Here is a 56,632-nt window from a genome sequence, read left to right on the forward strand (position 1 = left end):
ACGGTCTCGAAACAGCCGCCATAGTGCGTAGTTTTGCTCTCTTCTTGAGGGCATCATCGTCCATCTATTTTCTACGCAAAAGACGGACTTAACCTCGTGTATTATTGGACACAAGGCCAATCAAGGAGGGCCCTTTTCGTCCATTTATCTGCATCCTACGTGGCATGGCCGATGAGGTGGCACCAGGATGTACAAAGGACGACCGCTTGAGGTGACGTGGAACCGCAAGAAAGGCCCGTCCTTGTGCTATAATCGGTATGTGTGAACATGGCCGTTATTCCGTCCAAGTTCAGCGCGTTCCCGTATAAATGAAGGCAGGTGAGAGGAAGGGAGCCGAGGGGCTGACCAGGAGTCGCCAGAGACGCACAACGATGGACGGAGCAGTCGTCGGGAAACTCCCGTCGCCGCGAAAAGTTGTCCGGGATCCGGCAAGTCCTACGGCCGTGGGGGAGCGGAGGGACCGCTTCCACGTTGTCCACAAGCTTCCGGCCGGGGATGGACCTTACGTGCGTGCCAAGCACGTCCAGGTCGGTTATTTTCTTGCCTTGCCTTCAGCTGGACTCCACAATGCGAACTTCTAACTGTTGATTTGAACAAATTTCTGCATCAAAGAGCGATTTGCGATCGTAATTTTGTGTTTGGAAAATTATTGCGAGCGGAATTTCTCCTTATCCTTTTTTTTTTTTCTTTTCTCTTCACTTAATCTTCTGCTTTGCTCCTCTGCTGATGATTCTGATGTCGATGAGTTTGGTGAAGTATGAGATTTATGTCCTGGATCGACGTCGTCCATGGTGACTTGATCTCTTAGTTGTGAAATCAGATTGTTTTCTAGGTGGATATGATTTGCCGTGATCTCACCAAAAGGTCACGAGCACGCAGAGATCAAAGCGCGTTCAGATCGGACTTCTAAAATTCACAATTTGGCCCAAAACTTTCTCAATAAGTTGCGGCCAATTGCTATAGGAGTGCAGACCCGAGATAGGTTTACTTTCAATACATCCTTATCTAGCGATGTATTTTGTAATATAATACTTTTGATAAATATAGTTCTGCTTAATCATAACCTGCTAAATGATATCTGTGAGTCTTCATCTTCTGTTAATGATCTCAATGGATATAAAAAACTGACATCGATCGACGTCTTTCTGTTGAACGTCTTAAGAAGGAAAATGTTAAGAAGCATGATTTATCACATGTTCGCATATGATACGATTTAACTGTAAAGTTGGCACTTGTCAGAGCTTAGGTCTCGTCTAAAAAGGTTAGAGATGTGAGACCTATTTTAGTATCATACCGAAAAGGTGAAGCTTTACATGTGATTTCGACAGATCCGTTGCCGAAGATAATCATTTTGTCTTTTCTTTTCTTTTCTTTGGAACATTGTTTTCTGAATAATACCGCAAATACCTTGGGAAGCGTCGATAAATTCAGTGCCTCAAGTTCGGTATACTCGGGAGCTTTTATATATATAGAACCTGGATTGCTATAACCAGCCGGATACACACACACGCATTGCAATGGAGCGTGCGTGTGGTTAGAAGCTGGATCCCGGCCACGTGTGTGTGTGGGTACTTATAAAAGTTTATGGTTGCTGAAAGGTGGTTTTTTTTAGGGGGGTTAGATCCAACGGTGCAGACGCATAATGTTTTGTAATGTAAAAATAGAAAAAACAAGAAAATCATGTGTCTAATTAAATTTTATAAGCCTAAAAAGCTAAGACTATTAATTTACAAGTTCTTATGAAATCTAATTTACAAGTATAATTTTCATGCTCTTCTTTTTTATCACAAATGATAGAGAGCTAAGACATATAGGCGGCAGAACTGAAAGTGGAAACCAAGATATATATTTGATCCTAATAAATTAACTAAAAAAAAGGCACTACAAGTGTGGCTTTAGCAATCCGATTAATGCAATTAGATAGATAATTCACCAAAGCCATATCTAAAATAACTGTTGTAAAATGCAGAGAAAAGTCCATTTTGAGCTGCCGAGCTTCATTTTTAGGAATGAAAAGAGCCAGCTGCGCTTTTTAAGCCTGTATTTATCTTTGTAACGCGGTTTGCTGTTATTTCTTACTCATATGGAGGAGCTTCACATCTAAATTAAGTTAAACAACTAATAATCTGCAGGTTGCTAGATATTCTAATGACCATCAGAATGAGATGTCAATAAGGACAAACATTACTTGAATACATGAATGGATAACACCACAAATAGAGAACTGTACTAGCGAATCAAATTATATAGCCCAATTACCGTACGTATAATCACAATTTGATGAACAGGTGTTGCGAAATCGAAATATATATTTGCAGCAGCATTTTGAAAGAAGTTTTGAGGGATCAATTTTAGTGAGTTATTCTTCCTCCTGATTCCAAGTACTTATCCGTTGGTGCAGTTGGTTGAGAAAGACCCAGACGCAGCCATAGTCCTGTTCTGGAAGGCTATTAATGCAGGGGACCGTGTCGACAGCGCTCTAAAAGACATGGCTGTTGTGATGAAGCAACAGGATAGAGCAGAGGAAGCCATTGAAGCTGTCAAATCTTTCAGAAGCCGATGCTCCAAGCATGCTCAGGAGTCCCTTGACAACATTCTCATCGACCTCTACAAGGTAAAGGAAGAAAATGAAAATGACAATTGGTTCCTACAATAAATAGTTAAGCGTTTTCTTATGCTAACTTTTTCACTTGTTCTATGGCTTAACAGAAATGTGGGAGAGTAGAGGAACAGATAGAGCTACTGAAGCAGAAGCTTCGTATGATCTACCAAGGAGAGGCATTCAATGGGAGGACCACGAAAACGGCTCGCTCACATGGCAAGAAATTTCAGGTCTCCATCAAACAGGAGACTTCCAGAGTGCTGGTAAATATCGTAGTTACAAGTTCTTGATTTCTTGATTTAATTTTTTCTTTTCCGGTAGCTGATGAGGAGACCAAGCATACAAGCATGCATGTTAATGATGGGTACCATTTACTTAGAGGGGAGTTTGGACATTAGACGCTGTAGACAAAATAAATATGTGGAGATAGATTGTGGTCTACAACCAAATGGACAGGGACCTAAGAACATTTTTGCTATACAAAGAGGATATTTGTTCATCTTTAAAATTAATTTATGTTGCAGGGTAATCTGGGGTGGGCATACATGCAGCAAACCAACTTCATGGCGGCAGAACTGGTCTACAGAAAGGCCCAAGAGATTGATCCAGACTCCAACAAGGCATGCAACCTAAGCGTCTGTCTCATTAGGCAAGGTAGGTACGACGAAGCTGGAGCCATTCTCCATGATGTGAAGAGTGGAAGATACGGCGCGACGGAAGATGACAAGTCGCTCCTACGGGCTGAAGAATTGCTACAAGAATTGGGAAGATTAAGAGGGGAGAATGTTCATGGCAGCACCAACAGCGAAGATGGGTTCGATCATCTTGATGACATCATTCTTCGTGGGTTAGATCTAGCCCCTGACTGGTCTCCATCAAACTTGAAGCGGCTGCCCATATTCGAAGAGATCCCCCTCGTAGAGATCAGATAGCTTTTGTAGAGTGTCGTCTATAGCACTGTGATCTGTAGCATGGTTCTTGAGTGGGTTCTGTAAATAGTAGTCCAATAGGTGCTTGGGTTGTTAAAATTATATATTTTTTTTTAGTTCACAGGAGTTTGGGTTAAGGAATAAGGTCCAAATCCGTTTGCTCTGTGTACTGTCGTTGTCACCGTGGGAAGAGGTATTGGCTTAGTCAAATGAAATGTTTGTCCAGTAAGTACCTGTTAGTCTCACGTGAACTAATGTATCGAATTAGTGTGGCAAATTAGAAAAAAGTATGGGTTCGCTATAGTCTCTATTTCTCCCCCCTCCACAGTCCACCCACACCCTCCGTATATATCTGACTGGGGCATCTTAACGAGAGTTTGTTTACAACGGAAGGTTGTACTCTAAGCCGCGGTTTTTACGCTGCTAACTATCTTAGTTTGTTGAGCAAGTTGGTTAGTCAGTTGTTATGATTGTTTTGGACCACATACAATCCACCCTTCCTTGGAACCTTCAGAAAGGAGAAGCAAGCGGCAAGAATTTTAAATTTTAAGTGAGGTTATGACGACTGATCAAATATGTTCTTGAACTTAATGACAAAGGAAACTGAGAGTAGCCAAATGTCGGATGTTGCCATATGATTAAATATATGAGAATTATTGTTAGAAACATTATAAGCAACTGTTAAAAACATTTAGTAATTATCATTACACTACAAACCTTTGTCGATGCTCATAACACTGTGTGTTTTTAGCAATACATTTTTAAACATTTAGTCATCCAGCAACTAAATATTTAGTTAAAAACTTTTTAAAACGATTATTTGGTAAAAGAAATTCATTATTTTTATTACTCTTTGTTATTGAATAGGGGAACTAAAGTATGTAAAGAGATCTGGAACTTTTAGCCTCAGCCTTCTTGATTTCTCACGAACTATTACAACTTTTACAAAATCTTGGTAGAAATAACATGCTACAACAATTGTATTTGGGATGGATGCTTTCTTTCCCGAAAAGAAGACAATTTCTAAAGTTCCCGAAAAGAAAACTAATGAGACAAAAAGTCAGGCGATTTTTTTTCTTTGCTTTTAAGGGTGTGTTTGATAAACTTGATTTAAAAGTGCTTCAAAAAATGTGCCATGTAAGATCCCTCTGAAAACAAATGGGAGATCTTGATAGTACTACATGAAAAAAAAAACATGAACTTAGATTTAAAGTGGGATGGGAGATGGTCTGACCTGAAACCCACAGATATGAAACCGAGCCTTCATATCACATCACCGTAGATATAGTAAACGACTGCTACTTAAGAGGACGGTAAAATTTCAAGAAAAAATTACCGTGGAAAAAAGTAGGATCTAGAGAGGTTCCACTTTTTTGGTGGGAGAATTTTTTCCGAATTCAGTGAAAAAACACAAGGTAAAATTCTCTGTGTTTGACAAAGCAGGAGAAAACCGCTGGGATAAAATTCTCACGATAGATGCATCAAACGGAGCGTAAATGAATCCACTCAAGAACGCTCTCTTGTAGATAAGCATGTTTGTTGCTCAACTACGTTCATGCTAGCATTTTTCTTTTCCAAAATAGTAACATAATTTGGATTTAAATTTAGCACATAATTTTTCATATCCAACCCAACCAATATTTGAGTGTGATGGACATTCGGAACTGATTTCATTTACAAATTTAGTTATGATTTTATATTTATTAGATTCAAAAGTAGGTCCAACTACGAGTCAGATAATGCAACATCCGTATCACCCGAATATGGTATTGGTACATATTTTAACTCAATTGGACAAATCAGGAAGAAATTAAGAAAATAAAAACATGCTTTCGGCCCAAAAAAAAAAAACCCGCAGTTCTGGAAGCGGGTTGGACGTCTGAATCGCAGTTCCGTTATGCTGAAACCCAAGCAAACGTCGCACATGGTACTGTTGGAACAGGCGGAACGCGCGGACAGGAGGAGTTTATTTCCGCTGCCATCCTCCGCCGTTCCATGGTGTGTTTGACACGGAACAGGGACTCGAGAGCCTTCTCCCTCTCCCGCGCGGCGCGCCCTCCTCTTCTCTCTTTCTCCCCCTCTCCCTCTGCTCCATCTCCGGCAGTTCGGTCCTTCCCCAACCATCCGCTGATCCAGGTGACGGCCTATTCCTCCCCACCTCTCTCTCTGCTCCGTCATGTGTAGCTAGGGCATTTGCATCTGATTGGGATTTTTCTGATTTCCTCGAGAGATTTTCTGGTATGCACTTAGCTCATTATGTATGTTCCATTTTTCGTGCTGATTTAGAACGATTTTTGTTCTTTACCCTCATTATTCTCATTTTTTGATTAAATGAAAAAATAAAATAACCAAGCCGCCGGGCATAAAGGAAAGCTTCAGCTGGTGGTTCTCCGAGGTAAAATCACGCCTGCTTAGTAATGAGTTGTCTTTTCTTGGTGTAGGTTGGAGCGTGTTTTTTTTTTTTTTTGCAAAAATAGCATCTGAGTGTAACTTTTAGGCATTTGAGTGTGATTCCGTAGATTGCTGCCGTGATTTTTTTGTTTTGCTTCTCAGCATCGGTTTTTTGCTTCGGGTTTCATGAAAATGGGATCTTTTTATGTCGGAAGGTAAAATTTTCTTCTTTGACCGCGGTTTGTGTTTAGGGTCAAGATGCGGTAGAGCTTCAATCCATGCTTGTGAATATAAACTGCTTGCTCCAATTTTTCTTGAATAAATCTACTTCAAATGTTATAGAAGATTGGTAGTTAACAGTAATTTCGGTTTACAGATGGCTGCCACGTCATCAGCATATCCTCCCCCACCTCCATTCTACAGGTTGTACAAGGACTACCTTCAAAATCCCAGCTCTGCACCCGAGCCACCTCCTCCCATTGAAGGCACCTATATGCTTTATGGCTCCAATTATACGGTACTTGCTTAATTCCTAATGGTCATGTCGTCTTTTGATCATCTCTTTTGTTTTTTGGACGCTTGAAATAAGATGCAAAGGATGCTGTTTCATGCAATTCCAGGGTTTTCAGTTTTGTCGTGCTCAAAGGGATTTTTGTTAGAATTTTGAAAATGAAAGATCTTGCTCAATTATTATTCCGTTGTTTATTTCCTTTTGTTTGTAGTAGACCGATGATGTGCTCCCGAGTTTGGAAGATCAAGGGGTCCGACAATTATATCCAAAAGATCCCAACATAGGTATGTTTCTTTTTTCATCACCATTTCATGCAAAACTTATGGTTCAGTGTTGTCTCACTATTGCTGTTATGACTTTTCCAGAGTAGTGGTGCTGATATGATTATTTGTTTATTAAAACTCAGTTCTAACTGTGTTTCCTGCTTGACCTAAACAATCAGCTTATAAAGAAAAACATTATTCAAATGTTTTACTGTTCTTTGTGATATAGTTGATTGATTTTCATATCTTTTATCCTACACAGATTACAAAAAGGAATTGAGAAAACTCAACAGAGAGCTGCAACTCCATATTTTGGAGCTTGCGGATGTGCTCATTGAGAGGCCATCTCAGTATGCTAGAAGAGTAGAAGAAATATCTGTGATCTTCAAAAATTTGCATCATCTTCTCAATTCTTTGCGTCCTCATCAGGTTCTGGTGCTTTCTTCTGGAGTTTTCCGATGTTACAATTAACTATCATCTTATTAATAGATCTAGTCTTTTGCAGGCCAGGGCAACACTAATACATATATTGGAGATGCAGATACAACAGCGTAAGAAGGCAGTGGATGACATCAAAAGGTTTGTCCTCTAATCACCAGATGCTATGTCATTTAAGCTTTTTAGGATGCTTCCTATACGTGTCTCTTGGGATCCAGTTGCAGCTGTGTTGACCAATGGAAATATAAGGCTAAAATTTTAATCCTGTAACGGAATGATTTCTTGTTAGTGTTTTAATTGTGTCGTTCATACCAGCAGCACTGCTTAGTGGAAGTAGTCCTGTTTTTTTCTCTTGGTACGTGTTAGCAATTCAGCACCTCCATTTCTGCTACCAAATAGTGGGATGAATCGGCCATGATCAATGTAATTGCCATTTACAATTTCAGTTTGTAAGACTAATGTTTAGCTTTTCATTCCTCTATGGTAGTTCTTGGAGAATGCTGAGTCTGGGGTTGGAATTGTATGCTAGTACTATGCAATTTTGTCATCGTACCATGTGAGTGTCAATTTATGTGTCCTGGCCCATCTATTTGAACCTTGTAACTTCAACCAATGACTGGTTAGGCATAATCCAGCAGCCACAAATTAGATTAGCAGACCTGTTAGTGATTTTGGACAAAAGAAGATGAATGTTGGACATATGACTCATGGCAGCTTTGGTAACATCTTTTGCTTGATAGCGGGCCATGCGACTGTTTTTTCGGAAGCATCTGATCGTATTCGGTTATACGCTTTCACCCCTTTAGCTGAGTGGCCATCTTTTGTTCATTTGTAATTTTTTAAGAAACTGAGAAGGAAAACTACCTTAGCAATTAAAGCCCACTTGTATTGTAATCTGGAGTCCTGACTCCTTTGTGAAGTTAAGACTCAAGAGCAGAGAGTGTCTTGGGTAGTTACAATACTTAGAAAGCTGCCTTCTCCGAATAGGTGGCCTGTTTATAGGATACCTTATAAAATCCAGTTTTAGGAGAGATGCACCTGAAGTAAACTGTGCCATGGACGACTGAGCACTTCCATCCACTCCATAGATTCTCTAGGTTATGGCTCTGTTGATGCGATTAGGGCACTTTGACAGTGGGCTAGGAAAATGCTTTGAAGTAGTTTACTTCACAACTGGGCAAGCTGGAAATTTTCCTGAGATGTATTCTCTTAAGTTTATGTTCGGATTTTGGTTGAGTTATCTAGGAGGTATTTTTTGTGGATTTCATGTTGGCATGTTATCGGTTACTGGGTATGGTTTGCAAGTACAAACATGAGTGTCCAGCTGATGGTGTTGCTCCCTATTGTAAACCATAATTAAGATTATTACTGTGAGCAGGTCATTGTAGATGGTAAATGACTCTTCAGTGTTTTACATCTCCAAAGAAGCCTCCAGAAGCATTTGTCGTGTGTTATGGTGCTTTTTTGTTACCTTATGCTGTGTGGAGCGTGTTTTCATCTCACACAAAAGTGCTGAAATATGGAACCAACTATGTAGCATGTATTTTTTTCTTCCTTTTTTGGAGTTGATATGTTTATGTATCTTCTACTCTCTAATTGACTCGGTAGGTCTTCTGTGTTTGTGTAGGAGGAGAGCAGAGGCGCAGCAAATCCTGAAGGAATCTCTTGAAATCCTTGGGGGTCGTAAAACTTGAGGCACCAGCCACCAGGTGTGCAGTTTTGCTGTTTGTGAAGAATTACCCGATCAGAATTCTTGATCTGTCGCTTTCACGAAAATAGAAGCAGCATCAATATGAGGCAGTGATCACTACGGAATATCCAATGAATGGCATGAAATCCTTGTCGCAATGAATTGGAGAATTGAAGATAAGGGCAACGTGATCTGCCCTCCTGTGCTGTGGCATGGCTGCGTTTTAGTTTAGAATGTTTCCAGGGAAACCATGTAAAGGAGTTTTACATGTTTTATGAAGTTCTTCCAGCGTCATAAGACCTCTGGAATTTCTTATAGCGGGGATTTGTTTTTTCTTTTCTTTTCCGTATTGTTGTTTGCATTTTTTGTTAAATTGATTATCCAAAGTACCCTTCCAGCATGAATGTTTCTCCTTTAGCCAGGTGATATTTTCCCAGCTAGCTCCCGGGTCAATTCACAACCAGGAGTTGTGGCTAGGGACCTCAAGATTGCATAGACATTAATTTCTTTCACCCTATAGATATGTAAATGCTAAATAAAGAGAGAACAATTTTCTTAATCTTTTTATTTTTTAGATCGGTTGTTGAGAGAAAAAATAAAAGAAAAATGCATGAAATAATATTAAATGATGAAAATGTTTCATCACTTTTTTATCATTTTTTCTTTATTGCAAAAAAGATAAAGAGATGAGATTGTTCTTTATTGAGCTACCAATCGGCTCAACGGAGAGTGATGTTACATTGTTACTCCCCAACCCCCCCACTCCCACGCACACACGTACATATATACACACACATGAATATAGAGGTATTTCTTAAGCATAAAACAGCTTTTAAAAAAATAAACGATATTTAATCTCATTGATCATAAGGCATGATTTGAATGGCAAATTCATGTATGCCCGATCTTTTACTTAGACTATCCATTCAAGAAGATCTAAATAAACTACAAGCCCGTTATTAGAATATATATATATATATCGATGCATGCCTCCCGGCAGTTGGCCAACCTAACCTCAGATCTCTTGTAAGTTCAGCAAGCTGGTTGATCTACTCATGACCCCATTGCTTGGAATTCAAACCTCTTAGTCGCAAAGTTAGGCAAGACTTTTCTTGGGCAAATATATAGTCGCCTCTCTCTACGCAGAGAGAGAGAGAGAGAGAAAGTCCTGACGTTTATCGGTTTATGGCTATTTATTCAACTGAAATGAAAAAAAAAAAGAGCAAATTGGGAGAACGATAAGGCTCTCTCTCAAAGGCCATGAAACAAAATATCAATAGTAAAGCCTAAAATCAGATATAAAGAATCACTAGAAGAAGGAAAAAAAAAAAAAGAAGAAACGACAGAGACGGTGACACCACCGGCTATCCACAGTGTGGAAGTCTGTACAAATAATCGAATACAAATGAGTTCATCGGCGACGAGAGTGATTTGGGCAGCAGTCGGAGGGAGGAAGAAAAAGGTATGACGGCTGGTGGTGGTTGCCTCTAACAAGGGAACTTTTCGATGAACCAGCGGATGATCTTGATGGGCAGCTTTATCAGACTCATGGCAAGATTCGCCAGCCCCGCAAAGCACGAGCAACAGGGGCACAAACAACTGAACACCGCCCTGCATTTAACACCACCAACAAATCAATCACCCAACGGTACATATAAGTAAGAGAGAGCTATGGTCAATTGGAGATGGCGATCCATCTTTAATGCTTCTATTCTGTCCAAAAACGTTTCCAGAATTATAGGTCTTCCATTCAGGGTTTTTCTCAAAAAAATCAGAGGAAAACTTTAGTGTATGTGTTCTACACAATAAATATACAAACATAAAAAGAAAAGCAATCTTTGTCGCACAAAGATCATGAAAAGTTTGACAACAAGAAGTGGTTTTTGAAAAATATCACATAGCTTTCAAACTGCCTTGTGACAAACGCAGGAAAATTTTAGAAAATATTGTACCCGACCAAAGAAGAGAAGAGGAGAGAAGTGAGGATAAAGAAGCCTTACCCGATGATCCAAATAACGATGCCAATCAGGGACAGAACTAAAGCCACCAATGCAAATGGCAAACCGATCAAGAACCCAAGAGGCCTGCACTCCGCCATCCTCTTTCTCTCTCCTTTGATAGACTGACTTCTGGGGATGAAAGATTATACAACAAATATAAAGAGAAGACTGGCAGAAACTCGTCGGACAAAAGAGTTGACGTTACGCATTCGAAATTTTTCAAAACACCGTGTGGGACCCTGCTTATTCAGCATCAAGCCTATCACTATCTGCCACGTGTATCATTCCGGCTGCGGACTTTTCAGGCGCGTTTCAGATTCCGATCATGAGCGGGGGAGGAGGACGGAAGCTTCCACTTCGAACAAAAGTCTAACACAAGAGAAGCTTCTGAGATGATGTGGCTCACCAAACTCACCTTCCCCTTCAAATACATGTGGCAGGAGAATCCGGGTAGCAATTTTGAACACAAAGCAGTCCAAGCCCGGCTAAGGAATAACAATGACATTCTTGAATATTTTCTCGGTATCTCCCTGAATTATGAATGCGATTGTTTTAGACTTAAATGTCTCGGTGATATAAGAATAAGAGTGGGAATTCAATACTGTAATGTGCGCTTAAAATTTAAAAATTTGTTGCTAAAAAGAAATTAAATTGCCGTGGTTTATATTGTGATCATAGTTTATAATGGTTTTAATGATAATTTACAAGCGACAAATTATTAACCTGTAGTTTTCTGCTTTAATAGGGTTACAAATGGATCCAATTTCATTTGCCGTTTGAGCCCTGGTCGTCGGTCGCGGTTAGCCGTCTTTTATAAACCCGGTCACATGGACCTGGTCCCGATGCGAATAAATTAACGGCCCTGATGCTATATGATATTATTAGATGCCAAGCAATCGTGACCTCATATTTGGCTTAACACCGCGGCAGGAAGTTTCACTTTTTTGACTTCTTCCAAAGTACTCCCTGCAGTTTGTAATTTTTATTTCTTTCATCCAACAGATCCAAAGTGCGGCTCCTTGGTTCTTTTTCCCCTTTAGTTTTGCCTTGTGCCTGGTGTAATGAACCGCCGGCTTTAAATACGAGGACATTTAGTCTGAAAGAGAATCGCCCGAAAAGTCTGTTTTGATAATTTATAACCAAACTTGGTCAAAGAGGCGCCAACAAGTTTGAAGCTACCAATGAGATGGTGATGAAGAATTAATGATATGCAAGTTGAAGGGTAGGTTATCCAACCTTGTGTGAATGAACCTTGATCACTCACTATAGTCTTGGTAGCCCAAGATTATCAATATCACGACGGGAATAAGGATAGAAAGAGCGATTGGAGCTCAAAAGGAAAGATGTTGGGGAACGGTCAATGACAATTCAATGTAAAACAATATCCGCAATTAGTTAGCGAAGTTCTAGTTATATACGAAGTCATTGATTAATAATAGGATTAGTCAATTACTTTGCTTTGGGAAACCCAGAGATCGTTGAATCAAATATTGGTAAGAGCGGCAGTATGAAATATTCTTCCTAGTCTTCAGAAATCATAAATTTCACCAAATCACATTTTCAAAAATAATAGTCACTCACAACTTGCAGACGAAACTGATCTTAGTGCTAACTGCATGTTGCACGAATCACGCCTTCGATTGGCCCCACTTTTGTTTCAATGAGTTAATGCCACGATCAGATATGTTCCTCATTACATTAAGCATGCGCTACTTGAGCACGATTATATGTTATGGCGATATCACGCACTGATCAGCCATTCGGGCTAGGGCAGTAACTCGATCGTTTTATCGTTTCAGCCTCTTCAGGCGTCCGGAATCTGACCCTCCATCGGTAAAGATCTGGTAGTGAGAACGAGAGATTTTACTGCGCCTAACCTGAACTTGAAACATTTCGACCTAGATGAACGGATATTAATTTTTTTGGGGCGAGCTCACTAACTTGAATGGCCATAGATGACCGATAGCACAGAAGGTTCCAGGTTTTCAGTTTTAGAATGAGATCATCATAATGGTCGGTTGCTGTCTTATTACTTCAAAAGAAAAACCAACACTCGACAGAACAAGGAACACAAGTTATGCATTGCACGGGATCGCACGTTCACACTTATCCATCTGCAAATCGCCATAAGCAAATGTTCATTAGAAGCTTTCCCTTAGACCGCCTTGGAATTGCGAATCCAACTAAACGCAAAGAGAAAAAGTTGCAAGGCTAACCATGAGATCAGCTCCACGCTGATCACTCTGGTGGATCCGAAAACTTACCCTTCATATGCAAAGATTTGAATGCAAGCATCGAAAAAGATCTGCTAGATATAGTAGAATGATTCGTGCATATAAGATATACAAAGAAAAGACGAAAACTCTGTAGTGGCAGTACCATCCCATATACCTTTTTCTAAAATCCATTTAACACTTGAACCCATGGCAAACAGACAAGATGATTATGAGAATCAAGGCCACAATAATGCCCAAAACAATAAGCTTGATCTTCATGTTCTGAAACCACATCTTCCTTCTCATTTTGGTTCCTTGTGTCCGGAAATCCTGAGCCTGCACCATCATTAACAGTTAAACACATTCTACGTACTTCACAGACTATCAAGGAGAAATTTGTATGTTAGACCACAATATGCAGTTTAAATGATACTACTTGATAGAAAAGGTTTTAAACAGGAGACTACAAAACCTGTGATCGAAGATTCTCAGTCTTATCAACAAGAAGTTCAATCTTCTCACCACGGTCAAGAACCTGCACATACAAAAAAACAAGGAGAAATTCACCACATTATCCTGTTTACCAAAGTGATATCTGCAGCTAAAGCATCCTATGGTTAAAAATTGAGTTCGAGTCTGGTCTGTTCTTTATTGATGTATATGTATTATCCATTTTTTATTTACCTACCAACGTGATACTATCTGCAGCTAAAGCTTCATATGCTTGATAAACTGAGTCTGGGTCCAATATATTATTTATTGTTGCATACGTAGTAATCTATTTTTCATGAAGTAAGAACACTAACACCATAACACATTAAAATAGTAATACGTTGACTGTAATAGAACTAACAAGTGATAGTAAGAACAAGCATTTCACAAAAAGTTTTCCCTTTGAAGGCAGCTTTCCTCTTTCAATCAGTATCTATTTACATAACTGTTCGAGAATACATCAGGACAGAATAATTTGTTACCTTCTCAATGTTTTCCATCATCACACCTTTCACTTCCGAAACCTGAGCCTTCACTTTAGCAAGCTTGCTTACTTCATCTGCATGGTCGACGCAGTATTGCATGTGCTCCTTCAGTTTATGCCTACAACAGAATGGGGACAATAGGAAATCAACCGGAGTTAAGGGATGCATGGTGACCACATGTGGTTAAGGGAAAATAACTACCCAAATTCTTTGTTGAGGCTATGTGCAACAGCAGTTGCAGCCTTTCCACCTCCATATCTCTTGTTGAAGTCGTCTTTCACGCGTTCCAGAAATGCAATGGGTACTTGTCTTCCAACAGACTCAACTGCGACTACACAAAAGGCTGCAATACCCAACAATGATGGAAATTACAAAACACAATTGTTATTAAATTATAAATCACTTTTGGGAAAAATTTGAGGCACTGGTTCATTTTCCTCTAAAGTGGCTTAGCTATTGCTTTGGAATAACGAAGACCGAATTTTAACAACTCTTAACAAAACAATGGCACAACTTGTCCAATCTTCCTAAGTGCTAGAGCAACTCCAACAAATTACAACAGGGCAGGGCCTACGAACAGTTTTATTGATGCAAAACAGAAAAAGGTGACTCCATCTACAGACTACCTTAGAAGCATATCCTTATGAAAAACAAAAATAAAATATCCATGCTGCAGGGGATATGAACATAAAAAACAAAATCCTCCCAACGCTACAAGTCTTCTATTCCACCATTATAAGTTTCTGCAGTCTCCTAAAAATTGTTGAAAAACAGACCTCTATCCCCTCGCAACAAGAGCCACTGGACTCAGGTTCAAAATCAAGTGCCAGAGAATGGTGCAAGTTGCAATAGCAAAAGGTCTCCAATACCTACAACCTAAACTCTGCTTCTGACTGTTATCCAAAGACGTAAAAGCCTGAACCAACCCCTCAACGTTCAGAATCGACTCAAAACAACTCTTCACCATCACAAGTTAGCTCGGCCACATGGACTAGGCAGCGGAGGCTAGAGGTAACTCAGGAAGCAAGATATTATAAAAGTTTTAAAAAGCAAAATACATATTGAATCGAGTTTCCCCAATCCAGTGTTGTACATAACATAATATGCCACACAATACGCTCCATTATGTGATATAACCATGACAAAAAACACCATGTTATACCGTTGAAACTTGAAACTAGCTTTAGCCATGTAATTATAGTATTATACCATACTGGATGTAACTTATAATACAGGATGTGTCAGACATCCCACCTTCAAAACACAAATTAAGGGGAAAAAAGGTGACAAAGAAAGATTTTGGACTTAAAGCTGCATAAATCCTTAACGCTAATATTAAGTTTGTCATGAAAAGGTACTTTATATTCTCAAAGTAAAAAAGTAAAACCAACAACCACAAATTAGGGATTTCATTGTTTCTCACATAAGAAATATGCCTATGCTCCAAAATTTTGACAAAAAGGAAATTGAGTTTCATGGCCATTAACTTGTTTCAAGAATTCAAGGAGTAAATCATACAAGACAAAAACAACTGCCACAAATACCATTCCCGGGGTTTTAGAAAGTGAAGTTTTAACCAGATACTAAACACATCTGTTTTCGTAAGGAAAAACTTGGGAACTAAAAAACTAAAAGATATAAAAAATTTTAACAGAAAGAACAAGAAAGAAAGAAAAATACAAAGCCACCAGACCATGGTTCTTGATTTACAAGGAGAATGTAACACACGTGAAATAAAGTGTACGAGAATGTAGGAAACATGAAAGAACAACAAGAACGATGACAAGAAAAAGCAATGGTAAGGTATGAAGTATGAACTAACCATTGTTATTTGTTACACAATTTTTTTTTTTCTCATGTTCATGCTTAATCAATCTACCTTGAAGTTATCGAAACCTGTCTTTGCTACAGTTTGATGTTCTTATCTCATATTTGTTTACCTGAAGGATGCCATCAACAAATTCAGCCACGATAAAGAATCAGCTAAAGAAATAGGTGCTTAATTCATGAAAACAAAAAATAAGGTTTTCTAATGAATCAAGAAAGAAATTCAGAGCATTCAATGAGAACAATAACAAGCTTACATCCACTACACTTTAAGAAAAAAGGAAGCAGTATACTTCCCAGTCTCCTGCCCAAGGAAAACAGTTTAACTCGATAAATGAAACCATAAATCAAATCAATCCCCTACACTTTTTTTCTGATCCGTTTGCCATTTTTCTTGTTATAATCTCCAAAATCATAGATGAAACTTCAAAGAAACTAGTAACACGATCCAGTTAGCTTCAGCAAAAGAATATCCGCCTTAATCAAATCTAATGATTCCGCAATCTATCTCAGCAGGTAACTACGGCCAAATTCTAATGGATACCCCCGCCAATATTCTTCCGTCACGGCCAATAAATTTTTCCTTAACCCACGACAACGTCTGAAACCCTTTATAAATAAAATCCAACTGCAAAAGCAAATAAATCAACACAAACAAGACAGATCGTCTCTGCACCCTAGTAAGCGCAAACCCCATGCAATTCTCCCAGTCGACAGAATGAGATCTCCTGTATTCCTAACATCTCCCGCCATAAGATCATCCAAGAAAATTCCCCAGACGTTAACCGATTCAAAGAAAAGAACAAGAAAAAGAAGAGAGAGAAAAAACAGAGCGAGGAGCGAAGAGACGGAGATCAAAGACGCACTGAATCCATTTTCGGCGAGGTAATTGAAGGTGTGATTGTCGCAGTTGTAGGTGAACTTGTTGTTGGAGGCGGGAAGCTTCTGGAGGCATTGAGACGCGATCGCCGTGAAGTTGCCGGAGAACTCCGTGTACTCCGCGAGGATGACGGTCCCGCGAGCCACGAAACTGTAGATCAAGGATTGCTGACCCATCTCGGCGGCAAATCGAAGATCAGAAAACCCCTAATCTTACAGCGAGAGATCGGTTAGGGTTTTTCCTCTCTTCTTCTTTTACCCGTTTTCTCTTTCCCCCGGGGACGTCCTCTCGCACCGGGCGAGAGAAAAGAGAGGCGCTGAGAAGGAACACGAAGAGCGGAAAATGGGAAATGTTCTCCTTTTCCGGTCTGTTTGGTTTTAAAGGAAAACGTGGAAAGTAGTCTTGCCACCCCAAAAAGGAGGGCAAAATTACATAAACGCCCCATCGGTCAATGACCGGAAAAGGCTTTTTCAGCTCACCGCCACTGCGGGACACGACGTTTTGCTGTAATTTTTATTTTTTTAAATATAATACAAATTTTTGTTTAAGTAAATTGCTGTAATTATGAAAAAACCATTAATTTTTAGTATAAAATCACAAGGTAGCTATTCTTACGACAAAAACATCTCTTTTTTTTTATGGGAATTACTTTATCATTTTATATCGACAACAAAAGATTGAGCACATACATGCTAACTTTAAAAAATTGAACGGTAGTTTATTATTTATTAAACATTATTAATCTGTCTGTACCTTACTTAGTACGATGTTATGGCTTCTTTTTATGAACTTAAACATAGAAAATTATGTTTAGAGAAGTTGATTTTTTAAAATAACAAAAATGGCAGGTTTGAAAGCAAAGAACATGTTCCCATCAGCAATATCTGAACCCGTTGGTCTATTAAAAAATGCAACAACGATCGGATCTTGCTTTCCGGCCATGTCGGAGGAATGTCCGGCTACGTGAACCCTTTACCACATTCTGCTAGAGATCTTATAATAACAATAATAAAATAACACCAGTCAGCGGCGCTTGGTTGTTTGTCATAAAAGCAATGAAACAAACAAGGGAATTTGAATGTTTCCAGCCTCCCAAGTTAATTAAGAGCTTTCTTTGACAAGGTCCATTGACCAAACAAGCAACTTTCATATATATATATATATATATATATATATATATATATATATATATATAAATTTTAAAAAACAACTTAGATATAAAGTGAGAGAGGGTCTCAGATCCGTCCGTCCGTCCGTCTAAAGTCTGACGGCCTCCTTTTATTTTTTAACCAAAAAAGTGCTGTTCGTTAAACGATGGGTCCCACATAGGTGAGCCTCGGTGACCGAAAACGGAGGGAGGATTTAGTAATTTTGTTCCATTTCTGTGAAATTTTTCCCTAGGAAAAATATTCCCAGGAAATGGCCACCAGCTAGAACCAGAGGGGAGACGGGCGATTGTCTTTCTCACTTATAGCGACGACCGCTGCGGGTGGGAGAAACTGGGTTGGGTTTATTTTCGGTAGTAAGTCCCTCTCTTTAAAATATATTGCAAAGTAGCACACATTTCGTATACACTCGCTTTTTTTGGTTTTTACTTTTCGCCCCTTACCCTTTGCAAAGCAATCTCCCAAGTTAACATCCGCCAACTACCTTCTTCGTTCGTACGAACTGTTGATCTACATTTATGAAAAAAGAGGAGCGTTTTATGAAAGGTCAAAGGTGGATGAACAAAAAAAAAACCACACGTTATTTACTTAAGTTTTCTATTTCAAAAAAAAAAGAAAGGCAAAAAAAAAAGCAGGGTAAAACCATAAATTTTTCATGAGCAAAGTCGAATTAAAGTTTTTATATCATATCATTTTTTAAAATTTTTATACAGAACAATAAAAAAAAAACTTTTTTTGAGGACGGCTTGTGGATAATACAGAAATTAAACTTTTAGAAAAACTCATTTCTCGTCTATGGAAGGACTTCGCCTCGTGTACGTAGAATGGAAAACTCAAATATCAAACAAAGCTTCAACGATTCTTTTCACTGTTTTCAATATTTGATGTACATTTTTTCTTAGTAAATTTGTGTATCTTGCAATGATACATACGTCACTATGTTATCATATATGTTATTTTAAGTGTACGAATATGTAAACATATCTGTATTATGCGTTTTCATCGATTTTTTGGGCTCCTTTCGATTTAAGTGCTTCTCACGTCTATTTCATATATTTCCCATGACTATCGTATAGCCGTGTCTGCAAGTCATAAAAGAAAGACGCGTGCACTTCCTTTCATATTGAAGGAGGGTCTTTTTCACATGAAATCGTTGGAAAATACCTCCTTAGAGTAGGTAGCATTCTCTAATTTAAAGAACCGAAACACAAGATATTTCATCAACCAATCTTCAACATGTCATTTCGCTTCAAATTGGCCTTCGGGTATGATCGTATAACTCTTTTCTAGAAACTAGCTTTCTTTTGTTGCATTTAGTTTTTAATGTCTCACAAGATTTTGCATTCTTAGAAAGTTGTTCGATTCAATTGGAATATCCGAAAGATATCTATACAAATATCTTAAATAACTACTTTTGAGTTTCAACTTTAAGTTGGAAGGATCATCATGATTGGATCCAAATCCAGCAGTATTATTCGGTTTGCAACGGGGGATTGTAGGTCAACAAACATGGCTTGCATCCACGTTGCAATATAAGTTTGTCACATTTGAGACTTATATTATAGATTCATTTCTTCTTTTGTTTTTCAAGGTTCTGTAGGTGATTTCACAGAAATACGAATAGATATAGTAAATTTAGTTTTGAGAGCCTAGTTTTAAATGGTTTTGTAAAGGCCAATCATGAGTTCATTAACAATTAAAAAAATACATTTATCAACTGCCCATAAATAAGAAAATGGAGAAAAAACATTTGTCTTTTAGTTGGTGAAAGTTGTTCAGAAGAGAACCGATGATGATGAAAGCCAGTTCTACTAAATCGGGTCAATTAAGTTCACTGGTGGAATGTTGTTCATCATCAAGTAAAATTACTTGAAGCCTTCAACTTCAACATGAAAGCATGAAGGCTCAGTCATTGTTGAAGCCCAGATAGGCTATAGCTACAAAGCGAAAATGGTGAAGAAGAAGATTTCCAGCAGTAAACAAGAGGCAATGGTACCCGGAGAAGGCCCAAACAGGGGATAGTGAATATGTGGAATGGAAAGGTCTTTAAATATTCTGCTGATCTCGAAGTTTTGAATCTCTGTAGACCAGAAAAGAAACTCTCGCGGTTCAGTAGAGGACTTTGCTTTCTTAGAATTTCTCATGGCAGATGCGCTATAGCATGTTCTAGTCAGGTGGCAGAATTATACTACAGTGAGTGACTTCACTTGTTTTTAGACGCTTTGGTGCTTCCGACCCATTAGAATAGAGATTCTGCAACTCATCAACTCCTTTGGCTTGTACCAACAATAGACCATGAACTGCTTATCAGATCATCTATACATAGAACTAAACTGTTGAAGCCCATTCGATAAGACTCCTTCTGCTTCTTTTCTTAGCCAGGATAACGCTCTTTGGACATTATTGTAGAAAACCGAGCAAATTCGTCGACGTTGCCGTCGTCCCGCTGATAATGACGACGACGACGATGGTGATGATGATAATGAAGAAGGAGGTGAATCGGTCAGCCATTGCAAGTCGTTTAACCAAAACTCATGAATAAATTGCCCAAGTAATTGCTGTTCCCAATCTGAGCATGTTCTTTTGAGATCAAGAAGGGACTTGTTTAGCTTTAGTTTGTCAAAGGCTAAATTAATGAACAAGGTTGGCTGAACAGAAACAGGTCAAAAGTTCTAATTGGTTGACGGGAATTCCCAAAGGCTTGCTTGGTTCGTTTGTTTTCCGTGCGTCAACAGTATGAACTTCCTGTAGAAATGGAGGGCAGTCATCTCTTTCCTGGAAACCTGTTCTTTTCATGTGAAGAAAATCCACATATTTGCAAGAGTCGTTCCTCATTAACCAAGTGCGTGTTTCCGTGAAAGACAGGATGTTTCTTAATCTTTGTTGACGAATTTTCCTTGGCGAGAGACTTGTAGGCGAAGAAGAACATAGATTTCCCTGCAAGTTATAATTGAAAAAATGTGCCTAATTTATTTGAATTTTGGCACTTCCACTTGTTGGCAATTGTCAAATTAAAAGACTTGTGACTCAGTCGTCAAAGTATGGCATTGTAGAGCAATACTTACGCCCTTTTTCATCATTTACAATTCGAATTTCAAACACTCTAGCCGTAACCCGAGACTTCAATTTAAAAAAAAAAAAAAGTATGATATATCTACTTATTGCGTCAAATCCAAAGGAATCCTCCTCAGATGAATATGATCCGAATAATTTAGCTTTGGACTTATTTTGAGCCCTTTCATGTAATCTCTCATTCTATTAAATTTTTTACCAAAATAAAGAACGAAAACTACTTTTGACTATTAAAGAATGAAATAGTGACCAATGTTGTTGAAGTCGACCCGCCATTCAAATGTAATCGGTGGCAAACCCGTCTAATTTTTCGCCGATTTAAGAGTGCCACATGTTGAGTACTAATTAGTTTTAAAATATATTTTAGGTTTTTCATTTTTCAATTATTTTTGTAATTTTCTAATGGCCTTTTAATTGTTTTTTGATGATTAATTACAACTCATTCAAATTCGGCCGCCTCGCGCATTCAGTTCACAAATGACAAAGCAATCTTGATAACACTGATAATGACTATTAACATATGTTAAGCAGTTTTTCAAGTTAATCCAATATTGCGAAAAATAAAGTAATTTCTGAGACAAGTAAAGTTTTGGTGATTACGGAAACACACTTAAGGCCGTTCAGATGATATTATTTTAAAATATAATAGTTTTTTCATTTTGATTAGAAAGAGTTGGCAGTCATCCTCTTTAAATGTCACTACAAGAAAACAGTGGCCGCTGCATTCACCGTTGTTATTACCCTTAATTCAGCTTTTTGAGGTGAAATCTATAGCGGTGCTTTTACTCACCGGTATAGATGTTCAAAGCTCCAAACGTCATCAGCGTCTGCAGCAAGTTTGTGAAAGTTAGCATTCAGCTAATCCGAAGCATAGAGAAACAAATCAATGTTTTGGATTAAAAATGACTAAGTAATGTTCGGAGAAGCACGTACTAAAAGAAGAATAAGCAAACCTTCTACTTAGCACCAAAAAAAAAAAACTTCATTAAGAAAAAAAAAGATAAAGTACCATAAGGATGCAGCTTTTCAATGCAAATCGGATCAATAATACATTAAGAAGAAGAAAAAAAGGAAGAAACTTTGAGTGTGTGTGTGTGTGTGTATAATACAATTGGCATATAAAAACGTTATATAGTTTGGAACCTTGGGTTAGCTTTCACTAGAAATTGTGAATGATCAGCATAAAGAATGCACTGTAATATTTCCTTCATAGTGTCTGCTCGTAGACCACCCTTTACCTTTTAAACAGTATGATCGCATTTTGTCTTGATAAACACCATTGAGGAAGACCTTTCTTAGCCAAAACTTTAGGGTCTTCGAAATAAAAAAGAAATATTGGTTTGCTTGTGGCTTTTTGTGTTTGGGCAGGGTGGGCTGCAGTATGGTCGAGCTACGCCACAAGGGTTTAAGCGACTAAACCTCTTGCACCAGGTGCCACATTCCATTATAATAGTATCCATGCATTCTTGAAGGACAAGAATTCCACGGTCATCATGGTGCTGCATGCTCTTCTCTATCACTGAATCATCTACGGCACCGAAAGAGTGACGAAGAAATCTCGAAACTCATAGAACCGAAAATTCGATCATTTGTTCTTGTTTGCGCCTTTTTCTTTTTTGGTATGTGCTCGTTGATGTGTTAATTAAGGTATTAATTGCCTCTTGCTGCTGTAATGTACAGTTGGATGAGAATCAAGTTCTCACAAAGCCATGCATGTAAGCAAAATTGACATGAGTCTGAGATAGCTGCCCATTTGGAAACATCAGTCGTTCTTTCTCTGTTTTCTTGACTATTAAAATTGGTTATATGGGGCACGGGTATGATTTCCCCTATTTCAATCACCCAGATTAAATCCCTATACTTTGTTCAATTCTAGTTGATCCAAATATATATTATGTTAAGTATCTTGTTACGACGACTTGAAGCCTGTCTGGTTTCGATAGGATTAAATTATGCAGGAAATGAATGAGAACAGGTTTTTAAATTAGGAGGATTTGGGTTTGTTCTAGCATTGAACCAGAACCGGTACTGCAGGCAAACAGATGCATTCAATGTGAATTTAAATCTGAATATCAAATTGCTCATATATATGTTGGGCTTTTGTATCTAGTAATGCGCCGCGTCAGATCCAGGTAATCAGATGAGATCCATTTTAACTCTATGTCTTTAATCCAATCTGGCATGCATATGGTCTGTGATCTAGACTTGGCATTTTACTTGAAAAAAGACAAATTAAGTAAAAGAATACTCGACTCAGGCTTAGATCGATGGCAACTCAGTGCCTTGCATTAATTAGTTTAGAGGGTGTTGGGATCCCAAACGGGAGTCCTTCAATCTTGAAAGTACTGAAGCCAGGAAACTTAATTAGTCTCAAAACTTCCTGTTTAACTTTAACCATGTTTAAGGGGAATCATGCATTTTGCATCTTGTTAGATGGAAAAGGTCGTTCTTTCGTCAATTTAACATTTGATTCGTGCTTGCCACCAAACTTATATAGTTTCTTTAAACTCGTCTCTCAAAAACCAATGAACAGAGACACCAAATCATCACCACCATCATAGCCATCATCTTCAATATTATTTATGACAATGCCGCTGCTTCTTATGACGACGATTACGATTGCTTAGCGACTCCAAGTCGTCTTCTGTGAAGCGTTTTAAAAGTGGGGAGGGGAGAAATGATGTTTCAAGCGAAAAATGATCGGTGATCTCTTCAATCCATGCTGCAAATATGGTGATCGATCTCTGCCTGGCATAACAGATGCATTTGCATACTTCCAACTTCCAAAGCACGCGTACGTGAGAGTCAGCACCACCTTCATGGTGCCCTCATCACATAATTCACAGTTCAGACCACACAATGGCTCATTCTTCAATGACCCAAAGGCAGTAAATGAATCTCCATGATCACGGTTTGGTCTATGAGGAGTCAGATCTAAGGGGTTTGAGTGATTCCCCCAGATTGGCCTTTTTCACCAGCCTTTCATAAAAATCCAGAGGATCGTTCAACATCACCACGCCAAAAAGATTGTCAATGTTGGGGACTTGATTTTGTGGGACCCCAGAGACCACAGATTTGGTCTTCTTGTGAACCTCTCACAGATTTGAGTCACACTGAAGCGTATGTTTCCCCATGTACCAACAGACGATGAAGAGAGTGGGGAGTGCTTGTCTGCTTCCTCCCTCCATTGGAGGGAATCCAAGGGGCACCCTCCCCCACTGGAGGTGGAAATTCTCATCAACTTTTTGGCCCAAGGCCCTTTTAGCCCATGATCTCTGATATAGTAACTCATATTTTTGAATTTCTTCTGTGTGTTACAGTATATATCCATGAAAAATGTCAACTACCACATGTACTCTGGCTCATGTCTATCAGCTGCTTGAGAAATACGATGCTTTTGAGTCTATGATCATCTTGGTTTCTGGAATCAAACAGGTCACAGACAGTGAACAGTGAACCGAAAGGACCATGCACATGCCCTCCCCATTAAATGAAATGCACTTTCCTATTGCCCCCATATGACAATACGGCTTATATGTGATATATATATATATATATGTATATGCATGTGCATTCAGATCGACTGGAAGGGACCCCACGCTGCAGTGCCAGTTTGGGCTCGTGCAGTAGGCCCCACAGCTGCATCTGCTTGATCCTTGCTGCTGTCTTTTATTTTGGCTTTCATTTCTGTGAAATATTATTAGTCAAGTGGGGTTGCCAGTTCTTCCATCGATGCACAAGTTTGAAAAGAATTGCTCGATGCTGTAGGCCTGTGGATAATAAAAAGTAGACAACGATTGGTTGTTTTCTGATTTTTTCTGAAGGGTTAAAAAGGTTCATTCAGATCTGTAAGTTTCAATCTCTTTTTCTCCTTAAATGCAAGCTTCCTTAAATGCAAGCTTGATTCAGTGCTTGATGAAAGTATTTTTGGAGCTTAGTGGAACGGAATTTTCGGTTGGGAGAGAGCGTCGGTAAATAATTGCTTTTTTTTTCAGTTCTCTGTGGACGGCAGAGGGCTCGTGACAGGCATGTCTGGGTGACATTTGAAAATCATGATGGCTTCTGGGAGGAGCACTACATCTTACAACATCAATCTTACAAAGATCAAATGGAAAATTTCAGCTCTTTGATAGTGTATAGAGTACTTTCTTCAATTTCTGTTTCTATGAAGTTCACCATTTTAGGTGTCCGAATGCTATCAAAACATGGCAACCTTATCAGTAGTTCTGAGAAACTGCTACTGGTGTGTAATTTTTCTTTTTGCTTCCCAGCAGAAAGGTAGATACGTCACCAAATTTTCTAGTGTCAAAATTGGATAGAGATTGCTTTCGATTATGCATATTCAATAATTTGGATGATGTTGATTCATGCTTGAAGTTCATATTTTTATAAACAGAAATTTCTGTTAGCAAGGAAATTGAACTAGTCTGCGCATTGAAATGAAAAAAATTATATATGATTACTTTGTCGGAGCTGGATGTACAGACGGCCCTGTACATCTCGGGGAGAAAGACGAAGAAGGATAGAAGTTTTTTTTTCACGAAACCCATGAACGAACGCAATTTAGAGAGAAAGAAAGAGAAGAATTGACATTTGTTTATAACTGCCCACATCGTATTATTGACATTTGACCTTCCTCAAGCAAATGCACTATTAGAAATAAGTAGATATAGTGTTACCTTGATGTGAGCACTGGGTTTTCATTCTGATCTCATCTTCTCTAATGATTGTGTGTTTGTGTGTGTGGGAGAGAGAGAGATCACCGACAAAGAGAGAGAGAGAGAGAGATTTTCATCTGTTGTACTGCCCTCATCAACTTGTTGACACTTTATCTTCCTCAGACACACTATACAGGAAACTGGTAGCTACAGTGTTACATTGATGTGCGCACTTGGTTTTCATTCTCTCGTCTTTTCTAATTATTGCCACCTATTGCCTCCTTTCGCGTTTCTTCTTCTTACAACTGATGCGCTCTCTCTGTGTGTCTCTTTCTTCTGTGCTGCTCTGGTCCTGTAGTCCTACTTACAGTTAATTTTTAGCGTGCACAAGGGTATTCGATCACATGTAACACGAAATGGTGGCAATTATTTATGAAGAGACAACACCCCAATAATGCATTGATCCCCCGGGAATCTTGTTCCTTTCAAGTAAACTGGGTAAAACTCTAAATTTCTCTGTGTTTTTCTAATTTCTATATGCACACAATGAAACTTTACTGTGTCGTAGTCCGTAATATTTGGTCTTTGCCAACAATCACCTGTGGAAGGGAAGAAGAAGAAAAAAAAAGGAAAGGAAGAAACATCTAATGTGGTCTGTTCCTTACTGTTTGAGCAATTGACTGACTGTTTTGGGAGATGCGTTCCGAGGCTTTGGAACCGCCACCTCTAACCAGAGGCACATGCATGGCTAAAGTGTCACGGAAATCAAAGGGTACTTTTGTTCGAGCAGTTGGACTGGACTCGTTTCCTGACTTAGAGTCCGCTATTTCACCAAATTAATACTCCAAATTTAGAAGAAAGCAAATCTGGCCATCTGCCAACTGATCAAAAGTTTTCAAAATATATATATATATATAATCTAGCTAATATGTTAGTGTATTATATATTATTAACCACAGCCTAATCATGATGGAATAAAAAAAAATGATAATTTTTTTTTAATTTTAACCATCCAACAACATCGAAACACTGCAATAACATACCACCTAAGACTATTTTCCTTTTAAATAGTCTCGACTTAGATGGAAAAACCCACATTAACTTAATTCAACAGTTTACATTAAAAAATATTCGAGTTAGTTTATTGTAAAACTCTCCTTGTAAGAAATGATTCAGATGGCCGCATGTCTCATTTGACCAAGACTTCTTAGAACATTAAAATTCAACGGATACTTCTTTTGCGCTGTATCAGCTTCTCTCTTTGTCAAACCTAACAACTTAATCACTCTCTTGTTTGTTAATTATAGCTGTCTACGTTTTATTTTCTTGAAGTTAGGTTGGCCTGACTTCTATAAAAGTTGAATGTTTAAAGAATACGTTTATTTTTATTCTTGCAACTTAGTTCTCTTGGTGAGCCCCAAGCACTTCAAGTATTGTTTTCCAGGAAAACAAATTAACCATATAATTGAATACCTACTGTCTAATTTCGTAAGGTTCAAAAAATTAATGAAAAACAACTACATTCATCTATTTTTTTTGTATTTTTCTGCTTATAAAATTCAATCTAGACATCATTTTCTTATGTTTGTCCATATTCTCACATATTCAACGTCAATCGTCCAATTAGATTAATTATGAAACTGGAAGGAATGTCTAGAAGACACATGCACACACGTACAAGTCGACTTCGAGACAACTCCTTACAAAAATGATCATAAACGTAAGAGGTGACTAACCAAAATCAAAGTCAAAATCATGATCATAATCTAAATATTTTTCTTTACTCTATGTCCAAATACAATGGTTTGTTGTTTTATGTAGAGAAGTTGACATGGAATCTTGTTGCCTTTTCCTGCATGTGCCTTCCTGGCTGAGTTGAGGAAAACATGGGCCAGGCCTTGCATCTCTCCCGTATGGACCATAATGGAGATTCAATCTGACGGAATATATTCTATCACTGATTGCTTTTTGAACTTGTTTAATTGGATCTTACAAATAAATTTGAGTTCGATTGCTAAGTAAGTTGGAACCTGGTATGCATATGTAACGATACCAAGTTCGGCCAATATATTTTAGATGTAAAAACAAGTAAAATTTATTAATTTAAAATAACTTTTTGAATTTTGGATCATCATAAAAGTTTTTTTAAATGCTCAAATAAATAGATTAATTATATAGTTTTCTCTTTTTTCAATACCTTGCAACTTACCTGGCCTCTTGTACTACAGCCTGACATTTTGGTTATTAATGCTCATGTCCTGCAAATTTGGTTTTTGCTCATGTTTGAGCTGGCAATGATCATGTACCAATTAATAGACGCAAGGTCATGCACATGAACATGTGTGTGTGTGTGCTTTTTGCATATTTTAAAGGAAAAAAGGGCTTCACAAATTAAAATTTTTAATATCCAGGGGGGCGTGCGCCTTCCCTGAACACATTGAATATGCAGACAGCGGCATGGCTTACAGTAAAACCAGGGCCTCAGCCTAAAGTCCATCGATCATATCTTATATATTCAGTATGTAACCAATTTTTAATGCATATACGTTATACAGCAGCTCCACTCATTGAAAGTGCATGTTATCTATCTATCACTTGAAGAAGAAGAAAAAAAAAAAAAAAAAGGAAAATTGGGGCAAGTCAAAATTAAGAAGCTGCTGGTGGCTTTCCGATGGTTGTATTAAATGAGACGTATTATTCAAATTGAATATCTATGACGTAGTTAGGTACGCTTAGTTAAACGTGAAATTTGTTTGCTAGCTATTTCCTTCTCTTATTTGCCAAACAATCAAAAAATCAACTGAACTAAATAAAAGATTCATGGATTAGTGGATTTCTCTGTTAGGTTTGGATGGAGAAATCTTGACGCAAATTTTGTGGATTTCTCTATTTAGGTTTGGATGAAAAAAATCTTCCAATCTCTCACAAAACACCGTCAATGCATAAGGCAATGTATTTAAATATAACCACCCGATATAATTTTGCATAAACATCTGTTATTCAACTGAACTAAAGATATCAGCTTGACAAAGATCAACCGGTAAAGTTAGGTCTTAAACCGCACGTAAGTAACTTTTTATTTTTTTTTGTTTTTAGCGCGAAGTTATTTGAGGGGAGAACAAAGAGCGTGAAAGAAAACCCGGTGCCGGTAAAAATGCATCTCCGTGAATGACGCTGGCGTTTTCCCCTTTAGGCGGCCGGACATTTTGGACCAAGTGAGACGGTGGAGCCGATGTCCTTATTTCAGGTCGGATCTGGATTTGGAAAAGGCTCAAAAAGTAGTAGGAGTGCGGGGTGGAATCTTTCCAACGAAGAATCCCGAGAATGCAAAGCTCCACTGCTTCCAGAAAGATACTGTCAGTCTCACGCACAGACCCGAGCGGGGTCATCGACTGTCCGGATCTGACTCATCTCAGGTCGGCCGGTGCTCGGTAAACGTAAACTTGCCAATAGGCAAACACATTAACACTCATCTTTCAAATTTTCTTGTGTCCGTATAGAGAAAGAGAGTTGGTGAAGGTACCATTTATCCAATTCTAACTACAATGAATAGGAACGAAGAACGAATCTTATGCTCTGAACGAGCAGAGACAGGGCAGGGCAGGGCTCAGGTCACGTAGACTTGTAGAGTGGCAGTCTTGGGGCAGAGGCAGAGCGGGCACGCCTCGGAAGCCGGCTCGCACGCAGCACACAGGCAGAGGTGCCTGCACGGCAGCAGCAGCACGCTCACCTCCTTGCTCCCGCACCCCTTGCACCAACATACGCCTCCCCCTCCCTCCTTCTCCCCCTGCAAGTCGCCTCCCCTTCTGTGGCAGCAGCTGCTCGAAGGCGCCCCACCGTCACCATCTTCCTTCTCTTCCCGAGCGCCGGCGGAGGAAGCGCTGGTCTCGCAGTAGACGTCGCCGTTGTCTCCCTGGCCCTCCTCGAGCGAAGGCCCGACGTCGTTGGCAGGGGCGAGCAACAGCAGCTCCAGCTCCCGGTGCAGCGACACGACGGTGGCCTCGTTGGCCTGGGCGAGGCTGCGCCACAGCTGCCCCTCGACCAGCAGCTCCCTCATCCTCTCTTCCAGCGCGCTGTTCCGCCGGCTTATGCTCTCGATCTCCTCGTCCTTCCCTCTCAGCATCCGCTGCACCCGCGCCTCCACCGCTGCCGCCACCTGCCTCCAGTAGCTCCTCCTCCTCGCCTCCAGCTCCGCCCGCACATTCTCCGCCTGTGGGAAAGAAAAATCTTCAAAATTGCGTAGGGGTGCTTTGGTCATTTAACTTAAGCGGGCGCCACCAGTCGTGGCCTTGCTGGTACCGACGCTTCCGTACGCCCATGAGGTCTTCAGATTTTTCTTTTAAATATTTTATTTGCTTGGGAGCCCCCTCACATTGTTCGAATATTTCACCTTAGTACCTTTTAGGTTTTCAGAATCTCCGGACCTGCCCTCTTGAATCTATTTAGTAGAAAGACTGCAGAACAACAAACACCTTTCATGGAGACTACTTGCCATGAGCGTGTGTTGTTGGCGCTATAACTCCTTCTTCCATCCGTAAGAATAAATTCAGAAACACCAGGCTTTATATGTCAGATTAAAATAAAAATATATATATATATTATAACCAGGTAACTAAGGAGTCGTATTTTCTTTCTAGATGAAATTTGTTTGAACTAAAGGGAGGTCACGGAACCCATGTTCATCACTGCTACTAATTAATTAATAATCACAGATAAAAGTGAATATGAGAGGCAGAGAGAGGGAGTACGTGGAGGGCGAGAAATCGGTCGAGCTCCAGGCACTGCTTCTGGACTTTGACCGACATTTCCCGGTCGAAGCACGACGAGAAGTCGTCCCTTCCCCGCTTCTTCTTCGCCGCAGAGCTGCCGGAGTTGATGGTGCCAATGACCGTGGTTTCCACGATAGGATTCACGCCTGAAAGTTTTACAATAAAGAACAATGAAAAAAAATGTTTTTTTTTCTTTTTTCTTTTTGCCTGGATCTGATGACCATAATGGATACCAACAACGATCATATATATCCCGAACAGAAAGCAGCCAGCCAGAATCTCATGAGAGTTCAACATTTCTCAAATTCTCGAAATTTTTATCCCGAAATCCAACGTCGAAAAAATTTGGAGAATGCACGAACCATATTCTAGAAGAAACAAGAACTTGAAATTCATGTGAACAGATAAAAAGACAATGGCGGCGATTTTTACAAACCTCTTTGCAAAATCACAATTTCTTCACAAGAAATTTTCCGAATACCGTGCCACAATAGAACGCTTTATGAGCGGCTAATCGTTTCCAGATTATATAGTGATATTCATGAAACCTGTTTCTTGTTCCTCACCTGGATTCAGGAAGGTAGAAATATTCGAAGGGAGGCTCTGGTGTTCTTGTAGCAGAGAAAAGCCGGGAATTGGATTCTCGAAGTTCCTGAAATGAGCAAATAAAAGGCATACGGTTTAAATCTTTGACGTTAACCTTGTAAGGATGAATCAAAGACCACCCAACAAAAAGAAGAAATGGGAAACAAATAGAGGCCAAAGAAACAAGAAGAACCATACCTGCTAGCAATTTCCGCCATTAACGGATGGTTGGACGCTTGGTACGATTGCAAGAACATGGAAAACCAAGGAAATGAAGATCTGGGTTTTCTTCTAAACGGAAAAAATCGAAGTGGGTTCTTCCTCTTTCGCAGGTAAGGTGAAAAGATTATTGAAAAAGGACGATAGATGCTCTGTTCGTGTTTTGGACGCGATTTTCTTGGTCAAGAGACAAGAAACAGGAAGTTCCACAAGAAAGAAGATTGAAGGTTCTTTCCTTTCCCTTCTGGTTGGAGGACGAAGCGAGGACAGAGGGGGTTGCTCTTCTCTTACTTTGTTGTGATTTTGATAGAAGGAAACTGAAGGGTAATGGGATAGACGGTAACTAAAATGTTTTAAGAAACCAAGATGCCTTGCGAATCGACGCAATGCATGGCGCCATGGTTTCATGGAATGGTGAAGACCGAAAGTAGTCCAACTGGATTTCGATATTTGAGAGCATACTTATAGGAAGGGAGAGAAAAACCACAAGATGGGAGATTTTTTTTTTTCTTTCTCCCTCTTTAAAATCTGGGTACTTTTCTCATCTTCATTTGCTTCTGGTTTGAAATTAATTCACATTGTACTGACAATAAATAGCTAAAACACTAAGTTTGGCAGTCAAACAAAAGAAAGAACTTCCTTTTTTCCTTATCTGTAGGCCACCCACCTTCTGACCGTAATCTCATAAACAAGGTCTCATTCTGTTTCTTTTTCTCGTAGGAGACCTGCTTTTAAATATTATTATCTTCAAAAGAACTGAAAAGTTCTATGCTTGTTATACTTTTTATATATTCTTTCAAATTACAGAGTGTTCCTTATTAAAAAACGTATTGCTGTGATTGAAGTCAATGTAATTGAATTTCGAAACTGGGTCATGAGATCAAACAGTGGCGATTGTAGACTCTTTATTTGTCAGTTGAGAAACATGAAGCTTTTCCAAGAGTTACTGCCAAATGTTTCGTCACCCAAATGAAAATTTTAAAAGGAGGCAAGTTATGGCGTCCTGGCACGCTAATTCTTTTTTTGTTTAATAATAACTTCTTATCTTTCTGGCACGCGAGTTGTTTATTTATAGTAACATCACATATGCTGAGGCACAGACGATTGCATCATCAGCGTCATATTCTAGAAGTTGGTTGTAAAACTACGCCAGTTACAACCAACCACAGTGAAGGTTTCATGCACAAACAAACAAATGAACATTAATAGCAAGAGATAATTTTATCTATAAGAAATTTTACATGTTTACACTCTACATCTATGGGATGTCAGGAATAGCGTTTCCTGTTTGCTACGTCGGCTGTAATCTTTTACAAAATTCAAAAGTCGTGCGTGCAGATTTGTTCTGCTAATTATTCAAACAAAGAATTACTGCTGATGCGCAGGCCGCTTCTGAAGAAAATGGCCTCCTTCATAGGCTAGCAGCTGACCGGAATCTACGTTCGACTGTTCCGTGGATGAATGTGCCATATTCGGAAAGAAAACTTTACGCTGAACCGCGTTAAGAGCATCCCAAGTTTTGACTTTGTCAAGATCTAGAGCTGGACATTACTCTCACTCTTTCTTTCTTGGGTTGATTCGGCAAATTATCAAGAAAGAATTCATGAGAAGATCTGGGATAAACATTGTTAAAGCAAATTAAAACTAATTAAGAAGGTTCATGAAAGTCGCGTTGTAGATACTGGAGACAGAAAAGGAGGAGCGGCGAATACTAGCTCCTCTTTTTTCTTGTCTTCATCCTCCTTTCCTATCTCGAACGCATGTTGTGACACAAGGATTGCATTTTTAAGGAGATGATGCACTGGTTGTTAGAGAACAAGTTGGAGTCCGCCGTCACATGATTCCACACTTGCTCCTCTCTCTCTCATGGTTGTGGTTGTTGGTGCAGACCTAACAGCAAGGAACATAAGCAACCTCCCCCTTTAGATGAGAAGCCAATACACTCCCCGCGCCACCAACATGAATTATTTGCTTCTTTCTCTGATTCCAAGTGATGGGCACACTCAACTAAGTCTTCTTCATTACTTTGCCGGTTGAGAGAGAACAACTGAGCAAGAGAGACACTGTGTTGACAATGAAAGAAGAGGGAAGGTGAAATTCTAACTTGGCAGACAAGGAAGGCAGTGCTTCATAATGCTGTGTTAGGTGCCCCTTCCTGCTGGAAGGATGAGCGGTACCCTCCCTGACCCACACAACATTATTTTTCTGTCCAACCCCTAGAGAAGATCATCAAGTGGCCACTATCCCAAGTACTAGCGCTCCTCCACCATGGCCATGGGACCTCTTTCATACGAGCTGTAGTTATGGCTCTCACCCTCTCTGATCTGACCTTCTGCCACAAGTGGGTTCCCCTCATTCAATACTGAAATCTTTTCCAGACCATACGCACATTCTAGTGCTTAACAAAACTCTTGCAAGCGTACGAAGACGAGATGATTGATTAACTTTTGCCTTCTTGATATCGAGTGGCTGCTTATAACTGATGGAACTGTTTATAACTATCCGAAGGTATTGTTTATATATTACCAGTGTCTTAAGACTGTATCTTTCTCCCAAGTTGGAGAACTTAGGAAAGCTGAGTATACCTAGTTTGGAGGACCAGCTTGAATCTTTTGAAATTGGAAAATGTTGAAAGGACGATATCTAGATACATGTCCCTTTCTCCAAAGCCGAAGCAATGAAAGCACTTTCTTAACGGGCAAGAGAAGGGAGGAAACAAATGGCATGTCAAAGTCAGGGGCTCATGGCCCACCTAACATGACTCGATAAACATAGGGGTTCAAATGAATCGACAACTCCCATCTCATCTGGGAACTGGTACTGTTTGCCCTGCTGAAATTGGAAAATCCAGACCCAGAAACTTCTAGAAGATGACGTATTAGACCTGTCAACTTCTTTGAGAAAATAATAATAATAATAATAAATTGGTCCGACTGAAAATGAATGCAAACTAAATCCTCGCTAAAATAGTATTTCTTGATTGATTTACATAGAGAAACTGCAAATGTTAATCCAGACTAGTGATGGATCTGAATCTGGTATGAATTGGATTCGTCTTCTAAGCTCATCCCCAACTTATCAGCAGTTGAAATATCTATCTATCCCTGCAGTATCGTGAGTGGTTAAGTACTTCATCGCTTCTAAAATCAATTCATCTTTTTTGTTACTTCAGAGTGATTCGGTGACTCAAATGGGCTCTTGTCCTCCGCAAATACACTTAGATATCTCTTTATTATCCCATTCTTTTTTCTTGTCCTGCTTTCTCCCTTATAGGGTTGTTTGTTCTTTTTACCATTTCACTATGTGACAGAGACATTTCAACTGACAAGTTTGAACCCAAGAACTCCTTTGATAGATCAAGGGAAAAAAAAAAAAAAAGGATGGGGGGAAGGAACTAGTTCATTACCTTCATATTGGGGATGAATGTAGAAAAGAAACCCTTTATCAAACTTAATCTATAAGTCATACCCATTACTTATCAGATCTCTTTCTTTTATACCAAACTGCAATGCAGCAAGGATTTGGTCATACTCCACTCACGTTCGACAATAAGTTTTTGCTTTTCACTTTAACTGAAAAAAGAAAAGGAACAAGCTGCATGATGATTGACCATAGCACTAGCCATCAAGAGGTTGAATACTTTTCCTTCAATCTCTCCTTTGTTCAACAACCAAAGGCATCTAAATGAATATGCATTTGTTAATGCAAACCCCAAGATGGCAATAATTAAGCGGCAAAAATGTTCCAAGAGGAAAGCATCTTGGTTAACCTCTAACGTCACTGCATGCATCCTGCTTTATTCATTACAGTGGAAGGTTGAAATACTGAATATGATGCGATGTTGATAAAGACTTCGCAAGAACAAGTCAAAGGTTGGGTGCCTTTTCGTAACATTTATAAAAATGCAGCAAAGGGCCAAAGTTGTTTTGCTTTTTTCTTTTTTCGGTTATTGCTGAGTTGTGGTTACGCATAAAAGAATGGATGTCAGATTTGAATTAGACGTACGTTTTACTATACCTGATTTAATGGATGTTCGCATATTTACAGTCGAATACTAATGAAAAAAAAAAAAAAGTAGAGATCATATTTAGGTCAAACTTTTTAAATTCACAACTGAATCTGATTCGGATTCCGATTTTTATATACACAACTAAATCCAAATCCTGCATTATGATATATTAAGAATTGATTTTTCAAAATATATTAATATTGGATGTAGGATATCTATTGAAAAACAAAATCCAAATCAAAGATCAAATCCAATCAAATAGTTTTATTTTGAACCAAATCAAAATATGGTTCGATGTCATTTCTTAAATCCTAATCTGATGTGATCTTTAAGTTGGACATTAATTATTTTTTTTTAACCATATCTGACATTTTTTATGCAATTTGGTTGGACACCGGAAAACGGCGGCTCGGGTTGTCCCCTATATATTCAAAAAAAAAGGGGAGAATATTTACATACTGTTATGTCATTTTTAGAGAAAGGTACTCAAATTACTTGGCCCGAATTATGCACCTTTTCTCAATCTTGGAAATAACAAAAGATTAAAAAAAAAAAAAGGCACTAGTTCATCCCAGAGGACAGAAACGTCATTCTCAATATTGTTACTGGGTAGTAGTGTAATTTTGCTGGGAGGCGGCAACCAACAACAACAAGCAAGCAATTGAAGGTTCAAACGCCAGCCAGAGTGGGTCCTCGTTCTGGCGATCGGATGAGGGAAGGACCACATGTTCTTACCACCGGGCAAACGCCGTTGTCGCTTTATGTATTTGACAACGAAAAAAAAAATTGAAAGATCAGAGGGAACATTCTACTTACAGAAATTGTCAAAATTTCAAGATATAAAGACTCTAGAAAGGAAGAAGAGGGAGACGAAGATGAATGAAGGGAGAAAGAGCTTATAGAAGCCCTCGGTACACATCGTTCCAATTAAGGGCAGATTCCAAAATTTAATAGGAATCAAAATATAACTTTTCAACAATTAAATAGGTTAAATGATTTTTTTTTAAATTACATGTTTTATTTTGATTTAGGGTCTAGGGTTTAGGTAGCATTTTTTTTTTTTTTTGAATTTCCATTTCCTGCTTTCTCCTAATTTGCGAATTTGTGCTACCTAAAACGGTAAAAACCCCATAGTTCAGTAGATATAATGGCAGAAAATTTAGATTTCTTTCATTAAATTAGCTCAACCGAAAAAAAGTCATACAAATTTGGTTTACACACAAATTCGGTTCCGTTCCATGTACTACTAAGTTTATCTTTGCGTAACTTCTCAAACTATATTTCGACACTCCTTACATTTATAAATTGTAAGGTATTGAAGCATGTCCATAAAGTTCAATCAAACAAACAAACAAGTAACACCATCGAGCTCAGAAGAACATGAAACTTTTCCGAAACTTGAATCTGCAGATGAAACTAATTGCCAACAGAGTTTCCACCGCCGAGAAAAGAAGGTTCAACTTAACCTTCAAGGTAAAGAAGGCCATGAGCTCAACATAGGTTACACCTCTTGATATAGTCCCACAAGGGGGGAAAATTGAAGCTGTTGACATTAGAAATTAGGAAATCATTTAATTATCCAATGCGTGCACTTCAACTGGCACACATGCATGTCCCTGACAAAGATAACAGAAAGCCAGATAAAAATTTCCTCCTTCAAGGGACCAAGAGTTAATTGAACGGCAGCTCACCGTACATGCTCTTGCAGAACCCAAGAAGAATAATCAGGTGTACCTATAAAATTGAATAGTCTACTGGTTATTATGCGACTACACGATCAGTTTTTTCCAGAAACCTCAACCTTCTTTCTGAGAGCTACCGGAACTTGACGTTGAGTGAGATTTATTACCCTGTGAGCGAAACACGATCGAGAGAGAGAGAGGGAGGGAGGGAGAGGAATATACAGTTGCTGACTGAAGACTCACCCACATGAACATTCACAGTGAAAAACCGAGTTGCCGAACCACTTGTTCTTGACTACTTTCTTCTTGACTGTGCCAGTTGTAGATCTCAGACTAAACAAAGATGAGTAATCTCTCTCCATAATATTAAATTTTGGTGCGTCAAGAATTGCTTTAGGTGGAGACAACGCACACTGCATAGCCCAGATTGCAAGAGGACGCATGTACATCAGTGAACGGTAGTGACCGTCAACTGTCCATCCTTCAGGTGTTTGAAACCAGTATCTGCAAATGCAATCCAAGATATGCAACATCGTCAACAACAACAATAATAGAAATGCCTAGAGATTATGCACCAATGGCTAACCAAGTAAAATCTCATTTGCCACGGTAATGCATGCATCACTCACCCGAATCCCTCCTCTGACCAGCCAGAGGTAAATATACCCTCAGCAGCTGCAAATCCTTGATGCTCCATCCCCGCATGAAGCATCGTGGCAGCAACTGCATATGTAACACCAGTCCAAATTTCACGTGACTGCATACAAGTTTCATCAACCTTGCCATTTGGAAGCATCCCATTTACTGCACCCATACGCCCTCCCTTCACCTTCATAACATTGAACTCAAATATCTTCTGGAGAGCATTCTTTATTTTGGAATCATCAAAAAGGGAAGGCAATCCTGAGGCGAAAGTGTACCATTGCCCAGCTAACTGATCAGCTTGTATGGATTTGCTGTTACTACTTGACCCACTGTCATAGTTAAAATATGATCCATTCCATAATTGTCCTTCGAAGACTTCTTTTGCCTTACGAAACTGAATTCTGTATTTTTCTGCAAAGGTCTTCTGATCTAAACGTTCAGCCATGGCAGCTGCAGCTTGGAGAGCAGCCAGCCAGAGACAACCACAGTAAGAACTGATTCCATGAACTGTCCATGCATCGTAAGTTTGATCTGGGAATCCATCATTCTCTATTAGACCATCTCCATCCCTGTCAAACTGCTGCATATATTCCATAGCAGCACAAACAGCTGGCCACACCTCCACAGCGAAAGCAATGTCACCAGTTGCAGCAAAATCTCTGTAGACTTGAAGCACAAACTTTGGATTAAGATCCTTCCACCTACTTGTGTCATGTATATTGTAAGCATTCATTTCATGCCAAGGATCGTGAGTCCCTAAATCATGCGGTACAGCTGCTTTAACTTTCCGGATTCCCCAGTTGCCTTCGGCGAGAAACTTGACTTTCCTTTTGTCCTCACTTAGGACAGCCTTTGCAAAGTCACGTTGTATATTCAATTCAATTTTAGGAAAAAGATCCAATAGAGCAAAGGATGCATAAAAGTGAACATCATAAGTACACCACATGATATACTCCACACCCTCCAAATAAAGAAATTTTCCAACATCATCGTTCTCAACTGGTTCATCAGTTCTAGCAATATTATTCACATCTCTGTTAGCCTCACTTTGCTGATTTATCCCCATCATTTCACCCTCAGAGCCATTCCTTGTCGCACTGATACCATCAACCTTTGCATTCACACTGACACTACCATCATCTGCAGACATAATTACCGTGAAATCCTTATTCGATTTTTTTCTACATTTTTCCATATTACACTTGGTGCTCAACTTTTCATCAATATCTGGTGGCTTGCCATCTGCATGGTACCAGGAAATGGGTCATTTGAGGATGGATGCAATATCTACAAATTTTGACACATTGAAAGCAACAAACTGTATTGCACCACTACTTTAAAAAAAAAAAAAAATCAAGGTACAGCAAAATATAAAAATGACCATACCAGTCCATACCGTGCCCCCTGCAACCAAAAAATATAATTCATTGAACAGGGTAAACTTATACCTGCAAGAAAGATGAGAACAAAATCAAAAATAAAAAATAAACAGACCTCTTATAATTACACCTACGTCAATACTTCAGAGCGTCCACCAAGGTAAACAATCATGGTCACAGCACCAAGAAAAATATCAAATTCAATGACAATCTATTACATATTTGCTTCTTGTAACATAAAAGAATGCCTGGAGATATTTTTTCACGATAATCTGAAATATCAGGTCGCATCAGTTAGAGGAATCATCAGATTTTAGGGAGCTGATGATGCTTCACAATAACCAAGATGAAGAATTTGTCAGATCTTAGGAAAACAGTGAGAGCATCTATTTGAAAAGCCATGTCTCATAAGTCACAAGTTATGATGATAACATGCACAACACTTTGCTGATACTATGAAGACCTTAGCAATCGAAGTTATGAAAGAAAGCGAAATTCAGCACTTCAACAAGCATAAGAGCATGCTAATATGCACTAAAATGTACCCACCACCATGCATAAATATATAGTATTTAGTTAGCACTTCGACAACCTGGACAAAGAGAAACAGTACAAAAGAAATAAGAACTGAGAAACATAATAGAAGATTAACATGGAGAAATAAAACCAACAACAGAACCTCCTTGATTAAGAATTTGACCATCTTTCGTACAGAAAACTTAACAAGGAGATAAGATGATTATGTCATGCAACTTCATGCATCTTGACTTCTCATCCATATACAAATATTAGAGACAAAGGCCCAAAGCATACATACAAGTTCCTATTAAAGGTTTCATCATAAGAATGCACAGGAAATAAATTTTGTAAAAGACCATGCAGAATATTTGCCATGAGTACCATTCTGGGAGTCGCTCATCATTCAATATAGGCCGCTGCCACTTGTCAATTTCTTCCTCCCACCACTGATAATCTGATAAATGTTAAAAAATAATCAGCTTCAACAACACAACAAATAGCAATATAGCATTCAAATATAGGTGACGTTTTGACCAAGAAAAGGTGTTCTTCCATTGGGAGGCACTCTCAGTGGTCCTACAATGAACACCATGGCCATGTGGACATAAGAAACCTTCCCTGGAGCAAAGGCCACTGAGCTCCCATAAATTTATTCAATAAATCTTGTCTATCATATAGATTATATAAACCATGGTGATTTGATTATCATATTTTGTGCATGATTCTTTGTTCATCATTCTGCACCAAAGCACTGAAGCAGCATTTCCCATGTAACACAAGCAAACCCCCACAATCAAGCATTTGGACAGATATATAGCACATCTATTATCGTCAACAAAAATGCTTTAGCAAACACAAAGCCTAAAAATTCAAGTGGAAATAGACATGATTTTTTCATGGATAACATACTCATCAAGGCATCATCTACTATTTTCACAGCTGCATTTTCAGACGTCCCATAGAATTTCGTGTACTGCCTGAAACACCAAGAAGATGCAGAGCATGAGATAAGAACAAGTCACAAGGTAGTGAACCTGAGAAATCACCCATAATTTTGTTTTGAAAGCAAAAACCGATCATATATATCATCTGTTTGGTGACCTAGCAAGATGTGGAAGAGATGCAAACAACAGAAAGATGATGATGTAAGTCACCTGTAATAAGTTTTCCCTTTTTTGAACTTTACTTTTGGAGATGTCCAGGCCAATGCAAAAGCTACAGTGCATTTTGCATGAGGCTCAACCCAAGTAGAAGCTGAAACGGCAGCACAAAGTGTTTCACCAGGAGCAGATGGCACGCTAGGGCCAACAGTATTATTTATTCTCTCAAACTGTCCCTCCTATAAAATGAAACAGTTAAAGCTGTTAGATGAATAAAGAGATCATGTACAAATTTAGCTAGCTAAACCTAGAGCATCTATGTTCTAGGACACCGATCGAATGAATGTCAAATATCTACATCTGATGAAGATAGGGAAAAAAAATTGCAGGACACATTGTTACATCTAAGTAAACAAACCTAAAAGAAAAGATAAAATTGAGCAAGGTGGCTTTTTATGATAAAACATCACGTCATTACAAAACACACATATTTGGACCGGAAAACTATTTATACAATTAATTACTGGATGTTCACAATGTGAGATTGTTCTCATCTACTTCACAGCAAAATAGTTTTAATATACTTCATATTGTTGGGCTTTGCAACTGAGGATGTCCTACATCTCGTTTCAAAAAGCTAGATTGTTTTTCAAATAACATGGCATTAATTGATCATATCAGTTCAAGGATGACCGCACAAAAAAAGGTACCTGCACCATTATTTCCCACATATCCTTGGCAGTGACGCAGCTTTGTTCTGACAATCCAAAGCATGGCAAAACAGTCACATCAACATTCTGTGTTGGACATGCAGCAATAGCAAAAGTAACAGGAGGATTATCCTCATCAGTCCTGCACTATTCCCACCAAGATTTAGAAAAATGTTTTCCTTCTATAGTATACAAACTAAGATTTATAGCCTCATCAAACATGTATACAATTGGGGAAAAAAAAATAGGCTCTAACAAGAAACAGTTCACAAACAAAAAGGAAATATATGTTTGATTTTCATTTTCAATTTGTTTCTAACAAAAAAAAAATTGTGACAGGTTAATAGTTCTAATCGGACCAAACACCAAAACATGAATATGTATGTATTGTTGTGTCTGTATGCCTGTTCACATGAGCTAACAAGCATCTCGTCACCAAGCACAGAATGTTTCAGTGAGCATCAGACTAGGATAATACAGTGAGGTGAGATCAGAATTATAATTCGTCCTGGAACTTCCAGGATACAAGAAGCCATAAAAATACACAAACCAACCATCACATAAGAGCAATCAAGGTTTGGCAACTTGCTTGTGATGCAGTAGCACTCCAGTTACTCCATTCTGCCTTCTACACAAACAGAAGACAAGTTCTCATCAATATCAGGGCCATTAGCTAACTCATGTTAAGAAAACAATGGGGCATACTAACACGAATGGCTCATTGACATGATTACCAGAAAGATGTGAGCTTCCTCCAACTGAGTTCTGAGAGCAATACAATATATTTAGATAAATTATTAACATGTAAAAACTCAAACTCGAAGACCACAAAATTATTGTGAAATATTTAACAGTTAAACTGCAACCAGAAAAGCAGAGGAAAAGAAAACTTACTGCCCAGGTGAAAAGCAAGCTAACTTTAGCTCTTTCTTTCCCAGTATTCACCAACTGAAAACAAAATATATGTCGAAGATTGGTGACAACTATCCAAAAAAGGGAGCAGAAAACCATAGGTGACTAACTCCATGCATGCTGTTCACAAAATATGTGTAATCATAAATTCCTTATCAGAGTGGAGCAGGAATGACCATTCAGAATCAAAAGGTTAAATTCTCAACTGCACATGGTTTATATTTTGTAACAAACAACCACCCATCTTCAAGAAGCATGAAAAATGCAACAGAATGGTACCATCAAAATAAGTACATCTACATACAGTGTAGACAAATACAGAAGCAGGAAGACTGCTTTCCCGATAATTATGCGGTATGAATGGCGATATTTGACGGCATGACACCTTTAACTCTGGGTCTGGTTCCCCTGGAGGCAAGCAAAACATCCAAGATTAAAAGAAACCAAAAAGGGAAAACGAGATGGCTTAAGAGGAATGAAACTCCAAGCAGTACCATCATATATTGTCCAAGCCCTCGGAAATAATGCATGATAAGTTGAATGCTGACCACTTAAATTCCAACCCCAAGATGATATCCCACAATCACTAGCTGTCCTGAAATTCAAAAAATAGAGAATAGAGATATAAACAGTTCAAACTTAGATCCTCCAAGTACATTGAGAATAAACTCAGTCATATTTTCATGTCCCAACATTACTGTGGCACCGCCAGGGGAGGGAAGGAGGGGAGGTGTTTGGGAGGGAACAAATCAATGCAAAATCAAGGTAAATGAGGTCAAGCATCTCAAAATGCTTGATCTCATGCTTGATTAACGCCTTGTGCAGTTTGGATAGAGCACCTAAAACACACATTTTTAGGCAGCTCACAGGCCTAACAAATGAAAACTATATGGGTTACTAATTATTTTTTATCTACATCCTTAACACAAGCTGCCTCTTGAAGACTAACTTATAGGACAATCATAGGAATTAGAAATTCCAGTGGAAATGAAAATTGGATTTGTTCATAACATTGTCATAAATATTGTTCTCAGGTTTTTAAAGACATGACTTTTTTCAGGTATTTCTAGGCAAAGCTGTTTCTTTCAGGAAAATCTCAGAAAAACTCAGAAAACTTGAAAAAAATAAAAAATAGGTATAAATGAAATAAATCAGAAACTTAAAAGAAAACATAAGTAAAACTATATAAAAGTAATAAAAAGAATGTTTTAATGATGATAAAAACGATGAAAAAAAATGGACTTTAAGTTTAAATTTGAATCCATGATAATATCAATGTCAAAAGAATTGAAAAATGAAAAATCAAGGACAAATCGCAAAATCAACGCGATAAATATATTTCCCGGTTTTAGAAAATATCGCATTTTTTTTTCATTTTTCTTATTTGTCACGTTAATATCACGATATTTTTTAAAATATTGCAATATCTGAGGCACTGGGTCGTGAACAATATTGGACTTATATATGTAAGTATACTGTAGGAAAATAATATACCAGAAAAGTAGACACTCTCTCCGACCTAAGCAGCAAATGAATCAGATTTTTTCAAATCTTCTGACTACTACTAGATGGTGGCAACTTGTCCTCACCCTATTCCTTCATGTTGGCCAGGTGCTAGAACTGATGAGTACTTTTTGGTCCCTCCATCTCGAGAAATAAAAATCTACACAATGGAAAACAGGTTTGTGAGAGCTGAAGAAAGATAAGTACCAGATGAAGCATATAAGGTTTTGTAAGTAGAGGATTGCTGGAAAAACATATGAATTTTATTACCATACTATGCATGATCTACATTGTCAATAACCGAAAGGTTACAGATTTTAATTCTGATTTCATCAAAAATGATAATTTCAATTCTAGAGTTCCACCATTCCGGCCTCATCAAATACCCCTTTAAGGACGATGGAGCTTTTGCTGTCGACAAACACAATATTTTTGTAATTAAATCTAATCTAGCTAGCATTTTACTACTGACAAGAAACTCACGAGTCACAACAAGTTCAGACAAGGTTGTGTTCAAAGACCAAAAGCAGATGAACTCAAAGAAGAAACCAATAAATAGCTTGAGAGAGAAGCCTAGCTTGTCATTGTCATTCTCCTTCGGATTAAGGGACAGATGATCCCAACTTCCATATGGGACCAAAGTCTGCTTCTCTTTTCAATAAAATCATTTTCTCAGATTATTAAAAGAAACATCAAGTAACAGTATGACATGTTCTTTTCACCCCCCGGTAATCAGGGGTATGACTATGAAACACAGGTTGGTCCAGCAATACAATCTTTTAAGGCAGCATGAAGCATAAATTTAAAGATATAGTCATGATAGTAGCAGCTTCAAGCAGGAAAACGTTGTTTCCAAACATATGTAGATTACCATTCAACACCCATCATTTAACTGGTGAAGATGGAACTTAAGATTCATTCTACAGGATAAAATAACTAACAAAATTGATAGCTACTTCAGTTAAGCTTCTACTTTATCTAGAAAGGTCCTTCAACCAACCACCAAGAGCTTTCAATGTACAAAGAGAAAGAGTATCACATATAACAGATAAGCGAAGAAAAGCACCGAGAATTGATTGGTCATCATTGGAGATGTTTCACATAGACCAGGGGTAATTTGCCAGTGCCTGAATTCCCCCCTAAATCCTCTTGATATACTGCCACTACTGAAAACAAAAAACAGAAAAGAAGTCTAAGCTAACAAAATCAACAAAACTATGAGTAGTAGACTTTCGAAATTTAACCTTCCAGAAGCTATATGGTGCATACCCCATTCCTCCAAGAGGAACTCCTTGGGAAGCTGACGGCTTGCAACTTTCTCGAGTAAAAGGATCAATTGGTGCTTTCTGTCATAGTAAGACATGAATGGATATGTTAAACGAGTATCTAAATCCAACACCATACATGAGAATTGAAGGACAGAAAATCTGTTAAGGGCATTACCCTCCCGTAAGATGCTTCCTCCCTGACATATGACCATAAACGAACACCAAGGCTCATCTAAATCTCAAAGCAGAAACACCATTTGGTGAAACAGGAAAAATCAAAATCATGACTACTAATATCAGTAAAGAACAGAATGTTTTACCATCTTCAATGCCTCCATAAATGTCACACTGAATTCTTTAAGAATATTGGCATGGCTGTTCAGCCGGCGCCTCCATGCTTGCCGTGGTGGAGCAGCATTATCAGATTCTAGCTGAAAGAGACACAAGACAGATATACGGGAGTCTCAAATTGAACAAACTTATGCCCAACACCAAACACCGACATAAATTGAACCAAACACGTCGCCAACATTCTCTAAGCAATTCAACGTCAATTTTTTCCAGGGGATTAGGAACATGCGACTCCCACAGTATAAGAGGAACATGTCTTGGAATAAAGCCAGTGAACAAACAAATCACAGAGACTAATAACATAAGAGAATTGTTGAATATGAAGACATCGATCAAATAACCAGGTAACAGTAACCCTAGGTCACGATGCTATGAATTGTATTGATCCCATACTACTTTCAACCAACCCAAAAACAAACGAATAAATAAATAATAAATAACAGTCCGCATAATCGACACCGAGTAAGTTTCAATTCGCGACTAAATTTAAAGAGGTGCACCAGAAATTTATGAAGCATCAATGCTCTGCATTTTTTCATTGTTTTCACTAAAGAACGAAAAGATAGGCGGAAGGAGAAGAAAAATTAAGAAGTAAAGAGGATGTGGGGAGGCAGACACAGAGAAGGAGCGAATACTCACCAACTGCAGGGTGACGCGGCTGACATACTCCTCCGGCGGCCATGACTGCTTCCTGCAGTGGAAAAGATGCCCGCTCACCATCTCTGTCTCTCTCTCTCACACTCTCTCTCTTTCTCTCTCTCTCCCTCGCGCGCGCGCCTTCCCTTGCCTCTTTATCCCCTCCTCTGCTCCAAGAAACGCCGCCCAAAGTCGATCGCCACGAGTGTGAACAGTTGGCAGATTTTCTTGGTGATGACTCGACTGGAGCACACGGGGTGAGAGACCACGAGACGCGGAGGATGAGGACTAACGGCAGGGAAATTGGAGTGAATCGCGTCGGGATAGAAGACGAGAGTGGGTTGGATGCATGAAAGGCAACGGAATAGAATTCCCACAGAGCGCCATTTGTTCAGCATCCGTTCGACCAACCCGCCATGCCCCTCTGCGTCCTCCCGCCCTCTCTCTCTTCTCACAATCTCTCCGCCCCTTGGTCGTCGACGAGTCCACCACGTTTGCCGATGCTTTTCTTTTCGTTTAGTTTTCACCTGAGACCTGAATTTTTTCTCTTCATAAAAATAGCGAGACTTGCCGATTTTTTACAAAATATTGCCGAAAAAGGTTTCCCACGATTTTCAGATAATATGCGGGAACTACGAGACTATCTTCATCATTTTATTGGCCCCATATTTATATGATTCTACGTGATTCAAGATATTCCTCTCTTTCAATAAATCTTGTGAACTCATTGAATATTTCTCACCTTCAAACTCTTGGAGATCATCATTTTCTTGTCCATTGTGGCGTGCTTGACATCAAGGGCCTTAGTTCCAACAAATTGAGTCGCATGGTTTTTTGCACTTTTGGTTATGTCACAAAAGATTTACACCAAAATTCATTATTCATTTTGCAGTTTTACCTTGTCAAAAAATTCGATCTTAGGAACAGAGTGGGGAGAGTCAGATCTTAAATCCATGAGTTTCCAAGGGTCTAATCTTAAGTACACGAGTTCCAAATTAAAATACTTAAAACCATTTTATATAAGCATCTCTATCATCTGTATGAGTGCTGTCTCAAGATTAGTTCTGCATAGATGGTATGAATTTTTTTGACCGGATTTAGGTAGATGGCCCAAATTCGTTAAACTGAAGGTGGTTTATAAGAATTAGTGGCCAAACGAATCACGTCTTTTCAAAAGGAAAACAAAAAAAAGAAAAGGAGAGAGAAATTTTCACGTGGCCTTGCTGGGGAGCTCATAAGAAAAAGTTAAGATTTAGGAGCAGCAGCCAGCCATTGATCAGACTTAGATCGGCCAGAACATATAGAAAATTGAGCTCGTTTCAGATGCATCCAGTACAACCAAAACAAAAAAAAAAAAAAAACTCTAATACCAAAATTATTAACAAGTGATTCGATCTCAATTCTTCATTTTTACTCGAAAATCTGATATCTGTTGGAGTCTTATATTATAGACGCCCCAATGAATGGCGACATTTTTAAAAAACATTACTTTGAATGCATTGAAAAAACTAATTACGTTTTCATCGAGTATAAACTAAATTTTGGAAGTCTCTCCTGCCACTGAACAAGACCGAGTTGAACTTAGCAAGATGCTTTCATCGACTATAAAACTCGTCAAGTCCCATCAAATTTATTACGTGGGCAACTTTCTTCTCCGAAATAAAATACTCGGCGTCAAGACATATTAAAAGAAAGACCGTGACCTTTTTTTATCACAGTGGACAGGACACTCTAAACTACGTGAAACTTCAACAGTTGATGGCCACACAACATTTATTTATTGATAAAAATTTCTATGTCAAAAAGATCATATTTATTGATAAAAATTTCTAAAGTCCTGGTGCCACAACAACAAAAAGATGCACATAATGCGTAACGCTTCATGAATGTTATATCCCTGCCAAACGTAACTTTAGTAAAAGGTACGCATGCAATCTCTTCTTGATAAGAAATATATGTATAAATCTCTTCTTGATAAGAAATATATGTTTAATATATCCTGTATCATGTCAACAGCATTCTAGCTACAAAAAGGGGCCACGATTCCCAAATCCCACTTTTCAAGTTCACCCTGCATTATAGGCAATTGATAAATCTGCCACCACCTAAGAGACAGTGATTGACAAATAGTTTCCAATATTTGGACTTTTAGGACAACATATGCATCTTTTTGTTGCTTGACTCTCAGTATACGTGAAAAATCCAGTGATTCTGTTCAACCATCTTTTCCTCGGTTTCTAAACACTGTTCTTTGCATTCAAGAAAAGCCAAGTAGCAGGTGCATAAAACGACTACGAAAAAGAAAAAAGTGAGATTATGAAAGGCGGGAGTGGAAGCAACTTCTGCTATCCATGTTTAGCTACTATCGAAATCACCAATCGTTCTCCTTCCCTTCGCTCGTAGAACTTCTCACCGGCCTTTCTGTGGATTAAAAACGATTCAAACTGCTTTTCTGAAAAGCCGCAGCTCCACTTTTCAGCGTGCAATTAACTAAAAGTTGAGCGCGATGGCAACCGCATGCGTGAACCAGCCACCTTCAATGGCAGAACTGATGTGGACGCATGTGGTGTCTCCAACTCTCGAATTCAATGTAGGTTACACCAGAGTACAACGAGCATCTCTTTATATATATATATATATATATGTGGATCCATTATTTTGGAATCTTCTTTTGTTGAGGAGAGTCAAATGTGTGTTTGAGCAAATAGATGTACTTTTGTTTATATTTTAAGTCAAAAGATGACTCAGAGAGTTCTTTCCATTATCAATAGTGCTGAAGCAAGATTTTCATACGCAAAAAAGTGATTTCTCAAATTAGAAAACTTGAGCAAAGACCTTGTAGTGATTTTCAGGTTTCTTCAAAAGAGAGTTTTCCATGTCAAAAGGTCTTTATATATGGGCGCACCAAGTGTTGTTGAAACTTACTACCAAGGCTAATCTTTATTTTGACTCTATCCAGGTAGCCAAAAACATGGCGAAGTTTAGGGTCTTCGTTTCTTTCTCTTCTGAGCAAATGAATTCCTAATTACATATTTCACCGGGAAGCTATTGCGATCGAAGCCTTCCAGTATCCCAATGTAAATACGAAGGCGAAAGGAAGAACCAATCCCATTATTCTTTGTATAATTATAGCTTTCAAAAGTTTGCTACGGAAAAAAGTGCCAGACTGCCACGTGGTAAACTTACGGCCAGTTTGAAGGAAGATGTGTGTGTGTGTGTGGGAGATCGATACGTAATAAACCATATTTTCAACTCTCATTTGGCAGAGAAAAATTAATATATTGTAAATTGAAGAAAAACACATATTAAGTTATTTTTAATGTGTCAACATATTTCGCTTATGAATGATGAATCATCATGAATGTTTATTGAGTGTAACCAGTTTTTTTATATAAAACACTTATTATCGCTAATTTTTTATAATTTTTTTATAAACTAAAAAATAATTTATAATACATTACTATCACAGGCACCTTGTTTGAAGAGGTCCTAGGACTTGTTGTTGGTTTGGAAACATCCGAACAGGTATAAAGGACACTCGAGGAGGTACACGCTTTGGATTCTCAAGAAAGAGAATGTTGTCTGCTACAGAAGTTGCAGACACACGAAAAGAAGAACATGCCCATGGCAGATTATATACGGATTTTCAAAAATACCTGCGATGAATTGCAGGCCATTAGAAGACCGGTGAATGACCATAGAAAGGTCTATATTCTTCTAAACGGATTGGGGCTTGAGTATGAGTCGTTTGTGTTGAAGAAAGGGGTTTCCCTTTTTTTGAACAGTTATATTTATAAGGACGTGTCTCTTTTTCTGACTTTTTATTTTTCTATGTTGGCAGTTATTTTTGGACCGTTATCATCTTCTTCCTTAGTTAGTTCTCTCGGTGTGGAGGTGTGTGAGGTTTTGGTTGTTCTCTCACATGTAAAAGAACTCATGGTTATTAGTGTGTGAAAGCAACTATTGTGTTGTTTTGTATGTGGACATAGGCCACTGATCAGGCCGAACCATGTTAAACTTTGTGTGCTTGCTCTATCCTTTCTTTCTCTCTTATTTCAACATGGTATCAGAGCGTGTAGCATTTCCACTAAGGTTGTTGAGGCTTTGATCTTAAGTTTCAGAGAGCTTTCTGTATTTTTCTGTTGAGGAGTCAAGCAGACACACCAACTCAGAAACTTCACCGGATTTCAGCGACCGGTGTTGTCATCTCTGGTGTCGAAAGCATCAAACATAGGCTCGTTAGAATCGTCTGCATCTAAGAATTCTCCCTGCAAAATTTCATATTTTTTGGAGCAGTCGTTGCGGAGATACAAATTTTTGAACGACTATATGTGACTGAAATTTTTTCCTGCGACTCTGTCCAAGCGTGACTTTCTCTCTCACGTGTTTCTCTTTGGGGTTGATTCAAGGGTCGAGCAAGGGTACGTTGGATTTAGGCTGGTGTCTACTATTTTTGGACAAATTTTTAGATTTTTTGAATGATCCTGCGAAAAACGGTGGATTTTACAAGTACCATAGGTTTCTGAAGCTTCCTGAGAAGAAATCTTAACGCGATTTCTCTCCAGTGGTCATTTGGAGCTGAAACTAGGGGCGTCCACTCTTCACCTCGTTAGTGAGTTCTTGTCCAATTTTCATATTTTTCCGAGTTAGAGGTGATTTTTAAAAATTCGGCGAGTGACTACTGGTCCTAGACGACGCCTGAGCAGACCTGATCTCCTTATTCTCATCTTCATGAGCATCATGGCTGAAACAGGTTCCAATCATTGAGAAAATTCTTGTTTAAGAAGAACTCAATCCTACTATTAAAATCACGTCGGTGCTTATCAATGGGATAAATTATCTTGCATGGTCAAAATCAGTAACGTTATTTTTGAGTGGAAAATCAAAACTTGAATATGTTACTGGTGAGCTCCCAAAAGCAGATGAGAATAACTCATTTTACAAGGAGTGGAAGATGAACAATCACATGGTGATGTCTTGGTTGATGAATTCTATGAAACCCAAAACTCAACAAGGTTTTTTCTTTGTTGAAACTACTGCACAAATTTGGCAAAAGGCCAAAGAGTTGTATAGTGAAAAAAACAATATAGCTAGTTTGTCAAAAAAAATTTACAGTATAAAGAAAGATCAGAAAACTAGTTTCGGTGAACATTTTGATGATCTTCAAGGGTTGTGGGATGAGTTAGACTACTTAGTTGATATGACTGAAAGTCTGCAAACCATGGCTGATTACATACGGATTTTCAAAAATACCTGCGATGAATTGCAGCCCATTGGAAGACAAGTCAATGACCATAGAAAGACCTTTCTTCTTCTGAATGGATTCGGGCTTGAGTATGAGTCCGTTTGTAACGTCAATGCTAATGCCCCCAATTCCTACTTATAAGGACGTTGTACCACTGCTACAAAGCCATAAAACCCTAAAGTCATTCAATCAATATGAAGAGAAATCCAACATCAATATGCATTTTATGCCTAAAGACAGACATTTTATGGTAAACCTGGAGGAAGAGAAAGACAAACTTCTCTTCTCAAGGTAGGGGTTTTATCCATATCACCGTGGACAACAAGATAATCAAAAAAACGTTGCCAAGGCTTCAGCAACTCAACGGAACTTTACAGATGCCAAAGGAAAAGCCACAGTGAACAAAGAAAAATGTATGGTGTGTCAGATTTGTTTTAAAGAGAATCACTCTACTCTTAAATGCTGGCATAGATTTGATAATGTATATAAGGTAGAAGAAGCTGCATAAATAAGGTAGAAAAAACTGCAAAAGTATTAGCAGCAGCTGATAACCAAGATCACGTGTGACATTAAAGCACACGAAAGCTTTAATTACCATATATTATGTCATTATGATACAACCTATAGGTCAGCCTAACTGATATGCAATATGATATATGCCTTCTACAACACTGATTCAAGAAATGCAAAGCAGAAAGCGACCAAGTTGGTTAAATGAAAAATAGGATATGGAGCATGTAAACTCATTGCCCTTCTCCCCATGAACCAACATCTTCTCATCCATTTTTAGACTCCTTTGTATCTCTGGACCGATCCCTTGCACATGGCCATTCAAGGCCTCCGGTAGCAGTTTTTTATTTCGTAGTTGTTCCTCACAAAAGCTGAAGAAAATATTGAAAATTTACGAGAACAATAAAAGATATAAAGCTTTTTTTTCCTGCAAATTTATAAAGCGGCAATCCAAAGAAATATTAAAACATTGAAAAATTAGGTTTTTGAGGCATTTCTTAACAGGATTTTTCTCATAAAACTAAAAAGAATCTTGAAAATTGGAATTACGAAAAATAAAAAGAAATGAAAACAATAGGCTCTCTTATACGTCTCCTGCACGTATACAAGGAAACCTATTAAAAGACATTAAGAGAAAAAGGGAAACTCTGTTGGACATAGAATAACTTCTACCGACTGTGCGATGTTTATTACCAAATAACCTTATTAACACAAAAGCAGCAAAGAAATCACCTAAGAATTTCAAACAGATGCAAGACAATGATGTCCACTAAAGCATTTTTAGAACAACAAGAGAGTTGCATGACAAAATAACAAGAGCAAAAATAAGAAACGTGACATGAAGAGTTGTTATAACTTACAAAAATAATAAGTTGTCTCGAACTTATCCTAGCATGTAGGGAACATGCTTCAGCTTAATGTGCACACAGTTGTACTGAGATTAGCTCTCACCACAATAGCTGAAATTCAGTCTCCAACCTTTAAAGCATCAAAAACTCAACATGCGTACCCGTAGAAAAAACATGCTACAACTACTGAACATCATCATCATCCACGATCAACCCTCTTAATCAGAACCCCTCACCAAGAAATATAGATAAAATAAGGGAATCTCATTGCCAATTAGAGACATAGTTACCAGGCCAATATGTGATCAAATTTAGCAGCAAGTAACAAAAAAAGGAAAGAAGAGTTGTCAACTATGTCTAACATTATATAAGCTGCAAAACTCACCATTCATGAAATACCATTAAAACATGTCAGGAACAAAATAGATGGACTGACAAACCTTATTGAAAAGTGCAGATGCCAGAATGACATTTAATAAAAAAATAAATGGATGTAGCATCAAAGAGTTAGAAGGTTTGTTTGGGTATATGACAGATATAAAAGATGCATAACAGAGAAGAGACAAAAGATGCAAAACTACAGAAGAAAGCAAGACTACATGAGTTGAGATTATCTTGCGTTCTAACATTACCTCATCAGTTCAACAAAAATTTTACAGAAACTATGGAAGACATATTTGAAGAGCTTCAGGCTCCCATGTGTCTCAAGGCACTCCTAATGTCATACCATGCCGGTAGATGGTTTCCTACTTGGATAAGTTCTTTAAGCTGCCTACGAAGAGTTTTTATAAACGATTGCAACCTTTTGAAAGAACTACCCATGGTAGCACATCTACCACAACTTGGCAGCACTTGAAAGCTTAGAGGAGCCGTCAGTTCATGCCCATAAACAACTTAAAGAGTCCCTTTGTTATATTTGATACATGGAGAGGCTAGAGGAGTGGCCTCAATCAGAACCGATTCCTTATCTTCGAAATTTAGATGCTAAAAATTGCCCAATTTACGTAGCATGGGAACCTTGGAGGAGAGAACCAACTGAGCAGGAAAAGAAAAAGGGTATGCTGATTAACCCCTACGGATGTTACAAAATCTACACTAGTTGATTTGGAACAGGATACGTAGATGTTCAGATTATGTAAACTTGGTAGTGTTTCCATGATAAGTATAAGTAATATTCCCATACACGTAAATTCAGATTGCCCACACAACTGTCAATCCCAAAATCGTCCACCAGAACTCCTTTTCTTTTCTCATTCAAGTAGTGATTCAAGTTGTAATTTCATATCAAAACGTATCATTCCACAGAAATATATATGTGTGTGTGTATACACGCATGTATGTACTTATGTACATATATATGCATGTATTGGTATGGCCCCCTCAAGTTGGAAAGTGTATATATATCGACACTGAAGGATGTAGGAAAGTCGGACTCTTGGCATCCTCTAATGCCCCAAGAAAGTCATATCCTTCATCAAAAAACATCTTATTGAGTGTCAATGTGAGATACCAACAGCTAGTTTTTCAAGCTTGGGACCTGATTATGTTCATATTTGAAACTAGTCGTAGTCAGATATCTCCAGCATCTCTTTTTCAAGCAAACACAGCAATTTTGATGTGTGCAATATAAAGGAGTTCAACTTTGTAAGATGGTGAGTGTTGTGAAAAGCAATAACTGTTGCTAAAAAAAATCATCTTAAAAACATTAACGATAGTTAAGATACAGCAAATGGTGTTTAACAATAAGTTTATGATACAACAATGGTGCATGGTGCTTTCACCTTTTTGGTGCATTTTTCGATTTGAAAAGACTAAAATGCCCTTCTAAAAAACAAAATGAGGGTGATCACAAGATTTTTTTAATAATATAAAACAAATTGAGAAGCAGAAAATTTGGACACTTTTTTTTTTTCCATTGGACCCATGAAGCTGGCCTGGCCTGGCCTGTCGTAAATGGGGTCCAACACATTACATCGTACGCATAAGAAAATCTTCATATCCATCACATCACATTACATATTGTATTATTACTGTTGCCAAATAGGTCCCGAAAGGCCTCATTTCAACCACATATAATCCAATTTCTTTTAAGGGGGGCACATTAGACCTCTCAATGCATTTGAAAGTAGTCAATGTCTACCGAGCTTGATTTGAAATATAAAATGATGAGTTGCTGGCTGCCTACAGATCAGAAACTCTTTCCAGTGGTGCTTAGATGTTTGATGTGTTCCATTCACATGCAATTGTGATGCTTCAAGGCTAAATTAGATTGTCGAGTTAGGAAGGTCGTAGGCAGTTGCAGGTGAGCCCACACCTGGTCAAATTCTTCCAGCTGCAAACTTTGACGAAGATATACACAGGAGATTGGGCTCAAAGGACCTTCAAATGAAATTAGGCTAAAAATTAGTGCCCATGTTCCTCTTACGATATAATCTTTGTCAGAATTTGCCTAACTTCTGCTTTTTTGCAGACAAAATGCCAAAGAATCTTCTCTGATCGTATAACAAATAAAGATAAGTTTGACTTTCTTTCGTTTGGACATCTTTTCATATTGTAACTGTACGACAGCTAAGATTTTGCTCTCACTCCAAAAGTGGATAATAGTTTTTGCAAAAAGTTTCAAAAGTTTAAGTCCATGAAAGTGCTAAAAGGCCTCTCCTAGTGCTTGATTTCTATATCATTGGCATCATTTATCATGAGGTCTAGGGTTCGATGATCCCAAGCAGCAGCGTCGCTGAAAGCACCATGAACCCTTTGTTCTTGTCATGAACTATCGCTAATGCTTTTACAATGGTTTTTTTTTTTTTTTTAGGAACAGAGCAACACCCACCATCTTACAAATTTGAACTCCTTTATATATATATCTGAAAATTGCAAAAAAGAGATGATGGACATATCTGAATCGACTAGTTGTTTCAAATGAGTACATAATTGAATCCCAAGCTCGAAAATATCTGTTGGTATTTTACATTGACAGTCAATAAGTTGTTTTCTGATGAAGGATATCATTTTTGGGGCATTAACACGTTGCCGTGCATGTCAAGAGTACGAAATTTCCTACATCTTTCAGTATTTGTCTTGACTGTCGATATTGTGACCGGTCTTATGAAGATACATGGTGGCTGCCGTTTTCATACTAGCAAGAACCTTTTCCCCTAGGTCTTTTTTGGGCACCAAGCGTGGGATCGAATCTCACTGCTGCCGTTTTAAGTAGCAATCCTATGATCTTAGGCCTTTTTTTTTTTTAACTTTTAAAGTTTTTCTTTCCGACGGTTATCAAATAGGAGACGATTTTCTGTCTCGGAGATATATGGCACTTTTACCTTTGCTTTTCAGTTGAAATTAAATTTTTATTCTGAACAAAATAACGACATTTGGGCAATATATAAAACTTTTCGTTTTCCGGAACCTCGTCAAGCAAAAATATGGCATGTATGAAGATTGAAGAAATTCAAGATGTGAAGGCAAAACTGAAAAAAAATCCTTCCCTGTTTTCTTCATTAAGAACAGAAACATTTAGCAAAACCAAACTGACCTCCATTCTCAGGTATGAATGAATCCCAATCGTATGATAACTCTACATGTAGGCATATATCACATAAAAGAGGCAGTTAAACCAAAAAACTTTGGAACGTGAACATGTTTTTTTCTTTTCATTTTATTGGAAGCTAAATACCCAAAAATTTGCAAAAAATCCTTATACAAATAAAGGACACGCACTTGAATTCAAAGACCCATCGTGGTTATGACTAGTCAACCTAAATATTTCTTCTCTAAGTCCTCATCCTTCCTCCTACCATGTCTAATTAGTTGGATCGAAAGTCTATAAAGTCCAAGTGATTGGCAGCCTCCAGCCGTAGGAGAGCTGTCAACATTAATGCGTCAAGGATTGAATGACTCAAGCACAGCAGGATGTGCGCAGGTGGAATACTCAACCGTAACCTTTCGTTAGTTTCGTGCGGAAGATGTTTATAACGTGAGCATTTAAAATATTAGGTGGACATGCATGAATAATGATTCACTTGACTAACCGAGATTAGTAAAATAAATCTGGCGATAGACACCACCTTGGCTTCAACAAAAACTAACGCAGATATTTCTGTTTGGGATTCAATAAGACTG

The 56,632-nt window shown here is 38.4% G+C and overlaps 6 protein-coding genes across 6 annotated transcripts; 2 read left to right on the plus strand and 4 right to left on the minus strand.

Moving 5' to 3' along the window:
• The first annotated feature begins 304 nt into the window (after positions 1 to 304).
• LOC116252286 (protein SULFUR DEFICIENCY-INDUCED 1-like) lies at positions 305 to 3,834 on the plus strand. Its single transcript, XM_031626443.2, has 4 exons — positions 305 to 527; positions 2,402 to 2,614; positions 2,710 to 2,865; positions 3,127 to 3,834. The coding sequence occupies exons 1-4, from the start codon at positions 309 to 311 to the stop codon at positions 3,532 to 3,534; spliced, it is 996 nt and encodes a 331-aa protein (XP_031482303.2). The 5' UTR covers positions 305 to 308; the 3' UTR covers positions 3,535 to 3,834.
• Positions 3,835 to 5,456: 1,622 nt separating this feature from the next.
• Positions 5,457 to 9,224, plus strand: LOC116252287 (mediator of RNA polymerase II transcription subunit 7a-like). Its single transcript, XM_031626444.2, has 6 exons — positions 5,457 to 5,667; positions 6,299 to 6,439; positions 6,648 to 6,717; positions 6,959 to 7,125; positions 7,202 to 7,275; positions 8,762 to 9,224. The coding sequence occupies exons 1-6, from the start codon at positions 5,527 to 5,529 to the stop codon at positions 8,826 to 8,828; spliced, it is 660 nt and encodes a 219-aa protein (XP_031482304.1). The 5' UTR covers positions 5,457 to 5,526; the 3' UTR covers positions 8,829 to 9,224.
• An 845-nt stretch (positions 9,225 to 10,069) lies between these two features.
• LOC116253340 (signaling peptide TAXIMIN 2-like) lies at positions 10,070 to 10,984 on the minus strand. Its single transcript, XM_031628116.2, has 2 exons — positions 10,825 to 10,984; positions 10,070 to 10,435 (listed from the first exon to the last, which is right to left on the minus strand). The coding sequence occupies exons 1-2, from the start codon at positions 10,920 to 10,922 to the stop codon at positions 10,312 to 10,314; spliced, it is 222 nt and encodes a 73-aa protein (XP_031483976.1). The 5' UTR covers positions 10,923 to 10,984; the 3' UTR covers positions 10,070 to 10,311.
• Positions 10,985 to 13,110: 2,126 nt separating this feature from the next.
• On the minus strand, positions 13,111 to 17,090 carry LOC116253318 (putative vesicle-associated membrane protein 726). The gene is made up of 5 exons (XM_031628090.2): positions 16,711 to 17,090; positions 14,219 to 14,360; positions 14,015 to 14,135; positions 13,513 to 13,575; positions 13,111 to 13,376 (listed from the first exon to the last, which is right to left on the minus strand). The coding sequence occupies exons 1-5, from the start codon at positions 16,898 to 16,900 to the stop codon at positions 13,233 to 13,235; spliced, it is 660 nt and encodes a 219-aa protein (XP_031483950.1). The 5' UTR covers positions 16,901 to 17,090; the 3' UTR covers positions 13,111 to 13,232.
• An 11,992-nt stretch (positions 17,091 to 29,082) lies between these two features.
• On the minus strand, positions 29,083 to 31,727 carry LOC116252290 (BOI-related E3 ubiquitin-protein ligase 1-like). Its single transcript, XM_031626447.2, has 4 exons — positions 31,173 to 31,727; positions 30,956 to 31,041; positions 30,369 to 30,535; positions 29,083 to 29,830 (listed from the first exon to the last, which is right to left on the minus strand). Exons 1-4 carry the CDS (start codon positions 31,229 to 31,231, stop codon positions 29,228 to 29,230), a joined length of 915 nt encoding a protein of 304 aa, XP_031482307.1. The 5' UTR covers positions 31,232 to 31,727; the 3' UTR covers positions 29,083 to 29,227.
• Positions 31,728 to 36,718: 4,991 nt separating this feature from the next.
• Positions 36,719 to 46,411, minus strand: LOC116252579 (uncharacterized). The gene is made up of 18 exons (XM_031626937.2): positions 45,911 to 46,411; positions 45,241 to 45,351; positions 45,096 to 45,152; positions 44,922 to 44,998; positions 44,719 to 44,818; positions 43,739 to 43,812; positions 42,644 to 42,744; positions 42,454 to 42,557; positions 42,132 to 42,185; positions 41,947 to 42,002; positions 41,827 to 41,865; positions 41,238 to 41,379; positions 40,582 to 40,766; positions 40,337 to 40,404; positions 39,809 to 39,881; positions 38,916 to 38,977; positions 37,514 to 38,771; positions 36,719 to 37,388 (listed from the first exon to the last, which is right to left on the minus strand). Exons 1-18 carry the CDS (start codon positions 45,989 to 45,991, stop codon positions 37,124 to 37,126), a joined length of 2,907 nt encoding a protein of 968 aa, XP_031482797.1. The 5' UTR covers positions 45,992 to 46,411; the 3' UTR covers positions 36,719 to 37,123.
• Between the last annotated feature and the right edge of the window lie 10,221 nt (positions 46,412 to 56,632).

This window comes from Nymphaea colorata, chromosome 4 (assembly GCF_008831285.2).
Source record: "Nymphaea colorata isolate Beijing-Zhang1983 chromosome 4, ASM883128v2, whole genome shotgun sequence".
NCBI lineage: Eukaryota > Viridiplantae > Streptophyta > Magnoliopsida > Nymphaeales > Nymphaeaceae > Nymphaea > Nymphaea colorata.

Coding starts and splice junctions, on each gene's coding strand:
- LOC116252286 (XM_031626443.2), top strand. CDS start 309: ATGAAGGCAGGTGAGAGGAAGGGAGCCGAGGGGCTGACCAGGAGTCGC. Junction 528..2,401: donor TGCGTGCCAAGCACGTCCAG/GTCGGTTATTTT, acceptor CCGTTGGTGCAG/TTGGTTGAGAAAGACCCAGA. Junction 2,615..2,709: donor TTCTCATCGACCTCTACAAG/GTAAAGGAAGAA, acceptor ATGGCTTAACAG/AAATGTGGGAGAGTAGAGGA.
- LOC116252287 (XM_031626444.2), top strand. CDS start 5,527: ATGGTGTGTTTGACACGGAACAGGGACTCGAGAGCCTTCTCCCTCTCC. Junction 5,668..6,298: donor CCAACCATCCGCTGATCCAG/GTGACGGCCTAT, acceptor TTCGGTTTACAG/ATGGCTGCCACGTCATCAGC. Junction 6,440..6,647: donor TTTATGGCTCCAATTATACG/GTACTTGCTTAA, acceptor TGTTTGTAGTAG/ACCGATGATGTGCTCCCGAG.
- LOC116253340 (XM_031628116.2), bottom strand. CDS start 10,922: ATGGCGGAGTGCAGGCCTCTTGGGTTCTTGATCGGTTTGCCATTTGCA. Junction 10,436..10,824: donor ATCGTTATTTGGATCATCGG/GTAAGGCTTCTT, acceptor TGTTAAATGCAG/GGCGGTGTTCAGTTGTTTGT.
- LOC116253318 (XM_031628090.2), bottom strand. CDS start 16,900: ATGGGTCAGCAATCCTTGATCTACAGTTTCGTGGCTCGCGGGACCGTC. Junction 14,136..14,218: donor AGCCTCAACAAAGAATTTGG/GTAGTTATTTTC, acceptor ATTCTGTTGTAG/GCATAAACTGAAGGAGCACA. Junction 13,576..14,014: donor TGATGGAAAACATTGAGAAG/GTAACAAATTAT, acceptor TTGTATGTGCAG/GTTCTTGACCGTGGTGAGAA.
- LOC116252290 (XM_031626447.2), bottom strand. CDS start 31,231: ATGTTCTTGCAATCGTACCAAGCGTCCAACCATCCGTTAATGGCGGAA. Junction 31,042..31,172: donor ATGGCGGAAATTGCTAGCAG/GTATGGTTCTTC, acceptor TGCTCATTTCAG/GAACTTCGAGAATCCAATTC. Junction 30,536..30,955: donor TTCTACCTTCCTGAATCCAG/GTGAGGAACAAG, acceptor TAAAACTTTCAG/GCGTGAATCCTATCGTGGAA.
- LOC116252579 (XM_031626937.2), bottom strand. CDS start 45,991: ATGGTGAGCGGGCATCTTTTCCACTGCAGGAAGCAGTCATGGCCGCCG. Junction 45,153..45,240: donor TTATGGAGGCATTGAAGATG/GTAAAACATTCT, acceptor TTTGAGATTTAG/ATGAGCCTTGGTGTTCGTTT. Junction 42,558..42,643: donor GGCTTGGACAATATATGATG/GTACTGCTTGGA, acceptor GCTTGCCTCCAG/GGGAACCAGACCCAGAGTTA.